The sequence below is a fragment of the Hyperolius riggenbachi genome, chromosome 12 (genome assembly GCF_040937935.1).
Source record: "Hyperolius riggenbachi isolate aHypRig1 chromosome 12, aHypRig1.pri, whole genome shotgun sequence".
In the NCBI taxonomy this organism is placed as follows: Eukaryota; Metazoa; Chordata; class Amphibia; order Anura; family Hyperoliidae; genus Hyperolius; species Hyperolius riggenbachi.
Genome location: NC_090657.1, coordinates 50,590,054 through 50,662,142, shown reverse-complemented (window position 1 = coordinate 50,662,142; position 72,089 = coordinate 50,590,054). Strand labels below are relative to the sequence as shown.

At 46.4% G+C, this 72,089-nt stretch overlaps 1 protein-coding gene across 2 annotated transcripts; it reads left to right on the top strand.

Moving 5' to 3' along the window:
* The first annotated feature begins 23,471 nt into the window (after positions 1-23,471).
* Positions 23,472-70,374, top strand: TLDC2 (TBC/LysM-associated domain containing 2). 2 transcript variants are annotated; one of them, XM_068264204.1, is made up of 6 exons: positions 23,472-23,552; positions 54,177-54,335; positions 65,918-66,070; positions 68,800-68,895; positions 69,473-69,549; positions 69,640-70,374. In XM_068264204.1, the coding sequence occupies exons 1-6, from the start codon at positions 23,520-23,522 to the stop codon at positions 69,773-69,775; spliced, it is 654 nt and encodes a 217-aa protein (XP_068120305.1). In that variant the 5' UTR covers positions 23,472-23,519; the 3' UTR covers positions 69,776-70,374. The 2 variants fall into 2 exon arrangements, with proteins under 2 accessions (XP_068120305.1, XP_068120304.1); XM_068264203.1 differs by lacking the exon at positions 23,472-23,552 and adding an exon at positions 28,218-28,389.
* Positions 70,375-72,089: the final 1,715 nt, after the last annotated feature.

The window sequence follows — 72,089 nt, the reverse complement described above, 5'->3', positions numbered from 1 at the left end:
GGTGTCCACTGGCTGCAGTACAATCTGATTCCCTGCTCCTCAGGGAATCCTCGGCTGCAGTTCAATCATAATCATTTATTCCATCTGTTACCTCATTTGCAGCCCAGTCAGTGGTCCACTGGCTGCAGTGCATTCTGATTCCCTGCTCCTTAGGGAATCCTTGGCTGCAGTAGTGTCTGTGTCTCTCGCTTCTCGGGAGATAACTTCTCTGATTATATACTGTTGCACCAAACACAATACCACATTGGGTGTCCTGTGTCTAGCTATACTAGTATTATTGGTGATCCTGCAGATCACCACATAATCAGGTATAGCATCTGTATTATTGGTGATATTGCAGATCACCAATAATCAGAAAAATCTGTGTTGCTGACACCAATCGTTACATAGCATCTGCTAGTATTAAAAGGTAACGGGCGGGGATCACTCACCTCTTCTGCGTTCCAGCGTGCGCTCCACTGACGTCACTTCCTGCAACGCCGTCCACTTACAATACAGTAGGCGGCGTTGCAGGAAGTGACGTCAGTGGAGCGCACACTGGAATGCGGAAGAGGTGAGTGAAACCCGCCCGTTACCTCTTAATACTAGCCGATGCTAGTTACCTTTTTAAAGCTGGAGGGGAGCAGAGGTCGGGGGACCCAGGTGAGGGAGGGGGGGATCCGACCCCGCTCCCCGCCGCTTTGCCCAATACCCCCGTCCTGCCCGCTACCCCTCCAGCTGGGTGCCCCCCCTCCCCCACCGCTGTTCAGCTGAGCACCATGAGGTGCACGGATGGGTTCGAGCAGAACCCGAACACCCCGATATTCGGGGAATAACGAACAGTGGCGAACACTGTTCGATTAACACTAGTTGTTAATAGTATTTTTTCTATTATACATGTGACGTGCCAAGTAGATCTGAGCATTTGTATCACAATGTCAAAAAGGTTGGGAACCACTGTCCTAGGAGATATCTCAGGAGAACAGGTGAATTGCATATGGGCCTGTGTGTGTGTGCGTGCGCACATGCGGAAGGAGGATGAAAGGGGGGGGGGGGCACAAAAATCAGTTTTCGCTCAGGGCGCTGTGAAACCTAAGGCCGGCCCTGCGTAGACCCTCCAGCTTGTCGGGGCCGCACTCCTCCTCTAGCACAAGCATGGTCACGCTTGTGCACAAGCGTCTCTGGCTTACAGCGCAGACTCGGCCATCGGAGCAGGTTATCCACCACCAGCAGGGGCAGACATAGGCCAGTGCAGCCGCACAGGGGCCCCATGCCCTCTAGGGCCCATGCAGCTGCAGCATGATTATATTGTAGGCTCTCCTCTATGTATTTCTCTCTGAAAGGAGGAACAGTGATATTTGCTTGTGGCCCAGTCATACACAAGTATGATGGGCTCTTTTACGCCATAAAACGTGATATGCAATCGCAAACCTCAAACACGTTTTGCATATCCCATTTTGCGATTGTCACTATGTTGGCCTCAGTCTATATGCAGGAAAAATGCAGCAGAGCTACGATTGCCTTTTCAGTAAATCGCAAATGCGAATTCCAATAGTAACTTTACTGTACTTGCATTTGGAAAATCGCAAGCAGGGGCGTAACTAAAAATCGCTGGGCCCCCCTGCAAAACTTTGGATGGGTCCCCTCTCCCTGCACACTGAATAGGGTCTGTCTACAAATCTATGTCTACAAAATTTTTTATGATTCATTATCAGTGGCTGAGCAGATGCAGTCAATTAGAACAATTATGCAGAGAGCAGAAAGCTTTTTCTCTATTTGCCCTTAGTTGTTAGTCTCTCAGGATGGGGCCTCCTGTGGCTTCAGGGCCCCCGCGGCTGCATCCCTTGCAGAGTCTATTGTTACGCCCCTGATCGCCTCTATGCGCTGTCTGATGTCGTGCGTGTCGGCCACCTGCACGCATTTCCAAAACGCGGCTGGAAATGCGTGCAGTGTGAACGGGGCCTGAAACAATACCAATTGCCTGGCAGTCCTGATGATCTCTTTGGCTGCAGTAGTGGCTGAATCACCCACCTGAAACAAGCATGCAGCTAATCCAGTCTGACTTCAGTCAGAGCACCTGATCTGCATGCTTGTTGAGGGGCTGTGGCTAAAAGTATTAGAGACACAGGATTAGCAGGAGAGTAAGGCAATTGGTATTGTTTTAAAAGGAAAAAGCCATATCCTTCTCAGTTTACATTCCCTTTAAAGAGAACCTGAACTGAAATAAAAAGTTACAATAACCATACACAGGTCATACTTACCTCCTGTGTAGTCTACTGTGATCAATGGAATTCTCCATCCTCCGTTTTAAAACTGGCCATAACCCCATAACAGCTTCCTGGCCTGGCCATAGGGAAACATGGACATTGCCTTGCACATTCAGCTTTAACGGACAGCTGCTAAAATATAACTGACAGCAACTGGTATATTTCAGTTCTGACAAAATATTGGCCTTAATTCACTAAGATCATGCTGGAGATAATAAGGCAAGAGAAACCTTACTTCCACGTAGTGAGAGAGTTATCTTATCTCTTCATTCCTTAAGTTACCTCCTCTGTAGTTAAGTTTCCTCCTGTAGTAATTTTCACACACAGTTAATTAACAGCCTGTCTTTAACTTTAGAATTCTGGAGTTATTTTAAGGATTGAAGAGTTAACTTAAAGACAAAAAAGAGTTAATTTTCGGTTTGCCTGAGGTAAAATGTTTCCTGAATACAACATGCCTTATCACCATGGTGATAACTCTAGAAACGTTATTAAAGACAGGAGATAAGCTTAGTGAATTGAGGCCATTGTCAGAACTGGAAGGGATCACGGTTATAAGAAATTGGTGAGCTTCTGAGAGGAACTGGCGGTGAGGTTAGTATGTAATTTGCAGCTACGTCATGTGTTTCTTTTATATAATTTTACTCGCTTCAGGTTCCCTTTAAGCCTGGTACATATTCTCAATTATGTAACAAGTCGATTTTGTAAGCCGCGCTTATAGATCTCAGTTAAATTAGACTAACAGAGTAAGTAGCAAGACAAAGTTAAAAATCAATTTACACCTGAGGTCTCAGTGACACTTTAGTAGGTGGTGCGTTCCAGTATTGTAACTTCCTCCAGTCACAGTTTACAAATATCCCATATACTGGCGCTCTTAGTCCAAACAGATCGCACCGTGTCCAGCAACACTATGTCAATCTTCTAGACGATTTTTACACCTTTAAATAGAAAACACACAAGCAGAGCATATCATAGTGCAGGGTTTTCTATAATTGCTTGACACCTCCGTGCTCCCATATACCACACACTTATTGCACCACCAGTGCCAGCAACCACTATCTTCCAGGGGTGGGGTCACGTCACACACACACCCCTTATGTCCCTGCTCACCAGATAAACTCTTTATATTTGCGTATCTCTCCACGACGTATCTTCTATCACATGGACCTCATAAAGATAAAAAACCTCATCATGTGTAAAAACGTTTAATAAGAAGCTTCTCGCTTAAAAACATTACATGCGTACATAAAAATCCTCTTGGTATTTAAGCCCATAACATAATCACCGTTGCCTCCGGGAACTTTTCCGGTCTCGGCTGCGTGTGTTCCTACTTCCTAGTCCAGCGCGTCTCTCTCTAGGCTCCGCCCTACCGGTTTCGTCATCCACAATGACTCATCAGGGGCTAGGGAGCATGCGCTGGATACGTGTGTTATATGGCTGAAATCCGTTCAGCTTACCCCACCCACCTCCCTCCTATTGGTTAAACCCGCTCTATGTTCTATAGCCCAATCCGGAACGTTTCCCGGAGTTCACATACATTCCAACATTTACATTTCCCTACCTCCCACCAAGTATGAGATTTATTCCTATACAGAATTGTGCCTATTTGCCCCTTTGTTATGCAAAAACATATTTCGTACTACGTGCGCGCATATGGACACTGCTGCGCGTGCGTTAAATCCGAGACTAGTACCGTACTATCTCTACCGTCCTCTTTGTATTAGCATCTCAGTTCGTATAAACACTCCTCTGTCCAGCGGTCCGCTACATTTAAGCGTCTATTTGACATTTTCTCCGCGTTTTTCTCCGTTGTCTCGTTAGTGTTGAATTTCAATATACCATTTAACCTAATAGCGTCTAACCGTCGTGGGTCCACCTTTTTTAGAACCCATACTTATATGTTTTTGCGTTATGATTTTCCTATTCCTGTTTTTACCTATGGACATAACTTTTATTTCCATTGTGCCTATACCATGATTACCATACTCCATATCCCACATACAATTTATAACTCCTTTAACTATTTCCGATAGTGCAAACATAAACAAAGAAAATAAAAATAATAATAAAAATTAATATTCAACCTTAGTGTATATTTATAACTGCTAACTCCTCCATAAGTGCTTAATAGGTACTAGTGCATCATCTCTACATCCTACATACAGTATCATATATTCTGTGCGCTATTGATCCCTTTAAGGTCATTTTTCCCATCAGTGCTAACCATATATTTATTAATATTCCAATATCTACATTCTACCCATCACACCATTATTGCCCATCAGTGTTAACCATATATGTATTATTAATCCGTATATCTACATACTGCATCAGTGTTCCCTATATGGTATTCCTCATTATTACTTACATTCTGTGCTCATATTTCCCACTACCCATTCAAAGTTCCATATGTACATTGGTATTCCGTGTATCTACTTCCTACATTAATATATTCCTCACTGTTGCTTACATTCTGTGCTCATATCTTCAATTACGTTGATATTCATCTACATTCTGTATTAATTTTCGTGTAATATGTCCCTCCCTGTTACTTACATTCTGTCCCCATATCTTCAATTACCCTTTCATAGTGCTCTTATCCCAGTGTTTTATCAATCGTTTAGTCAAAAAACAGTTTATATCTATGTCTATATTTAGCCCCTGTGGTTCCAAGGTTTTCAACATATATATCCATTTTGTTTCTTTTTTGCAGATCTCTCTTAATCTATGGCAGCCTCTCCAGTTTGGCTCCAGCTTTTCTATTCCATATATCTGCATATCTTTTGGATCACAGTTGTGTTTTTGTTTAAAGTGTCTAGGGACACTATGGTTATCATGTCCTTTACTTATTTTGTACACATGTTCCCCCATTCTTTCCTTTAGTGGGCGCGTTGTTCTGCCTATGTACTGATTTCCACATGTACACACTAGCAGATATACGACATGATTGCTGTTACATGTGATAAATTGATCGATTTTAAACTCCTTCTTCGTTATTTCAGATCTGAATTGTGTTGTTTTTCGGGTGAGGCCCATTTTGCAGGCCTTACAAGTCCTACATGGAAAGAAGCCTTTCTCTTGCCAGCCCTGCAGTTTAGCTTTTTTAGGTGGGTCCACACAGCTTGGCACCAATTTGTCTCTCAGATTAGGTGCCCTACGGTAAATAAACTTAGGTTTGGGAGGGAGACATCTTTTGAGACTAACGTCATTCACCAGAATAGGCCAGTGCTTTCTGAAGATTTTTTCCACCTCCTTGTACTGATTAGAATATTCAGTTATGAATGCCACCTGTGGGATTTCTTCCTGTTTATGGTTATTTCTCAGCAGAACTTCCCTATCCTTTCGTCCTATCTCCTTTATAGCTATATTTAGTTCCGTTTCCTTGTAACCTTTTTCCATAAATCTTTTTTTTATTATTTCTTTTTAATATTAATTTTTATTATTATTTTTATTTTCTTTGTTTATGTTTGCACTATCGGAAATAGTTAAAGGAGTTATAAATTGTATGTGGGATATGGAGTATGGTAATCATGGTATAGGCACAATGGAAATAAAAGTTATGTCCATAGGTAAAAACAGGAATAGGAAAATCATAACGCAAAAACATATAAGTATGGGTTCTAAAAAAGGTGGACCCACGACGGTTAGACGCTATTAGGTTAAATGGTATATTGAAATTCAACACTAACGAGACAACGGAGAAAAACGCGGAGAAAATGTCAAATAGACGCTTAAATGTAGCGGACCGCTGGACAGAGGAGTGTTTATACGAACAGAGATGCTAATACAAAGAGGACGGTAGAGATAGTACGGTACTAGTCTCGGATTTAACGCACGCGCAGCAGTGTCCATATGCGCGCACGTAGTACGAAATATGTTTTTGCATAACAAAGGGGCAAATAGGCACAATTCTGTATAGGAATAAATCTCATACTTGGTGGGAGGTAGGGAAATGTAAATGTTGGAATGTATGTGAACTCCGGGAAACGTTCCGGATTGGGCTATAGAACATAGAGCGGGTTTAACCAATAGGAGGGAGGTGGGTGGGGTAAGCTGAACGGATTTCAGCCATATAACACACGTATCCAGCGCATGCTCCCTAGCCCCTGATGAGTCATTGTGGATGACGAAACCGGTAGGGCGGAGCCTAGAGAGAGACGCGCTGGACTAGGAAGTAGGAACACACGCAGCCGAGACCGGAAAAGTTCCCAGAAGCAACGGTGATTATGTTATGGGCTTAAATACCAAGAGGATTTTTATGTACGCATGTAATGTTTTTAAGCGAGAAGCTTCTTATTAAACGTTTTTACCCATGATGAGGTTTTTATCTTTATGAGGTCCATGTGATAGAAGATACGTCGTGGAGAGATACGCAAATATAAAGAGTTTATCTGGTGAGCAGGGACATAAGGGGTGTGTGTGTGACGTGACCCCACCCCTGGAAGATAGTGGTTGCTGGCACTGGTGGTGCAATAAGTGTGTGGTATATGGGAGCACGGAGGTGTCAAGCAATTATAGAAAACCCTGCACTATGATATGCTCTGCTTGTGTGTTTTCTATTTAAAGGTGTAAAAATCGTCTAGAAGATTGACATAGTGTTGCTGGACACGGTGCGATCTGTTTGGACTAAGAGCGCCAGTATATGGGATATTTATATTCTCAATTATGATTGGCCACTATCACTGACCAATTTACCACCTTCATGCAGTATGAGGGTCAACAGATCTTGAATACTATGAGCAGGTAAACCCCCGTACTATTTCTATGTGGTAATGTGTGGTGTTTGCACTAACTTTAAATATCCTCTGGGGGATGGGGGGGAGGGGTGTCTATCAGTGATGCATTATAATGGTAATATTGATCTGGGAGCAATTTGTGATTTAAAGTCCACTTATTCACTTATGTAAATAAAAGAGCTTAGGAATGAGGTAGTCTGTATTACACATGTGATTTAGCGATGATTGTAGTCTCTTGTTAGTCTTTAGCGCCACCAAGTGGGCTTTAGAAGTAAAATACCCACACTAAGGGAACCACTGGTAAATAGCAATAGAAATATTAATATCTCTCTTAACAGGTTCACTTTAAAGGACCACTATCACAAAAAAAATTGTAAAATTGAAAATACCGGTTAACATATACAACTCAGTATATGTACAAAACCACAGCGCTAATTGGCACTTTCCTCAGTACTCTGCAGGTCACCACAGTGCTCAAGAAAAGTATATGTGGGTGACCATCACTAAAAAAGCACAGATATAGGTCACTTGTTGCGCAAATAAAACCACAATTTTATTCCAATCCACAAACAAATTGCCTATACATTCACTTACCTCAGGGGTCCTTTCAACCGGGACCCTTAGCTAGAGATGGCCCAAACTGTTCGCCGGTGAACGGTTCCTGGCTAACTTCCGTGGTTTGCGATCGCTGAAAACCGCAAACTTTTGCGGCAGTCCGGTTCGCCCCCATAGTGCATCATTAAGGTCAACTTTGACCCTCTACATCATAGTCAGCAGGCACATTGTAGCCAATTAGGCTACACTCCCTCCTGGACCCCCCCCCCCCTTATAAAAGGCAGGCAGCGTCAGGCATTGGACTCACTTGTGTGCCTGCAGTAATTAGAGAAGGGAGAGCTGCTGCAGACTCTCATAGGGAAAGCTTAGTTAGGCTCTTGTAGGCTTGTTAGCTTGCTCCTTGCTGATTCTTATTGCTAAAAAAGCACCCCTCAACAGCTCTTTTGAGAGCTTATGTTGTTCTTGTGATTTTTTTTTGTGTGTGGCCCACTTGCATTATATACAGCCCTGTCAGTCAGTTGCAGCTGGCCTTTGGCACCTTAATTCTCACTGTGCCACTGCCAGGCCCAGCACATTCAGTGACAACCTGTGTGTGTGACAGGCAGCTGCACATTTGTAATCCCATCCCAATCACTGCACCTGTTCACTGTTCAGTGCACCTACCTACCTATACCTACGTGAGGGCACGCATTGTTAATACCACCAGTCATTGCACCTGTTCATGGTACGTGTGTGTGTGTGTGTGTGTGTGTGTGTGTGTGTGTGTGTGTGTGTGTGTGTGTGTGTGTGTGTGTGTGTGTGTGTGTGTGTGTGTGTGTGTGTGTGTGTGTGTGTGTGTGTGTGTGTGTGTGTGTGTGTGTGTGTGTGTGTGTGTGTGTGTGCGACAGGCAGCTGCACATTTGTAATACCAATCACTGCAACCTGTTCACTGCACCTGTGTAACCGCACATTGTATTGGTCAAGTCAGTGCATACCTTTCACTTCATCCCCCCTAATATGGACAAAACAAAAGGCAGAGCCAGAGGCAGGCCACCTGGCAGGTCTGTTCGAGGTCGCACTGTCGTGATTTCGTGTGGCCCTCAACCAAAGTACAGTGTTCAGAAGAAGGAACGTGCCATCAACCCCCAATATTGTCAGGACGTAGTTGACTATTTAACACAGAACACCTCATCTTTCTCAGCTTCCGCACAGAAATGTGACATATCTTCCTCCTCCTGCTCTGATTCTGGCACCCCACTTAACACTCAGTTGGCTGCCGAATTAGCCATCACCCCAGGGCTCAGTGGTGTGGAAATTTTTTGTGTGTCTGCCTCAGATGAGAGCAATGCCATCTGTACTCTCTGCCACAGAAAATTGAGCCGTGGAAAGACCAAGACCTGCGTAGGGACAACTACCTTACGAAGGCACATGATGAAAAAGCACAAACTGCAATGGGATGACCACCTGAGGAAAAGCAGCACACAAAAGCAAAGCCACACACCGCAGTGGAAGATACCAGGCCGCAATTTTTTCTCAAAAAAGGTGATACCTAAACTGTACCGTGAAGTTGAAAGGCAAGTGGTGACATCTCTGGCACACAGCATTGGGTCCATCTGACCACGGATGCCTGGTCTGCAAAGCACGCTCAGGCCTACCTGAAGACTAAGTCAGTCCCCACACACAGCATCTCTGCCTGCACGCCGTGTGACTGCCTGCCCCAAGACTAAGTCGGTCCCCACACAGCATCTCTGCCTGCAGGCCTCTTGACTGCCTTCTCCGCCACCACCAACAGGGTCCACCAGGACTCTAGGCGGATTACTGAATTTTTAAGGCCGCTGCTAGCAGCGGCCACTGTAATAATTTTTCTGCTGCGTGTACATGCCTGCCTAATTTTTCTGGCTGCACTGCGGCTGCAACAACAAAACAAAAGGCATGTGCGTGTCAATTCCCCTTCGTGATCGTTACCTTGCCGTGGTAAAGGGGCTTGCGTATCACAATGAAGCAATGATTGTTGGCTATATGAGTGTCTCGGAGGTGGCACACCAAAGATAATAAGGTCGTTGCTTCATTGTGGACAGACCAAATTCGATCAGCTGGACAATCACTGTTGTTCTGTCATTGAGCTACCTCAGCCTGGCGACCATATGGGCTTGAAAACCGCTATCGCCTGCACTCTTGCCATGGTGCGCACCAGTCCAGCACGGCCGTCACAACACAAACAGCTGTTTGCGGTGCGTTACACAATGAGTTTGGTGTGTCAGTGTGAAGCAGTACTCTAATTACACTCCCTGATTGATGTATACACATGCAAGATGTTTTAAAGCACTTTAGGCCTCCAATTTAGCATGCAATGTGATTTCTGCCCTTAAAACGCTGCTTTGCGTCAAATCCAGATTTTTCCCCGGGACTTTTGGCGTCTATCCCACTCATCCATGCAAAAACTCAGATGTTAGACCCCTTGAAACATCTTTTCCATCACTTTTGTGGCCAGCATAAATGTTTCTAGTTTTCAAAGTTCGCCTCCCCATTGAAGTCTATTGCGGTTCGCGAAAGTTCGCCAACATTTGCGGAGGTTCGCGAACCCGGTTTACGGACCTAAAATCGGAGGTTCGGGTCATCTCTACCCTTAGCATACACAGCACATATAGCGTGACAGTGCGCACAGAAACATCCTGATGTTGTCAGCAATGCCCAGTCTCCAGTTCCTACCGGTTTCGGCCTTTCTCTGTCTTCAGAGAACACTGGAGACAGGGCTAAGTGAATGTATACACAAATTTCTTGTGGATTGAAATAAAATTGTGGTTTTATTTGAGCAACAAGTGACCTATATCTGTGCTTTTTTGGTGATGGTCACCCACATATACTTTTCTTGAGCACTGTGGTGACCTGCAGATAGTGTTGGGCGAACAGTGTTCGCCACTGTTCGGGTTCTGCAGAACATCACCCTGTTCGGGTGATGTTCGAGTTCGGCCGAACATCTGATGGTGTTCGGCCAAACTGTTCGGCCATATGGCCGAACTAAGAGCGCATGGCCGAACGTTCCCCGAACGTTCGGCTAGCGCTGTGATTGGCCGAACGGGTCACGTGTAGTGTTGGGCGAACATCTAGATGTTCGGGTTCGGGCCGAACATAGTCGCGATGTTCGGGTGTTCGAGCCGAACTCCGAACATAATGGAAGTCCATGGGGACCCGAACTTTCGTGCTTTGTAAAGCCTCCTTACATGCTACATACCCCAAATTTACAGGGTATGTGCACCTTGGGAGTGGGTACAAGAGGAAAAAAATTTAGCAAAGAGAGCTTATAGTTTTTGAGAAAATCGATTTTAAAGTTTCAAAGGGAAAACTGACTTTTAAATGCAGGAAATGGTTTTCTTTGCACAGGTAACATGCTTTTTGTCGGCATGCAGTCATAAATGTAATACAGATAAGAGGTTCCAGTAAAAGGGGCCGGTAACGCTAACCCAGCAGCAGCACACGTAATGGAACAGGAGGAGGGCGGCGCAGGAGGAGAAGGCCACGCTTTGAGACACAACAACCCAGGCCTTGCATGAGGACAAGAAGCGTGCGGATAGCAATTTGCATTTTGTCGCCATGCAGTCATAAATGTAATACAGATGAGAGGTTCAATAAACAATAAACAGTAATTGGTGTTGTCCAGAATGCGCACAATGCGTGGGTCGCGTTCAATGCAGTCCTAGGCCTAAGAGGTCATAGCCTAGGGTCACAAAAACCTGTTTATTTGGGCAATTTCAATGGTGGCGAGTCTGACGTACATAAATCGCAGCAATGGCCGTTAGCAACGTCTGAATCTCACGAAATGTCTCATGCAGGTAGAAGACATATTGTTAGACTTGGGCTCCAAAGATGGGTTCCCTACATCTCTGCAAACCAGAGTTACAGGGCTCCAAATTTGGTAAAATCCCCCATAGGCTTTCATTGGGCCTCCTATTTACAGTTTAAAAATCTCACATCTTTTCAAAGGGCAATTGCTCAGCAGTGGCAAATTTTCTAGCATTGTAGGGACCCTTAGGGGGAACATGACTGGTGAGTTTCGGACCCCTAGGCCAAAGAGGTCATAGCCTAGGGTCACAAAAACCTGTTTATTTGGGCAATTTCAATGGTAGTTATGCTGACGTACATAAATCTCAGCCATGGCCGTTAGCAACGTCTGAATTTCACGAAATGTCTCATGCAGGTAGAAGACATATTGTTAGACTTGGATTCCAAAGATGGGGTCTTTGAAATGGTGTGAGATTTTGGAACGGTAAATAGTAGGCCCAATGAAAGCCTATGGGGGATTTTACCAATTTTGGAGCCCTGTAACTCTGGTTTGCAGAGATGTAGAGACCCCATCTTTGGAATCCAAGTCTAACAATATGTCTTCTACCTGCATGAGACATTTCGTGAGATTCAGACGTTGCTAACGGCCATGGCTGAGATTTATGTACGTCAGCATCACTACCATTGAAATTGCCCAAATAAACAGGTTTTTGTGACCCTAGGCTATGACCCCTTTGGCCTAGGGGCCCGAAAACTCACCAGTCATGTTCCCCCTAAGGGTCCCTACAATGCTAGAAAATTTGCCACTGCTGAGCAATTGCCCTTTGAAAAGATGTGAGATTTTGGAAAGTGAAATAGGGAGGCAATGAAAGCCTATAGGGGATTTTACCAATATTGGACCCCTGTAACTCTGGTTTGCAGAGATGCAGGGACCCCATCTTTGGAATCCAAGTCTAACAATATGTCTTCTACCTGCATGAGACATTTCGTGAAATTCAGACGTTGCTAACGGCCATGGCTGAGATTTATGTACGTCAGCATAACTACCATTGAAATTGCCCAAATAAACAGGTTTTTGTGACCCTAGGCTATGACCTCTTTGGCCTAGGGGTCCGAAACTCACCAGTCATGTTCCCCCTAAGGGTCCCTACAATGCTAGAATATTTGCCACTGCTGAGCAATTGCCCTTTGAAAAGATGTGAGATTTTGGAACTGTAAATAGGAGGCCCAATGAAAGCCTATGGGGGATTTTACCAAATTTGGAGCCCTGTAACTCTGGTTTGCAGAGATGTAGGGAACCCATCTTTGGAGCCCAAGTCTAACAATATGTCTTCTACCTGCATGAGACATTTCGTGAGATTCAGACGTTGCTAACGGCCATTGCTGCGATTTATGTACGTCAGACTCGCCACCATTGAAATTGCCCAAATAAACAGGTTTTTGTGACCCTAGGCTATGACCTCTTCGGCCTAGGACTGCATTGAACGCGACCCACGCATTGTGCGCATTCTGGACAACACCAATTACTGTTTATTGAACCTCTCATCTGTATTACATTTATGACTGCATGGCGACAAAATGCAAATTGCTATCCGCACGCTTCTTGTCCTCATGCAAGGCCTGGGTTGTTGTGTCTCAAAGCGTGGCCTTCTCCTCCTGCGCCGCCCTCCTCCTGTTCCATCACGTGTGCTGCTGCTGGGTTAGCGTTACCGGTCCCTTTTCCTGGAACCTCTTATCCGTATTACATTTATGACTGCATGCCGACAAAAAGCATGTTACCTGTGCAAAGAAAACAGACATTTACCGCATTTAAAAGACAGTTTTCCCTTTGAAACTTTAAAATCGATTTTCTCAAAAACTATAAGCTCTTTTTGCTAAATTTTTTTTCCTCTTGTACCCACTCCCAAGGTGCACATACCCTGTAAATTTGGGGTATGTAGCATGTAAGGAGGCTTTACAAAGCACAAAAGTTCGGGTCCCCATTGACTTCCATTATGTTCGGAGTTCGGCTCGAACACCCGAACATCGCGGCCATGTTCGGCCTGTTCGGCCCGAACCCGAACATCTAGATGTTCGCCCAACACTACCTGCAGAGTACTGAGGAGAGTGCCAAAGCGCTGTGGTTTTGTACATAAGCCGATTGATACCATACTGGAAGTGGTTACCAGAAGTGGCTGGCAACAAGTTTAAATTTATTGGAAGGAGTGCCTATATTTCTTACTACTGTGAATACAAATAAGTATGTTTCCTTCAGAGTAAAATGCGCTATAAATTACTTTTCTCCTATGTAGCGGTCACTTACCGTAGGTAGTAGAAATCTGATGAAACTGACAGGTTTTTGACTAGTCCGTCTCTTCATGAGGGATTCTCGGTATATTATTTATTCATTACAAAAGCACTCCCTGGAATGGATCTATACAAAGATGCAGTTCGCCCCCCCCCCCCATTTGTTTGCACACTATTCTGGCAGTTGGACTGAGCAATTGCCGGTCACTACGTGCTTTTGAAAATATAGAAATCCCTGAGAATACCCCATGAGGAGATGGGTTAGTGCAAAACCTGTCACTTCTGCCAGATTTCTACTACCTACAGTAAATGACAGCAAAATAGGACAAAATTAAGGGTAGCCATACACTGGTCGATTTGCCATCAGATTCGTCCAACAGACAGATCCCTATCTGATCGAATCTGATCAGAGAGGGATCGTATGGCTACCTTTACTGCAAACAGATTGTGAACCGATTTCAGCCTGAAACCGTTCACAATCTGTGGCGGTGGTGGTGCTGCCGCCGCTCAACTCCCCCCCCCCCCCCCCCCCCCCCATACATTACCTGCTCCGCCGGCGCGACTCCAGTCCCCAGGTCTCCGCTGTCTTCTCCGCTCTGGTCTCCAGGTCCAGCATGCTTTACTTCTTCCTGCCCGGCAGGAAGTTTAAACAGTAGAGCGCCCTCTACTGTTTAAACTTCCTGCCTGGCAGGAGGAACTGAAGCATGCCGGAGACCAACACGGAGACGGAGCAGCGGTGACCGGGGGCAGTCGCGCCGACGGAGCAGGTAATGTATTGCCGCTCTATTGCGTCGGTCGTCGGGCACTTGAACGCCGCTAGCGACGCGCTCCCTACCCACGGGTGACCGACGGTAATTTTCCGCACGGAGCGATCGATGGGATCGGACGAAATGGATCGAAATTCGGCATGTAACGCGAACGATTGGCAGCAGATTCGATCCCAGTGATCGAATCTGCTGTCGAAACGGAGGCAAATCGGGCCAGTGTATGGCCAGCTTTATGCTTCATACACACTTGAGATAAAAGTCTTTGGAAAAGGCAAGATCACAGACCAATTTTACCCCCTTCCATGTAGTATGAGAGCCATACTCTACACAGTCTATTCTATGGAGCTGAACTCCCCATCAGATAAAATCTTTGCAAGATGCTGCACACAAAGATGCCCGTACACACTCAAGAGATCATTATCTGCAAAAGATCTGTTCCTGCAAGAAATCCATTCCTGCAAAATGCATTCATAGTCTATGAGATCTGCAGATCATCATACACACCTTGTTTAACAGACTTCATCTGCATATCTGGCAATCATCTGCAGATCTGAAAATCCATCCTGGTGGATCTGATCTGCAGATGATTGTCTGTTAAACAAGGTGTGTATGAGGATCTGCACATATAGACTATGAATGCATTTTGCAGGAACGGATCTTTTGCAGGAACAGATCTTATGCAGATAATGATCTTGAGAGTGTGCGGGCATCTTTGTGTGCAGCGTCCTGCAAAGATTTAATCTGATGGGGAGTTCAGCTCCATAGAATAGACTGTGTAGAGTATGGCTCTCATACTACATGGAAGGGGGTAAAATTGGTCTGTGATCTTTCCTTTTCCAAAGACTTTTATCTCAAGTGTGTATGAAGCATTACTTTTGTCCTATTTTGCTGTCATTTACTGTAGGTAGTAGAAATCTGGCAGAAGTGACAGGTTTTGCACTAACTCATCTCCTCATGAAGCATAAAGGTGGAGGCTGTGAGCTGGTGGTGGGTGCTGGGCACAGATGAGCCTGCCATTTTCCCTGTACATGCAAAATGCCCAGCACCCACCACCAGCTCACAGTCTCCACCTTTATGGTATGTGTACCTCTCCATTATTGCATGTGTCAATATGTAATACCACCCTTTGGAATAAAAGACAGTTCACAGTGGTGCCGACTTTTCCACCCTTTGTCCACTCCTTCCATTGATTGCATTCATTCAGTTTGAGCACACTGACTGTGCCAAAGGGCAGGAAGGCTGTATCCCTTGCCATTTTCCCTCCGTGTATGCAAAAAATGAGCTGTAGTGCCAACTCTCCCCCTCTTCCTTGTGTTTTCCCTATATAGTTATTTGTGTGCTAGGCACTGTACATACCCATGTCTATCTCATCATGTCACTTGTCACTTTGGGCATCCTTTAAAGTGTATCCGAGATAAACTTTTACTCATTGCATAATTGTGTTTCTTTTATATAGTTTATAGGGCATTAAGCCAAATACTTTTTTTTATTTTGCTTTAATACTCTAATTCCCTATAAACGAAAACAAGCCTCGCCCGCAGCTTCTCCAGAGTGCCTTGGCACTCTGAGCCTTAGTAGCAAGGGCTTATAGAAGTTCAGTCTGAGCACTAGGAGGAGGTTACTAGCCAGATATTTCAGAGGCAGAGGGGAGGAGGGGGGTGAAATTTTCACAGGCTGAGGGCTGGAGATGCTATCAGCTTGAGTGTATGTACTGTGACATACAGAACATGGCTGCCCTCATTGTATCACAGGAATAAATAATCATAAACTGTTGAAGCTGTTTGCAGCTAGATTTGCTGTGTAAACTACCTAACTTTAGATAAGATATATAGACAAGTTACTTGTTATGGTTAGTTTTTCATCTTGTGTCCACTTTAAAGTATGCTAGAGCTCAAATCTATAAATGATTGACCCTTTTTATCGCTTTCCTGCTCCAGGAAGCCATATACTGACAGGAAAGTATTTTATGGCTGTAATTACTTATAAACGAGGGTTATACTATAGTCTGACCCTGTCTCGACCCGGATAGAAATTGTCACTTGCATACCCGATGTTTAACTTTCAGGCAGAGAAAGAGAGAACATAGCCTAGTTATTTGTGTGCTAGGCACTATATACACACATGTCTATCTCATCATGTCACATGTCACCTCAGTTGTCCTTTAAAAGGAAGGTAACTATAAGTTTACCTTCAGTAATGACAACATTCAAAGTTTAGACAGTTTTATTAACCTCTTGAGGACCAGAGGTTTATACCCGCCTTGTGACCAGGCCATTTTTTACAATTCAACATCTCACAACTTTATCAGTTTATTGCTCGGTCATACAACTTGCCACCCAAATGAATTTTACCTCCTTTTCTTCTCACAAATAGAGCTTTCTTTTTGTGGTATTTGATTGCTGCTGCTATTTTTACTTTTTATTATTTTAATCAAAAAATTTGGTTAAAAAAAAACAAACAAAAAAAAACAACACACACAGATAAGTTTCCCACTTAATTGGCCCTAGACTATGTTACATACACTACTCAATACATAAATAGACATATGCCTATGGTAGGGATTATATTGTGAACCACTCCGAGGGACAGTTAAGTGACAAGACTATACTCTGTACATCGCGCAATAAGATGTCAGCGCTATATAAATATTTAAATAATTACCTAAAAAAAAAAAAACACAGCCTGCCAGTGCCGATCATTGGCTGGCAGGCTGATCGCTGGGGCCAACTGCGTAAACTGATAGGAGTTCGTGCTTGTGCGAGCGCAAGCTCACGTCAAATCTTGTTCCCTGTGAGATGATGAATATATGCGTCATGGAGAAACTAGAGAGACACTGACCCATCACTATTACGCGACAGGCGGTTGGCAACTGGTTAATAAAGTAAAAAACAACACAATTCCTCAGAGATAGATACAGCTTTAAACAAGACTTATTTACCTGAGGATGTGGCTTCAGGCCACGGTCTAAACCTTGAACGTTATCATTGAAGGTAAGCTTCTAGTTACGTTCCTTTTAAAGGAAACATCCAAGGACCTAAAAAAAAATAGGTTCTACTTACCGGGGGCTTCCTCCAGCCCCTGGCAGCTGCCATTTCCCTTGCTGCAGCTCCGGGGTTCTGGGATTCGCTTAATTTCAGAAGTCGCCCTCGCCATGCCGGCCTCTACTGCGCCTGCACAAGCGCTGCTGTCCATCACTCCTATGTGTACTGGAGTGTATTGCGCAGGCACAAAATTACCAGACTACGTGGGAGTGATTGACAGCGGCATTCACGCAGGCGCAGTAGAGGCTGACCTGGCGAGGTCACCTTCTGAAACGGAGCGGATTTTACTTGTTTTTTTTTTGTTTTTGTTTTTTACACGTGCAGCACTAGGGCTACAGGGCTATTGGGGGAACAAATAGGAAGGGGGACAGGAGCCCTGCCTAGGTGTATTTTATGCCTCATTACGATTGTTTTCTGGTAAAACATTGCCACATTACGATTATTTTCTGGTAAAACATTGCTGCATTACGATTATTTTCTAGTGAAACGCCGCCCACATTACGATTAATTTCTGGAGAAATGCTGCCCACATTCTGATTATTTTCTGGTGAAAAATTGCCGAATTACGATTATTTTCTTGTGAAACATTGCTGCATTTCGATTTTTTTCTGGTGAAACATTGCTGCATTACGATTATTTTCTGGTGAAACATTGCCAAATTACGATTATTTTCTGGTGAAACATTGCTGCATTACGGTTATTTTCTGGTGAAACATTGCCACATTACAATGATTTTCTGGTGAAACATTGCCACATTACAATGATTTTCTGGTGAAACATTGCTGCATTACAGTGATTTTCTGGTGAAACATTGCTGCATTACGATTATTTTCATGGGGGGTGGGGGGGGGGGGGGCAGCACGGGGCGGGGGGGGGGGGGGGGTTGGGGAGTCACAGGTTTTCTTCCCTGGAGGGACAAAATGGCTAGAGGCAAGTCTGTACACACGATACAATTTCCCGTCAGATTACGCGTCTATCGGACGGGAAATTGCATCGTGTGCTCCCAGCATCAAAGTGTTTACTGGCAAATCTGAGAGCACTTTGAGCTACTGCTAGATAAGATCATCACACATTGTGTTGTGCTGATAACACCAAATAGATACTAGTGTAGAATTGTCCAACAGGATTATCCAGTCTGTCTGGCAGGAGGCAATGTCTGAGGGAGGCGTGAGAACTCCAGAGGCCCACTTTCCAACCTCACTAGACATGCACAGCTATGATGAGAGCTTCAGAGGTCCACCTTCCACCCTCACTGGACATGCACAACTATGGTGAGAGCTTCAGAGGTCCACCTTCCACCCTCACTAGACATGCACAACTAAGGTGAGAGCTTCAGAGGTCCACCTTCCATCCTCATTAGACATGCACAGCTATGATAAGAGCTTCAGAGGTCCACCTTCCACCCTCACTGGACATGCACAGGTATGGTGAGAGCTCCAGAGGTCCACCTTCCACCCTCACTATACATACACAGCTATGGCGAGAGCTTCAGAGGTCCACCTTCCACCCTCACTGGACATGCACAGGTATGGTGAGAGCTCCAGAGGTCCACCTTCCACCCTCACTGGACATGCACAACTATGGTGAGAGCTTCAGAGGTCCACCTTCCTTCCTCACTAGACATGCACAACTATGGTGAGAGCTTCAGAGGTCCACCTTCCATCCTCACTGGACATGCACAGGTATGGTGAGAGCTCCAGAGGTCCACCTTCCACCCTCACTAGACATACACAGCTATGGTGAGAGCTTCAGAGGTCCACCTTCCACCCTCACTAGACATGCACAACTATGGTGAGAGCTTCAGAGGTCCACCTTCCACCCTCACTAGACATGCACAACTATGGTGAGCAGGGACAGATTTGTACTCTTTACCGCCCTAGGCCACTGTCACCAGCTGCCCTCCTTCAGTATAGGTAGCGAGATGACCCCCTCCCTCTTCCCTCTAGTATAGGTAGCCTGATGACCCCCCCCCCCCCAATATAGGTAGACAGATGACTCCTCCCCCTTTCCCTCCAGTATAGGTAGCCAGATGACCCCTCCCCCTTCCCTCTAGTATTTGTAGCCAGATGACTCCTCCCCCTTTCCCTCCAGTATAGGTAGCCAGATGACCCCTCCCCCTTCCCTCTAGTATTTGTAGCCAGATGACTCCTCCCCCTTTCCCTCCAGTATAGGCAGCCAAATGACTCCCTTAAACCCTTATTCCCCCCTTCTTTCAGTATAGGTAGCCAGCTTGCCTTCACACCACAGCAGTAGAGGCTGACCTGGCGAGGTCACCTTCTGAAACGGAGCGGATTTTACTTGTTTTTTTTTTTTTTTGTTTTTTACACGTGCAGCACTAGGGCTACAGGGCTATTGGGGGAACAAATAGGAAGGGGGACAGGAGCCCTGCCTAGGTGTATTTTATGCCTCATTACGATTGTTTTCTGGTAAAACATTGCCACATTACGATTATTTTCTGGTAAAACATTGCTGCATTACGATTATTTTCTAGTGAAACGCCGCCCACATTACGATTAATTTCTGGAGAAATGCTGCCCACATTCTGATTATTTTCTGGTGAAAAATTGCCGAATTACGATTATTTTCTTGTGAAACATTGCTGCATTTCGATTTTTTTCTGGTGAAACATTGCTGCATTACGATTATTTTCTGGTGAAACATTGCCAAATTACGATTATTTTCTGGTGAAACATTGCTGCATTACGGTTATTTTCTGGTGAAACATTGCCACATTACAATGATTTTCTGGTGAAACATTGCCACATTACAATGATTTTCTGGTGAAACATTGCTGCATTACAGTGATTTTCTGGTGAAACATTGCTGCATTACGATTATTTTCATGGGGGGTGGGGGGGGGGGGGGGCAGCACGGGGCGGGGGGGGGGGGGGGGTTGGGGAGTCACAGGTTTTCTTCCCTGGAGGGACAAAATGGCTAGAGGCAAGTCTGTACACACGATACAATTTCCCGTCAGATTACGCGTCTATCGGACGGGAAATTGCATCGTGTGCTCCCAGCATCAAAGTGTTTACTGGCAAATCTGAGAGCACTTTGAGCTACTGCTAGATAAGATCATCACACATTGTGTTGTGCTGATAACACCAAATAGATACTAGTGTAGAATTGTCCAACAGGATTATCCAGTCTGTCTGGCAGGAGGCAATGTCTGAGGGAGGCGTGAGAACTCCAGAGGCCCACTTTCCAACCTCACTAGACATGCACAGCTATGATGAGAGCTTCAGAGGTCCACCTTCCACCCTCACTGGACATGCACAACTATGGTGAGAGCTTCAGAGGTCCACCTTCCACCCTCACTAGACATGCACAACTAAGGTGAGAGCTTCAGAGGTCCACCTTCCATCCTCATTAGACATGCACAGCTATGATAAGAGCTTCAGAGGTCCACCTTCCACCCTCACTGGACATGCACAGGTATGGTGAGAGCTCCAGAGGTCCACCTTCCACCCTCACTATACATACACAGCTATGGCGAGAGCTTCAGAGGTCCACCTTCCACCCTCACTGGACATGCACAGGTATGGTGAGAGCTCCAGAGGTCCACCTTCCACCCTCACTGGACATGCACAACTATGGTGAGAGCTTCAGAGGTCCACCTTCCTTCCTCACTAGACATGCACAACTATGGTGAGAGCTTCAGAGGTCCACCTTCCATCCTCACTGGACATGCACAGGTATGGTGAGAGCTCCAGAGGTCCACCTTCCACCCTCACTAGACATACACAGCTATGGTGAGAGCTTCAGAGGTCCACCTTCCACCCTCACTAGACATGCACAACTATGGTGAGAGCTTCAGAGGTCCACCTTCCACCCTCACTAGACATGCACAACTATGGTGAGCAGGGACAGATTTGTACTCTTTACCGCCCTAGGCCACTGTCACCAGCTGCCCTCCTTCAGTATAGGTAGCGAGATGACCCCCTCCCTCTTCCCTCTAGTATAGGTAGCCTGATGACCCCCCCCCCCCCAATATAGGTAGACAGATGACTCCTCCCCCTTTCCCTCCAGTATAGGTAGCCAGATGACCCCTCCCCCTTCCCTCTAGTATTTGTAGCCAGATGACTCCTCCCCCTTTCCCTCCAGTATAGGTAGCCAGATGACCCCTCCCCCTTCCCTCTAGTATTTGTAGCCAGATGACTCCTCCCCCTTTCCCTCCAGTATAGGCAGCCAAATGACTCCCTTAAACCCTTATTCCCCCCTTCTTTCAGTATAGGTAGCCAGCTTGCCTTCACACCACAGCAGCCAACAATGTCACTCACTCGCTTGTCTCCAGTGCAGAAGCTTCCACAGCTGCACACTCTATGCTGCCATTCGCCGGCTACCGATCACGTGACTAACATCGTTCATGTGACCAGGATTCGTTGAATGGCAGCAGAGAGTGCAGCTGTGATATAAAGAAGAGACCTGCAGTGCTGAAACAGGTAAGTATTACCAGGGCCGGGCCGAGGCATAGGCTGGAGAGGCTCCAGCCTCAGGGCGCAGTGTAGGTGGGGGCACAGAATTCATTCAGCTGTCAATCCTAATTGTGTTTGAAGCAGAAAGAAATACGAAAAGGGGATAACAGTAAAAAAGGGCGCAGGAGGCTAGTGGACAAATCGGGCGCCGCCATTCACTCCCATAATAAATATCGTTTAATGGGCGCCCGATAGGAAAAAAGGGCGCCGGAGAAAAATAAGGTTTTAAAAGCGGCGCCCGGAGACTTAATGTTTTATTACTGCTTCTCATGATTACACATTATTTAATGATTTATACATTTTTTAATATTATTTTTAAACGAAAAACAGTACAATATTTTTTTTTAACATTATTTTTAAACGAAAAAACCGCACAATATGTTTTTGAAAAGTTATTAATGCTTATCACAGGGGGGTCTTAGGTTTAGGCACCAACAGGGGGGTCTTAGGTTTAGGCACCCACAGGGGGGTCTTAGGTTTAGGCACCCACAGGGGGGTCTAGGGGTTAGGGGTAGGTACAGGGAGGGTTTCTTAGGCACCAACAGGGGGGGTCTTAGGTTTAGGCATCAACAGGAGGGGTCTAGGGGTTAGGGGTAGGTACAGGGAGGGTTACTTAGTAATTTTTTTTTTTAAACGTTATTATACGTTTCACTATTTAAACGAAAGATTAACGTTTTTACAATTGCCGATTTAATGCACATTATTTAATGATTTATAACTTTATAAAACATTAATTTTAAACGAAATACAGTACAATACATTTTTAAACGTTATCCATGCTTATCGTTTAAAACCCCGCGCCCTTTTTTCCCAGCGCCCCTTTTTAACGTACGCATACATACCAGTGACTGCAAGCCAGATAACTAGAGATTAAGGTGTTGGGGAGGTTGGGGGTCCTGTGGTACCTCTTAGTCTAATTGCAATCAGTGTGTGACGGCTGGGGTGGGAGGGATGGAGGGGCGCACTTTGGTGTCTCAGCCTTGGGTGCTGGAGGACCTTGTCCCGGCTCTGAGTATTACTCTGCTCCCTGCACTACTCTGCATGCAGTAGGAATAAGGGTAGGGTTGTCACCTGGCCGGTATGTCCCCGGGACAGCCGTAAAATTAATTATAAAGCCGCTGCCGGAAAAATGTTTTTACCGGCAATGTATCTGGCCGGTAATTTGGACTGTTCCACAAGAGCAGAGGGGAGACGCCTGGTCTGTTACAATAATACTTTAAGGGAGATGTAGCAGGCCCCACAGCCTGCAGGACTCCTCTCAATCACGGGGGTCACCGAGGCTTTTGTTACACCCTTGATTTGCCAAGTCTTGCAACCTATAATACTGCTGAACCAAAGAGATTTTTTTTTGTCTCAACAAAAGTAAATTTGCACTTAAAATAAAATTCCTGAGATTTTTCTTTGTATTCTAATACTGTTTGTTGCAGGTATACAGACTGTGTGTGTATGCGCCTCCAGGAAACTACTGTATATAGTAAATCTTGTGTTGAGGTCAGCTGTATGTGATTACAATGCAGCAGATAGGAGCCAAGGTCTGGGTGTGAATTTATGGTAGGTAAAGGTGCAGACAGAGTACAGTGGGTGTGTCTGTGGAGTCACACAGTCCCTATAGAGGCGGCAGACTCGCCTGGCCAGACTGCAGCTGATCTCAGCCGGGACCATGAGGACAATACGCTGCTCCTACGCTCCACTGGTAAGAAGCTATTATTCTATGTATTGTGTCTATAGGAGAGGGTCTGCCTCTCTATACTGTGTGTGGGGGAAATGGGCTCAGGATAAATGTACTGAGCTTTGCTTTCTCAGAGCCGTGCTTTCTATACTGCCAGCAAGAAAGAGCACTGATGAATCACCGCCAAGCAGCAATATCTATTCACTCTACATTACTGTTGCATTTCCCATTTAAAGGGGCCCGTTAATGGTTCAATTTTAGCGAATGACCATATTTTCGTTAAGATCATTCAGAATGAAAGAAAAGATCATATTTAATCCGCACCACTTACAGTAAACCTGAGACGATAAGGAGTAATAGTGGCGTAGCAATTGTTATGTGTCTGCCTGCTGATTTGGAGTATGTCCAGTCCCCTCTGTTGCACCATCCATAAAGTCCACCATCCAGCTGGGTTGCAGGTGACTGCACATGCGCTGTTCCGGGCAGTGCCACTCACCCATCGCGCTCCTGTGACCGCGCATGCGCAGTAGCGTGCGACTCAGCTGAGTTGTGGACTTTATGCGGCTGAGAGCAGCGCAAACAAAGGGACCAGGAGGACAGCAAGGGAGCAGATGGACTACAGGGGGCAGTAAAGTTTCCCTTTATCTTTTCGTCTCAGATACACTGAGAATACACAATGAGATTTTCTGTCAGATCAGTTATTTCCAACAGGTCCAATCTGATTCCCAGAACCTGGAGAAGGTCCTCCAGCACCCAAGGCTGAGACACCAAAGTGCGCCCCTCCATCCCTCCCACCCCAGCCAACACACACTGATTGCTATTAGACTAGGAGGCGCCCCAAACAGCCCCCCCACACACACACACACACACACACACACACCTTAATCTCTAGTTATCTGGCTTGCAGTCACTGCCGTGTATCCCCTTTTTCTTATTTTCTCTCTGCTTCAAACACAATAGGGGAATGATAGCTGAGTGAGTTGTGCGCCCCTTCCTACACTGCGCCCTGAGGGCTGGAGCCTCTCTCGCCTCTGCCGAAGTCCGACCCTGACTGAATCCTGAATGGTTTTCTGATTGATTTCCTGTTCACTTCTATGAAAAATCAATTGGGAATCAGATCGGACATAATTGATCTGACAGTAAATTTGACAGAAAATCTCATTGTGTATTCCCAGCATATGGCTGGTACACACATGCAATTTTCTCTTCAGACCCTATTTTTGATCGAGATCAGACAAAAAAAAAAAATATACAGTCTACTGAGTGCTAGGATCAAAATCGATCTTTTTCTCGATTGGGAAACAGACATGCTGGAAAATATTGATCGAAATACTGGCTATCTTTCTGGGTGTATGTCCTTCTAAAGCATTTTCAGTCGCTATCCAGTAGTAAAAATGATCAGAAATATGATCAGAATTTGGGGGGAAAATTTGCATACGTGTGTAGGCTAGCTTTCTTCAATAGCCAATTGATGTCAGATATGAATATTAACTTGATCACTCGCTCGAATTTGATCTTAAAGGGAACCTAAACGGAGAAGGATATGAATTTTTCCTTTTAAAATAATACCAGTTGCCCGACTCTCCTGCTGATCCGGTGTCTCTAATACTTTCAGCCACAGGCCCTGAACAAGCATGCAGATCAGGTGCTCTGACTGAAGTCAGACTGTATTAGCTGCATGCTTGTTTCAGGGTGTGATTCAGCCACTACTGCATCCAAAGAGATCAGCAGGACTGCAGGCAACTGGTATTGTTTAGAAGGAAACATCCATATCCCTCTCTTAAAGGTTCCCTTTAAAGTGAACCTTAAGTGAGGAAAAAAAATTGAGTTTTACTCACCTGGGGCTTACCTCAGCCCCCTGCAGCTGATCGGTGCCCACGACGAGTCGCTCTGATGCTCCGGGTCCCGCCGGCGGCCACTTCCGGTTTCGCCGTCAGGACCCGTCAGGCTGGGGAACGCGGCTCATGCTACGCGTTCCCAGCCAAAATAGCACCCCTATGCGGCCATATGTCCGCATAGGCACCCGTATGCGGACATGTGGCCGCATAGGGGTGCTATTTTGGCTGGGAACGCGTAGCATGAGCCGCGTTCCCCAGCCTGACGGGTCCTGACGGCGAAACCGGAAGTGGCCGCCGGCGGGACCCTGAGCATCAGAGCGACTCGTCGTGGGCACCGATCAGCTGCAGGGGGCTGAGGTAAGCCCCAGGTGAGTAAAACTCAATTTTTTTTCCTCACTTAAGTGCCTCTTTAAGTAAAAGTTGCATGGTGTGTACCAACCTTTAAATCGGACCAGAGCTCAGAACTTCCTCTCTGTTCTAAAAGATAAGCAGCAGCAAAATAAACTTTGAGGCCTGGAACCCACTGAAAACCGCAAACGCAAAACTCAACCGCTAGCGCTTTGTCTGAGCGGTTTGCAAGCAGATTCATGCGCGTTTTTGGTCGTGTTTTGCAACATTGTATTTTTTTCCCCAGCGGGTGCCTAGCGTTTTGCGTTTTGATCCCGATTGGTTCCTGTGAATTATTTTTCATTTTGTTACAGTGTGCTGAACCGCAAAACGCTAGCAAAACCGCTCAGTTTAGGTTTTGCTGAGCATTTCTGCTAGCGTTTCAATACTTTACATTGAAGCGCTAACGCTCCCAAAATGCTGCAGGTCCTGCGTTTGCGTTTCTGGGAAACGCAAACGCTCCTGTGGAAGTTGCCCCATCCATTAACATTAGCCCAGCGTTTTGGCAAACTGCTAGCGTATCGCAGTGCTGCCAAAACGCTGCCAAAAGCGCTCCTGTGGGTTCCAGCCCTTAAAGAAAAACCAAGTCTTTGTTACAGCTGATACAAATCCTGCAATAATGGAAGCAGACATAGGGTTAACATCCTGTGTTCACAAATTAGCTGTTCTGTCAAGGCAGACAGCTGACACAGCTAAGAGATCAAATTACACTTTAAGGAGAACTGTAGTGAAACGTATATGGAGGCTGCCGTATTTATTTCCTTTTAAGAAATACCAGTTGCCTGGCAGCCCTGGTGAGCTATTTGCCTGCAGTAATGTGAATAAGACCAGAAGCAAGCATGCAGCTAATCTTGTCAGATCTGACAAAAATGTCAGAAACCCTGATCTGCTGCATGCTTGTTCAGGGTATGTGGCTGAAGGTATTAGAGGCAGAGGATCTACAGGTTAGTCAGGCAACTGGTAATCCTTAAAAGGAAATAAATATGGCAGCCTCCACATCCTCTCACTTAAAGTGAACCTTAAGTGACAAAAAGAAATTGAGTTTTACTCACCTGGGGCTTACCTCAGCCCCCTGCAGCTGATCGGTGCCCACGACGAGTCGCTCTGATGCTCCGGGTCCCGCCGGCGGCCACTTCCGGTTTCGCCATCAGGACCCGTCAGGCTGGGGAATGCGGCTGGCATGAAATTTGTCGGGAATCTGCCTGGTGACGCCACCTCCTTTTACATGGCATGGGCATCAGGGAAAGGGGAGGAGCATTTTTAATTTTAAAGAGACTCTGTAATAAAAAAAAAAAGTTCCCCTGTGGGGTATTGGGAGGGGGAAGCCTCAGGGTCCCAATGAGGCTTCCCCCTCCCTTGTAGCTGCAGGGAATCCAGGTGCCGGGTCCTCCGAAGCGCTCCGCAATCCTGGCTCGACAAGCCTGACAAGGCTTGATATATTTACCTTCCCTGGCTCCAGCGAGGGCGCTGTTGCGGCTCTCAGCATCAGGGCCGGGCAGAGGCAAGAGTGGCTCCAGTCTCTGGGCGCAGTGTACGAGGGGGCGCATAACTCACTCAGCTATCATTCCTCTATTGTGTTTGAAGCAGAGAGAAATAAGGAAAGGGGATACATGACAGTGACTGCAAGCCAGATAACTAGCGATTAAGGAGATTTGGGGGCCCTGTGGCCCTCTTAGTCTAATAGCAATCAGTGTGTGACGGCTGGGGTGGCAGGGATGGAGGGGCGCACTTTGGTGTCTCAGCCTTGGGTGCTGGAGGACCTTGTCCCGGCTCTGCTCAGCATGGAGACTTGCGCCTGCGCAGTAGAGAGGAACATCAGCGATCGGCTATTTCCCCTATCTGCAAGTGGAGAGCCAATACAACGCCTGCGTTGGAGCCAGGAAGGTAAATATTTACATCCCCGCTGTTCGGAGGGGCAATGCGAGACCGCCGTGTGACACAGGTGGATGGGGAAGTCTCTACAGGATCCGGAGGCTTCTCCCACCCGAGGTGAGTACCCCCCAGGGGAACTTTTTTTAGTTACAGGTTTTCTTTAAGGGACAGCAGCTGAGGCTTCGTCGCATTCATCGGTCGTCGTGCTATCGACCGCCATTACCACCGTGCACTTTTGAGATCTTTACATCATGTTCTGATTTTGGCACAAAATCGATGAAATCATCGATTGGGTGGACATACTTTAGATTGTCTGCAAATATCAGCACACCAGCAGTTTCAGCACACACAGTTTCAGCAGATCGTTCAGAAACAGCCTTATCAGTCTGCCGACAGACTGTACACACACTCTATTGTCGCTGGAACGCCCGCCCAGCGAGAGGGTCTGACGGACCCGACGTTCCTGAAAGTAGAGCGTGTACAAGCCTTTATTGTGCGAGTTTCCACAGTATGGCCCAACAATTGTTTCGGGGGCCTAGCAGGGTCCCCCTTTATCAAGGCATGCGCTTACTTTAGATTGTAAGCCTCTGGCAGGGGCCCTCCTCCCTAGTGTTTCCAGCTTGATTATGCAATATCACTGTCTGTCACCCCACTTGTGGTCTAGAACAGTTTCTATTTTGATTATTAACTATTTTGAGTCCTCTACCCGGGGCCTCCTTGCTGCATGCGGGACACCTCTCCAGCCTGACTGTCACCCGGGTCACGTAAGCCTCCTCCTCCTCTCCACATTACTATTAGCGGTACTTTGTAATATTCAGCATTCCTGGGCTGTCTGTGTTTTAGGTCATTATGCACTTTTTTCACAGGTTTTTTTCATATATATATATATATATATATATATATATATATATATATATATATATTTATTTATTGATTGTTACCTATGGTATTTATTTGATTGTCACTGATATGATGTATGTATACTAGGTCTATTTTCTGCACTATTTTTGGCACTTTGTGGATGAGACTATCTGAACCCGGGTTCAATCTCTGTGGCGGCTCTATTGTGAGCTACCCAGATGATTATTAATTATACTATGGTGATTTTTGATGATTATTGATTATATATTGATATAATTCTGATAATATATGAGGCGTCCTATTGGCTTTTAATTATGTTTTAATTAATCCCTTTCTGTGGTGCCTTATGAGGAATGAATACAATTGTTATTTACCTTTTCTATATATACATGTGGTGCTGTTTATGGGCGTATCCCCTTCTCTTACATATTGTAATTTGTGACTGAGCACACACTTGTTTCCACAGTGTTGCAGGAACTTTCTTTCTCTTGGGCAATTTCCAGTCTCTATTTTGACCTATGACACTGTACGGTTCTCAAATCATTTGCATAATCTTGTTTTGTTGTGAGTTTCCTGTATCTCCTACCTTGTATGTTAACCCATTTATCTATTGTGCAGCGCTGCGTAATATGTTGGCGCTTTATAAATACAATAAATCATAATAATACTGCGGCACTGACTATCAATCGATTTGATAAAATTATTGAATCGAATGGTCGATTGGGCCACAAAATCTGTAGATGTATGGCCACTTTAACTCTTTCGGGTTATAGCAGCGGAATCATGTACTTTGATCCACGACAGGGTCCCTTTAACTGTTAACCACTTGCCGACCGCACGCTTATACCGTGCGTCGGCAAAGTGGCAGCTGCAGGACCAGCGACGCAGTATTGCGTCGCCAGCTGCAGCCTAATTAATCAGGAAGCAGCCGCTCGTACGAGCGGCTGCTTCCTGTCAATTCACGGCGGGGGGCTCCGTGAATAGCCTGCGGGCCGCCGATGGCGGCTCGCAGGCTAAATGTAAACACAAGCGGAAATAATCCGCTTTGTTTACATTTGTACGGCGCTGCTGCGCAGCAGCGCCATAAGGCAGATCGGCGATCCCCGGCCAATCAGCGGCCGGGGATCGCCGCCATGTGACAGGGGACGTCCTGTCACTGGCTGCACAGGACGGATAGCGTCCTGTGCAGCCCAGATCTCCCGGGGGTGGCAGGTAGGAGAGGGAGGGGGAGGATTTCGCCGCGGAGGGGGGCTTTGAGGTGCCCCCCCCGCAAAATGCCAGCCAGGAGGAGCGATCAGACCCCCCCTGCACATCATCCCCCTAGTGGGGAAAAAAGGGGGGCGATCTGATCGCTCTGAGTGCCCTTTGATCTGTGCTGGGGGCTGCAGAGCCCACCCAGCACAGATCACCTAAAACAGCGCTGGTCCTTAAGGGGGGGTAAAGGGTGGGTCCTCAAGTGGTTAAAGGATACACGAGGTGACATGTGACATGATGAGATAGACATGGGTATGTACAGTGCCTAGCACATAAATAACTAGCCTGTGTTCCTTTTTTCTCTTTCCATGCCTGAAAGAGTTAAACAACAGCTATGCAAGTGACAGTCACCTTGTCTGGACCTGGTCAGACTATAGAGTAGCCCTCGCTAATAAGGAATTACAACCATAAAACACTTTCCTGGCAGAAAATTACTTCTGAGAGCAGGAAAGGAATAAAAGAGTCAATAAATTTTTAGCTCGGACATACTTTAATGCATGTGTCATTGAGCAGAGACAATAAAACAGTAAAGATATATAAAGTAGATTTAAATATTAAATTAAACTATGGGATGTCTAAAAAAGTAAATTTTTAGGAGGAGGACATATACAATTGTTTATCTTATGAGTTTATGTTGACTTCAGTTGTCCTTTAAGGAGAATCTGCAGTTGCTTTTACTGGTTCAAAGAGCTGTGTTTGAGAGCAGCAGCCACAGAGCACAGCAGAGATACAACCGTCAGACCTCTATACATATTAGAGACAAAGGGAGGCACACAGGCTGCCACCTGCCACAGCAAACTCCCACAGGGGCACTTTACTTGTTTTCTTCTGTCTAGGAGCTCCCTGATTAGCAAGTGTCAGGTAAACGGCTGTTAAAGCCCAGGGCTGAGGAAAAAGAAATATTTTGGTGATGGATAGATCGGTGAGGCGTTAAGATTCTCTGTAAGGTTCTATTGCTGTTCTTTTGTGAACATTTCCATCAATTCCTTTACAGACAAGGAATGGAAAAAGATAGTCAAAGTAAACACAAGGTGAAAATAAACTGATGAGATAAACAATTGTATCTATCCTCCTTTACCTAAAAAGGACTTTAATATAATGGTTTTATTTTAATTTTAAATCATTTTTTAAGAGTTTACTGTTTCATTGTGTCTGCTCAATGACACATGAAGCTAAAAAATGCCAGAGCTAAAATCTATGAACTATTGACCCTCAGAAGGAATTTTCTGCCAGGAAAGTGTTTTATGGCTGTAATTCCTGATCAGTGAGCATTATGCTATAGTCCAACCGGTTTCAACTTGGACAGAAACTGTCACTTGCATAATGGATTTTAACTCTTTCAAGCAGAGAACAAAAAAAGGAACAGCGCAAAGTTATTTGTGTACTTGGCACTGTACATACACATGTCTATCTCATCATGTTACCTTGATTATCAGACAGACAGCAAGGCGAGAGGAGGAAGATTTTAAAAAGACTATCCTTCGCTTGATCGATGTTGCCCGATATGGTTAGGGACCTGATCCCTTGGGCAACATTGCTGGGCCAAGGCTGTACAGACAGGAACAGGTACAGCTGACGATGTGTTCTGTTGCTACGCGGGGGAGGGCGAAGTGTCGACGGAGTGGCGCCGATATGTTACGCAGTGGACAGGGCAAAACGCCACTGACAAAGTTATCAGCCATTGCTTGAGCTAGTTGGTTCGCCTGGCCATCACTTGTTGGGCAACGGTTGGGGGCCACCCACTGTACACGCGCAGAATTATCAGCTGAAGCGGTCGTTATCGACCAGTATCTAGCGAGGGTACAGGCTTTAAGCTACATACACACAGGGGGGACAAATGTCCCCCGTTGCATGTTTACAAGCGACCAGGGAGCGACAGCTGTCCACATGTCTCGCCAGAAAGGCAGAGACGGGCCGGAAGCTGTCTGTGAATGGAGCATCCCCCGGCCGGATGCTCCATTCACTTGCATTGTGTTTCCTGTCGCTAGTCTGCATACACACGCGGACTAGCGACAGTTGCGGCGAAGTTGCGGCGACAGCTGTAGCCGGCGATTGAACATGTCAATCGCCTGGCGACAGCTCCGACAGGCGATAGTTCGGGGCTCGTGCGTCATACACACGGGCGACCCGTTGCCGCAACACGCGCGTGACACGTGGTTGCGGCGACAGCCGTACCCCGTGTGTATGAGCCATTAGATTCATCTGTGCATTCCAGCACCCCTGCAGCTTGGTCCTCTGTGGCAGTAGAATACTGACTGATAATACTGTTGACAGATCTTTTGGTTTCTGTCCATTTTCTATTCCTAACAAACATCACTTTGCTTGTCTCCTGGTAATTATCCGAAGTATCTTCTACAGCATTTTAAAGCTCTAACACGGTCAGGGGCGGACTGACCAATAGGGCACTGAGAGGCAGGGAGGGGGGGGGGGGCACAGAGAAGGGGGGAGCAGGCATAGTAGTTACAACTCACCTTCCACCGCCGATCCCCCGCACCCTCTATCACCTTCCTCTCTCCCAGGCATCGCGTTGGTAACGGCACCTTCCTGTGATGCCATGACCGCATATAATCACAGGGGGCACTGTTACCAATGCGACAGATGCCAGGAGAGGAAGGAGATAGAGGCTGCAGGGGATCGGCGGCAGAAGGTGAGTTGTAACTATTATGCCTGCTCCCCCGCTGCTGCGGGGCATCTACCTATCTAACCTATACTGCGGGTACCTACCTATCTAACCTATATTGGGAGCACCTACCTATCTAACCTATAGTGGAGGCACCTACCTATCTAACCTATAGTAGAGGAACCTACCTAACTGACCTATACTAGAGGAACCTACCTAACTGACCTATACTTGAGGCACCTACCTATCTAACCTATACTGGGGGCACCTACCTATCTAACCTATACAGGAGGAACCTACCTATCTGACCTATACTGGAGGCACCTACCTATCTAACCTATACAGGAGGAACCTACCTATCTGACCTATACTGGAGGCACCTACCTATCTAACCTATACAGGAGGAACCTACCTATCTGACCTCTAGTGGGGGCACCTACCTATCTAACCTATACTGGGGAACCTACCTATCTAACCTATACTGAGGGCACCTACCTATCTAACCTATACTGGGGGCATCTACCTATCTAACCTATACTGGAGGCACCTACCTATCTATTCTATATTGGAGGCACCTACCTATCTAACCTATACTGGGGGAACCTACCTATCTGACCTATACTGGGGGAACCTACCTATCTGACCTACACTGGGGGAACCTACCTATCTGACCTATACTGGAGGCACCTACCTATCTAACCTATACTGGAGGCACCTACCTATCTGACCTCTAGTGGGGGCATCTACCTATCTAACCTATACTGGGGGCACCTACCTATCTATCCTATACTGGGAGCACCTACCTAACATATAATGCAGGCACCTACCTATCTAACCTATACAGGAGGAACCTACCTATCTGACCCATACTGGAGGCACCTACCTATCTAACCTATACAGGAGGAACCTACCTATCTGACCTATACTGGAGGCACCTACCTATCTAACCTATACAGGAGGAACCTACCTATCTGACCTCTAGTGGGGGCACCTACCTATCTAACCTATACTGGGGAACCTACTTATCTAACCTATACTGAGGGCACCTACCTATCTAACCTATACTGGGGGCATCTACCTATCTAACCTATACTGGAGGCACCTACCTATCTATTCTATACTGGAGGCAACGACCTATCTAACCTATACTGGGGGAACCTACCTATCTGACCTATACTGGGGGCATCTACCTATCTGACCTATACTGGGGGCATCTACCTATCTAACCTATACTGGGGGGCATCTACCTATCTAACCTATACTGGGGGAACCTACTTATCTGACCTATACTGGGGGCATCTACCTATCTAACCTATACTGGGGGAACCTACCTATCTGACCTATACTGGGGGCATCTACCTATCTAACCTATACTGGGAGCACCTACCTATCTAACATATAATGCAGGCACCTACCTATCTAACCTATATGGGTTTTTGCCACTGCGGCGGGATGTGATGTGGCGTGTGTAGTCATCGCATCCCTTCTGATCCCATTCGCCACTAGAAATGGGCCCTTAGGATGCCCATACATTATCCAACATCAGGCTAAACTCTATATACATACAGGGTGCATTTCTCTTATTTTTCCTTCTGTCCTGTGCAAGAGATCAGGTCCACTTTAAAGTGAACCTGAGAGGAAGTTTTATATATACCTGGGGCTTCCTCCAGTTCCCTTCACACTGAATAGTCCCTTGCCGTTCTCCCTGCTGCCTGCAGCTTCCACAATCCAGCCTGGTAACTTAGGGCATTGGGGGCTTACTGCGCGTGTGCGGCCCAGCTGCACCTGTGCCCCATCGCGCTCTCGTCGTCGGGAGAGTTCTGTACCTGCGCAGTATGCGGCTGTGGGACCGCAATGGGGAAGTGTGTGTGGCCGGACTGCACCTGCGCCGACTGGCAAGATTGCAGAGGCTACAGGCAGGGCTGTTCATCAGGATTCCAGATATCCAAACTTTTTTACGCTATCTGATTCGGATTCCGGATTTCTTAAAAATCTGGCTAGCTATCTGCGGATATTTGACCGCATAACCCGGATATTGAGGATATCCGGATCCGAAATACTGTAACTAAGGAAATGACGTCCTGGAGCCAATCAGGTGGCTCCCAGCAGAAGCCCTAGCAACCAATCACAGAGGGGAACCCTGGCCAGCCCCACCTGACCTCATTAAGCCACTCAGAGGGCTCCCAGCCTAAACCCTGGCACCCAATCACAGAAAGGAACACTGGCCAGCCCCCCTGTATAATAAGGAGGGCTGCCATGATGAGACATATCGTCTTAGCTTGCTGAATGCTCACTGAGAGACATGCTCCAGTGCTGGTGGCCTAGCAAAGGCTGTAAACAGTTATAAACCTAAAGCTGTTCAGTGATTAACCCCTTCACCACTATCACTACACTATTGTTAAATAGTTAATTAGCTTGATTGATGTCATCGTGTGACAGTCAGAGTGTGTGCTCCAGTGCTGCTGGGCCTCCTAGCAAGGGCTGTACACAGTGATAAGCTGTTCAGTGATTAACCCCTTCACTATCACTACACTATTTTTAAATCATTAATTAGCTTGATGTAATTTGTGTGACAGTCAGAGTGTGTGCTGCAGGCAGCTGCTATGTGTCTGTGTGTGTCCTGTGCACAGACCAGGCCAGCTGCTGCCTGCTGGCCAGCTATTAGCCTTAGGTATAGGTTAGGTTAGGTATTAGGGGATAGGATTACTGTGTTGTTGTGTAGTTGGTACTGTAGTACTGCAGTCATTGCTAGTAGTTGTTAGAGTAGTAGTACTACTGTGTTAGCTTTCTACAGAACTGCTGTGCTGTGAGCAGTGGCAGTGTGATAGTTAACGTGCACTAGTTTCTCCTCTGCTGTCTGACTGTCACTCTGCACGTGGCACAAGTCACGTGGCACAAGTCACGTGGCACTTGGCACGAGTCACTTGGCACTTGGCACGAGTCACTTGGCACGTGTCACTTAACGAGTGCCACTTGACAAGTGCCCTTTGACAAGTGACAGGTGACAAGTGCCACGCGACAGGTGACAAGTGCCACGCGACCGGTGACAAGTGCCACGCGACAGGTGACAAGTGCCACGCGACAGGTGACAAGTGCCACGCGACAGGTGGCAAGTGCCACGCGACAGGTGACAAGTGCCACGCGACAGGTGACAAGTGCCACGCGACAGGTGGCAAGTGCCACGCGACAGGTGGCAAGTGCCACGCGACAGGTGGCAAGTGCCACGCGACAGGTGGCAAGTGCCACGCGACAGGTGGCAAGTGCCACGCGACAGGTGGCAAGTGCCACGCGACAGGTGGCAAGTGCCACACGACACTTGGCAAGTGCCACGCGACACATGCTAAGTGCCAATTGCAACGTGCCACGTATAGCATGCTCCTTGCACACATTACACCTGCTGCTGCTGCTGCATTGCCCTGCTCCTGCTGCATGTGCAGCTCCCACCGCCAGGCCAGGGTGCCACAGGCCACTGATACCACCTATATTTAACCCAAAACACAATTGCTGCGTAATTTTTTGGAGGTGTCTTGGCTGAAAACTGCCATGTCCCAGTTGTGCGGTTGGACTTTGAACACAATGTGGGCTGCACGACTGCTGACTGATCCCCTTTACAAAATAATGATGCTACATGCCTCATATACCAAAAAAAGCATTTTTAAAGCAATTTAAAGGCCACTTCTTTTCCACAATTAAGTTTATTCAAAAAAAAAACTCAACAGTACAAATAACATACGATGTGTAACATGTATCTTCAGTAAAACAGGATACATACATAGCATAGAACAACATCCAATATTGTAGTATCATCCTTATAGTCTCACTGTTATTGTGTTTCTGCTGCTGACTGTGCCTATGGTAGATAGAGCCTGACAGAGTAGCACATTTGAGCTTTGTTTACGTATACCTATTTATATAGTAAGCTCTGGACATCGCTCTGTGTTGTATATTCATAGTAGTGTGTCCTATGGGGGGTCCCTCTTCTATCCGGATATCCCGGATACTAGGGTCTGATATCCGATTCGGATTGGAAAATTTTGAAATCAGATATCCGACCCGGATCGGATATCTGGGTATCCAGATCAGATTCGGATCCAGATTTTGAAAAAGGGGTATCCGAGCAGCACTGGTTACAGGTGGTGGAGAAGGAAGGTGAGGGACTAGAGGAAGTCCCAAGTTAGTATAAAAGTATTTTTTCTTTGTCTCAGGTACACTTTAACCTCTTGCCGACCGCGTCACGCCGATGGGTGTGACCGCGGCTGTAGCCCCAGGACCGCCTAACTCTGATTGGCATAAAGTCCTGGGGCTCTGTTTTGCAGGAGATCGCGCGCAGGCATCACCTGCTTGGTGGGCGGAGCTGAGCTCCGCCTTCAGTCTCCGAGCAGCCATCGCTGCTCGGAAGACTGTTACACGGCGAAACCGACGTGTATTTACATGGTCAGCGATGCGATCAGCAGCAGCGCTGTACTGGGGACAGCCGTGTGACACGGGGGACAAGAGAGCGTTCGGCTCTCATAGGCAGAAGCCTATGACAGCCGATCGCCGTGATTGGCCGGCTGGGGGGAGGGAGGGGATTTGTTAAAAAAAAAAAAAAAATAGTAATAAATATTTAAAAAAAACAAATAAATATTTATTTAAAAAAAAATAAACACGGGGGGTTGCGATCAGACCCCACCAGAGGGCTCTGTTGGTGGGGAGAAAAAGGGGGGGGGGGATCACTTGTGTGCAGAGTTGTACAGCCCTGCGGCTTGGCCTTAAAGCTGCAGTGGCCAATTAAACAGAAAACAGCCTGGTCACTAGGGGGGTTTAACACCATGGTCTTCAAGAAGTTAAAGAAAACCTGTATCAAGAAAAACATTCCCTGGGAGGTAGGTACTTCCCTTGGGAGGGGGAAGCCTCTGGATCCTAACGAGGGTTCCCCCATCCTCCGGTGTCCCGACAATCTCTTTCTGCAGCCCACTGATGTAAATGCGGCAATGTAAATATTTACCTTCCGGGATCCTGCGCAGGCGCACCAGCCGCTCTTCCTTCGGGTTAAAGGAATACTTAAGTCTAGAAAAAAAAATGACATTTACTCACCTGGGGCATCCCTCAGCCCCCCGAAGCTGGATGGTGCCCTCGCAGCCCCGCTCCGATCGTCCTGACCCCGCCGGCGGCTACTTCCGGTTCGGCGACAGCCGCCGACAGGCTGGGAACGCGGCTGATTTTCCGCGTTCCCAGCCGCTTGCCATAGCGTATATATATATATATATATATATACACGCTATAGCAGCATAGAGAGTGATAGCAGCGGCTGGGAACGCGGAAAATCAGCCGCGTTCCCAGCCTGTCGGCGGCTGTCGCCGAACCGGAAGTAGCCGCCGGCGGGGACAGGACAATCGGAGCGGGGATGCAAGGGCACCATCCAGCTTCGGGGGGCTGAGGGATGCCCCAGGTGAGTAAATGTCATTTTTTTTTCTAGACTTAAAGAGAATCTGTACTCTGAAATTCTTACAATAAAAAGCATACCATTCTATTCATTATGTGCTCCTGGTCCCCTCTGTGCTGTTTCTGCCATTCTCTGCTGCAAACCTGGCTTGTAATTGCCAGTTTTAGGCAGTGTTTACAAACAAACTAACCAGCTTCTAATAGGCTCAGCTAAGCAGAGTGTGTTAGTCACACAGAGCCTGCAGGGGGTGTGTACAGCTTCTAGCTAATCACAAGCAGCCCTGCACATTCCAGTCTGACTGCCTCAGCCTGACTGTGCCGACTATAGAGAGAAGATTAGATCATATAACAGAGATAACACAGCTACTGTGCAATTAGGAAAAGCTGCAGTAAGCCAGACCACATTAGAAAAGGCATAGGAACTTATAGCATAGAAGAAATAAAGATAAACAATTTGTTACAGAGTCTCTTTAAGTATTCCTTTAAGGTGGAAATAGCCGAACCTGATCGATCCGATCTACTGCGCAGGTGCGAGTCCTTTGTGCCTGTGCAGTAGAGCGGATACAATCGGGCTCAGCTATTTCCGCCTAACCCAAATGAAGAACCACTACTGCGCCTGCGCTGGATACCAGAGGGGTAAATATATCAAGCCTTGTCAGGCTTGTCGGGGGAGGATTGCGGGAGGATTCGGGGGAGCCAGTGTTGAATTGCCTGCAGCTACAGGGATGGGGAAGCCATATTGGGACCCTGAGACTTCCCCCTCACAGGGTAAGTACGGTGCTCTACAGTGGACTTTTTTTTTATTACAGAGTCTCTTTAAGTGAAGTGAAGTTTTATTTCAGGTTTGCTTTAAACTTTCCAGCCTCTTCTTAAGATTCCATTTTTTTTCCTTCATGCGTCACCCAAACAGGAAATTATGGATTTACTGCCTTGTAACTTCCTTATTGCATGCTCACTTTAAGTTCTACAATAGCTGGTAATTTTCCTATTCAGCAGCACTAATGACCCTCTTGTCATTGATGTGACTCTTGTGTCCTGTAAACCAATGTAATTGGAAGCCAGTTTAATGTCGTTTGTATCTATTCCATGCCAGGTGAAGGAGGTGCAGTGTTTATAGTACATGATCGTACGTGTTTAGCCAACAGGACTCCATTTCCAGCTGTGTTTACGCCAACACATAAGGGTCAGGGTGCCTGGCTATGGCGATATGTGGACTGTTGCCTGCAGGTGGAGGGAGTGACACAGGCCCGGTATAGGTAATTGGCATTCCACAGGCTCACAGGAAAGTTATAGAAAATAGATCAGAAAGCAACATGAACTGTCTAGTGAAAGTTAATCAGTTACTCAGAGCAAAGTTTCTCAGCTACCCGAGCTGCTGGGAGATCAGAAAATGGACAGATCATGGTCTGGAACCTGCTTCTTTGCTCACTCCATTGGCTCCCAATAAAGCGTAGACTGAAAAAAAGGCATATGGAAATTTGGGCGCCAAAAATCCTGATAGTAAAATATCAGTATGTAACCAATATTTTACCATTAAAATATCAGCATTAAATACTACTGATATTTACTATGGCTAAACCTGACCCTACTCTCACACAGAACCCCCCCCCCCCCCCCCTCCGAACACTGTTAATCCAGTCCAGGAGACTTGCAGGAGACTTCGGCTATAGCAGCGCACAGGGAGTAACTTTGGCACTGTCAGAAGACTGAGCTGAAGTTACTTTTAGAACACAATTCGGCTTCCAGTAATTGCTGGAAGCTGAATTATTTCATTCACCACCATCCATGGCGGCCTGGAGGGGGAATAGTATTTAACACGGCCGGGACTTGTGCAGCAGCAGGATCAGCCATATACCAGCTGTATCCTGCGCCCAAGTCTCCAGCACCGATTCCTCTCGTACCTCCCCCTCACAAACTTTTTATTGTTATGCTATTGAGGCAGACTTTATGTTAATCAGTAGTGCGCATTAGAGGTTATAATTACCATTCACCCCGTCTTAATGAAACCAGCAGTTGTGAATAAGAATTGCATAAAGCACACTCTGCTAAGAATAGTTTTATCGAAACAGAGGTGCCAGTATAGGATAAAATATATTAAAAACAGACAGTTTAAAAGGGGAGACTCAATATAACAAAAGCAGATAGAACAGAAGAACGAATATCTATTGAGCGCCTGGCCTTGGCTGAATAGATCAGTTTTCTTTTAATTGTCTGATGAAGCAAGCTATACACCCTTGAAACGCATTGCAGCCTTGTTAGAGTGATCAATAAATATTCATTCTTATCTGATATTGTTATATACAGCCAGCTTAAGGGGCCCATACACTCAGCCGATTTTCTGGCCGACCGATCGATCAAAGTCGATCGATCGATTGCAAATCGGTTGGCCAATTGACCGATCGACGGCCGATTTCAATCGATTTCGATGGATTTCCATAGAACTGGCAGGGTGGAAAATCTAGGTCGATCTGATGAGATTGCTTATCATTTTGCATTGGCCCTAATGGAAATCTGATGGAAAAAAAATGCCATCAGATCGAATTTCAATAGATTTCAAACTGAAATCTATTGGAATTCTATCCTGGTAAAAAATGTTCTAAAAACACATCAGATAGATCATAAGATGCATTTCTTATCTATCTGCTGCTAATCTGACGAGTGTATGGGCACCTTTACTCTACTCAGACTAGCCCAATACATACCTCCCAAATGTGGGACACTTGAAGACAAGCCCCTGCCTCATGTCTAACCACGCCCACACCACACCCCTAGGCATGCAAACCCCAAAGAATTCAGAAGCAAAAGTAGTTTTATTATTCAAGCCACTCTGGCCCTTTCTGTAATCACAAGTCCATAATTTTCATATTTGAAAGTAAGAAATATATCCGTTTCATTGACGGGAGTAAAGTTTAAAGAGAAACCGTGACCAAGAATTGAACTTCATCCCAATCAGTAGCTGATACCCACTTTTACATGAGAAATCTATTCCTTTTCACAAACAGATCTTCGGGGGCTCTGTATGGCTGATATTGTAGTGAAAACCCTCCCACAGTGTGATGTCAGGACCATGGTCCTGACAGTTTCCTGTCTGTGAACATTGCATTGTGGAGTAGGTAGAGAGATGAAGCCGGCACCATCAATAGTATTAATGCTCTTTTAATGGATGAAAAACATGCTGACAGTCAATATGCGACGTTTCAAGGCCCGCAGCCTCTTTCTCAAGCTAGACTGTGCATGACAAAATGTACAATGTATAATCAGCTTTATATACTCACAACATGTATTCAAGGCAGCCAATCTGGTTTGCGCACACAAACAACAACCAATAGGAACAGGTCCTACCTAGTGGACCTGATAGAGAACTCTGTTGCTGCCTACCTGATAGGGACGTTTGAAGTGGTGTCCCTCCCCTCCAACATAACGCCTATCTCCGCAAGAGCAGGATCGCTTCGCAATGCCGGGCTGTTGAGCGGAAGTCCGTTCCCATAGGCCACGCCCCCGGCGGACCACATGGGGAACCTGCCGCACTACGTAGAGGAGAAGGCGGCGGCATGCCGCCCACTCCCCTTCTGCCCGGCAACATGTGACGCGAGTGTGAAAACCCGCTCATTCGTCACAGGAATGTAAATAAGGAAGCGCGCTGTCTGCTCCTGACAGAGAGCATAGCGTGGGTCCGTGACCTAGCAACGGACCTCTTGCGTGCTGTATCATATATTACAATACATATAAATGGTGCTATCTATCCATCGAGGCAAACAACAGACCCATTGGTATATATAGTGACCCACATTAAGGGCAACTTCCTACTTATAGATTATGGTGTCAGTAATTGAATGTCAGGACTATAGAAAGGGGATACGGTAAACGCAGGAGACCAGGAGGAAAAAAGGGAGGAAAAAAACGGGAGGAAAAAGGAAGACAAACAGACACTAAAAGTCATCATGAGGAGGAAAGAGAGAGAGAGGAGGACATACGCCGGGCAGGATACCCACCGCTTCTATACAACTAAAAATAGATACAATAATAATAATGATAATAATAATTAATAGAGGAGGCTGGACAGCATGGAACGGGGGAACCCACTGAGGTTTTACAAACAGCACATGACAGACTATATCAAGGTTTGGAGGGGAGACGTAGACGAAACAGAAATACAGGGGACCGCGTCCCCTTTGTCACGAGATACAGTACACAGAGTGAGGATATCTCCAAAATCATTAGGAGACATTGGTATCTTTTGACCGATAGTTTCCCAGAAATACCCTTTTTTCAGCGTCCTCCATTGGTGTCTTACAAAAGAGCACCAAATTTAAGAGACCGTTTGGTCCATGCAGACATGGGACACGCTGAAGGGGGCAGATCTGATTCAACTAGAAAGGGAACTTTCCCATGCCTCAACTGTGTGCACTGTAGCTCGGTGACTAGGGGAGAATTTATTAGCCACCCACACACGGGAAGACAATTTAGGATCAATGGCTACTTTACTTGTGATACCGCATATGTGGTCTATATTCTGAAGTGTCCTTGTGGACTATTATACGTTGGTCAGACCACGCAAAAATTGAAGAAAAGGTTATCTTCACATAAGTATGCTATAAGAGAAAAACTGGTTGATCAGGCTGTCCCCTACCACTTTGTGGCAGCAAATCATCACGTTAGCCAACTTAAATTCCAAATTATAGAGCAGGTTCTGCCGTTGAGGAGGGGGGGAGATAGGGAGAGGAGGCTGCTATGGAGGGAGGCCCATTGGATCAAGAGACTGGACACCATGGAACCGAGGGGTTTAAATAGAGAATTAGATCTTGTACCCTTTATTTGATGGTTCCCCCGTTCCATGCTGTCCAGCCTCCTCTATTAATTATTATTATCATTATTATTATTGTATCTATTTTTAGTTGTATAGAAGCGGTGGGTATCCTGCCCGGCGTATGTCCTCCTCTCTCTCTCTTTCCTCCTCATGATGACTTTTAGTGTCTGTTTGTCTTCCTTTTTCCTCCCGTTTTTTTCCTCCCTTTTTTCCTCCTGGTCTCCTGCGTTTACCGTATCCCCTTTCTATAGTCCTGACATTCAATTACTGACACCATAATCTATAAGTAGGAAGTTGCCCTTAATGTGGGTCACTATATATACCAATGGGTCTGTTGTTTGCCTCGATGGATAGATAGCACCATTTATATGTATTGTAATATATGATACAGCACGCAAGAGGTCCGTTGCTAGGTCACGGACCCACGCTATGCTCTCTGTCAGGAGCAGACAGCGCGCTTCCTTATTTACATTCCTGTGACGAATGAGCGGGTTTTCCCGCTCGCGTCACATGTTGCCGGGCAGAAGGGGAGTGGGCGGCATGCCGCCGCCTTCTCCTCTACGTAGTGCGGCAGGTTCCCCATGTGGTCCGCCGGGGGCGTGGCCTATGGGAACGGACTTCCGCTCAACAGCCCGGCATTGCGAAGCGATCCTGCTCTTGCGGAGATAGGCGTTATGTTGGAGGGGAGGGACACCACTTCAAACGTCCCTATCAGGTAGGCAGCAACAGAGTTCTCTATCAGGTCCACTAGGTAGGACCTGTTCCTATTGGTTGTTGTTTGTGTGCGCAAACCAGATTGGCTGCCTTGAATACATGTTGTGAGTATATAAAGCTGATTATACATTGTACATTTTGTCATGCACAGTCTAGCTTGAGAAAGAGGCTGCGGGCCTTGAAACGTCGCATATTGACTGTCAGCATGTTTTTCATCCATTAAAAGAGCATTAATACTATTGATGGTGCCGGCTTCATCTCTCTACCTACTGCTCAAGATTCTGGAGTGTTGCCAGAAACGCCGTGGCACATCAAGCTTGATCTTCTAGAGGAGTGCTCCACCACCCACAAATACAACATTGCATTGTGGGAAATAACAGCTGTTTACAGCTGGGTCCAACTGCCAAAAAAGCAAACAACATCTCCTTCCACTGACATCACTTGCCAGCAGTAAAAATGTCACCATGTGGAAAATGTCAGAATGTAAATCAGGGACAGGAAAGATTTTACAGTGGGAAAACACGGACAATCATTTATACAGAATTGTAAAAATGAAGCACTTTTTTATTACATTATTTTCGCTGGAATTCCTCTTTAAAGGGGAACTGAAGAGTGAGGTATATGGAGGCTGTCATGTTTATTTCCTTTTAAGCAATACCAGTTGCCTGGCAGCCCTGCTGATCCTCTGCCTCTAATACTATTAACCATAGCCCCTGAACAAGCATGCAGCAGATCAGGTGTTTCAGTGGTTCAGACTTTAAAGTCAGATCTGACAAGACTAGCTGCATGCTTGTTTCTGGTTTTTATTCAGATACTGCTGCAGAGATATAGACCAGCAGGGCTGCCAGGCAACTGGTATTGATTAAAAGGAAATAAACAGGACAGCCTCCATGTAGCTCTCTCTTCAGTTCCCCTTTAAAGTCGATTAAACACATTTTTTCAGTAGAAAAATACATATATTTACATAGCTCAGTCGTGAAAGAGAGGCAAATGAAGAAGAAAGATGGACAGAGGGATTTGGTTTCCAAAGAAGTCCCTCTGAGAAAGGGACAGTTGGGAGCTTTGCCCATAGATGCAGAAAAGCGTATGCTGATACAGTAGCTACTGACCCAGTTTCAGCTCCAGGCCTTTGGCTACCGTGTGCTGGATTAACGTGAATGGAGTTTTGTTACTCACTATCAGGCACGTTGCCATGGTTACACCACACTTCCGATACCCCCAAGCAAACAAAAGGTGTGGTCATCCCTGCACAGACCCTCAATAGACAAAGGCAGGTGCTGGGTGGGAGAGTGAGGACTGGCCAAATCAAGTACATGTATTAACCCCTTGCATAGACTCCTTTTACTGGATTTTCCAGTTAGGCACACATACCCGAGGACTTGATTTGAATAGCAAGTACATAGTTACATAGTTATTTTGGTTGAAAAAAGACATACGTCCATCGAGATCAACCAGTATAAAGTACAACACCAGCCTGCTCCCTCACATATCCCTGTTGATCCAGAGGTAGGATTTAAAGCGGAACTGTAGTGAAAATTACAATGAATAGAATTGCTTTTTTCCTTTTTTTACAGTATTCGTTATTTAGCCAGTGTTTTCCCAATGTAAAATCTTTCCTCTCCCTGATTTACACATTCTTATCACCGGTGGTGACATCTTTAGTTCTGCCAGGTTATCTGTGCGGAATGTTTGTTACTGAGAGTTCTATGCATGGAGACAGATACTGCTTGGCAGTTGGAAAAGGCTGTTTCTTATAATGCAATGAGGTTTACAGACAGCAAACTGTCAGGACCGTGGTCATGACATCACACTGTGGGAGGGGTTTCACCACCATATCAGCCATACAGACTCCCCTGATGATCTATTTAAGAAAAAGTAAAGACTTCCTGTGGGAAAGGGGGTATCGGCTACTGATTGGAATGAAGTTCAATCCTTTGCTAAAGTCCCTCCTTAAATAGATTTTTTTTCTTTTTTACAATATTAATTTATAGATTATTTAGTCAGTGTTTGCCCACTGTAAAATCTGTCTTCACCCTGATTTACATTCTGAAATGTATCACAGGTGGCCACATCTCTAATCCTGTCAGGTGCAGCTCTGCGGAATGCTTGTTTCTGAGAATACCAAAGTCAGTGAAAATAATAACTGGTCTCCCAGAATGTTCTGGAAGGAGAATTCCACATAGATTAGCAGCCTAGGCTAAGCATCAGTGGGAGGGCGGGTCTTCATACCAATATAAAGCACTATGTAGATATAGGAAGTGTTTTTCCGATGCTGAAACCAAGGTATTTAATGTAAGTGGAACAGAGTAACCAAGCAGCTCGGGGTGACCCAAACCACTAGGAATGTATAGGGAGATAAAAGAGACCGAAAAGCCCTCCTACTAAAAAGCAATGCTTGGAGTGATTTGCCTTCTTAAAACAGAAGGAAACTTGCAATAATTCAGCTTTAAGTGAACATTTGTGGTTACCCACAATGCACCACTACTGGATATGCAAACTATCTCTTTATGTCCCTGAAGCCAGGCTAGCATCCAGAACCATTGGTGTATAGCAAGCCTATAACTTTACCTTCTACTCAGCCACATCAACCCCACATGCAGACAGCCTGTTTCAGATTTTTGGTCCTCATCAGTACATGCCAGGGATTGATATGGCTGTATGTTAAACTCCGAAACAGGCTGTCTACATGTGCGGTTGATGTGGCTGTGAAAAATGTAAATCTATAGGCTTGCTATACACCAGCGGTTCTGGATGCTAGCCTGGCTTACAGGGGCATAAAGCGATCATTTGCATGTTCAGTAGTGGTGCATTGTGGGTAACATAAGTGGGTATCCTGAATGATTGTAATGCTTTCTATCGTATGTTACTACAGTGCCTCTTTGCTGGATTTCAATAAACATACAGGTCTTAAGCAGGGGTGTAGCTAGACTTAATAGGGCTCCTCTGCAAAAATGATAGCATGGGCCCCCCTCAGTCCCCGAACCCCATGACGGTATGTGATCAGGAGCTGGGGAATGGCAGCAGAGTGTTCTTCTGTGAAGCAGCGTCTGGAAGCAGAAGGAAATGACACACGCTCCAGCACCTGGTTTTTGTGAGTAAATGGGGAGGTTTATTTGCTAACTGGCTGCACTTGTGTTGGGAAGAGAGAGGTGGGGGCCCCTAATGCCTCTAGGCCCCCTGCGATGGCAGGGACTGCAGAAGTGATTGCTAAGCCCATGGTTTTAAGCATCTGTAGATGGAATGGGACTGTTATAGATGTTTGCCCTCACCTGAATCCTGCACCATCGGTGCTCCTATTGGGCTGACTGGTGATTGTCTTTCTTGACTCCATATCCTAAAAAAACAGGACGGAAATCAGTAATAGTAAGTATATTGCATAAATGATCAAAGACACATCTGAAGACATTTTAACTACCATTAGGTATAAGTTCACAAAACAATCATAAAGTGTGAGTCAATAATAAAGTGTGGCTAGTAAGAAGAAGAATGTAACTTGATAATTGAAATGGTTCATATTTCACAATATTCATTTATAAATGATTTAGTCAGAGTTTGCCATTGCAAAATCTTTCCTCTCCTTGATTCACATGCTTACATTTATCACAGATTGTGTCATCTATACTGTTGGTAAGGTGCATCACTGCAGAACAGGGGCGGCTCCAGGAAATTTTTTAGGGGTTGCTGTGCAGGTGCTGGATCTTTTCTAGGGGTAGCTGCGAACGCACCACTGCAAAAAAAGGGGCATGGCCAAAACCGGTAGGCGTGGTCAAAAGGGGGCAGGTCTATGCACTGTAAAGTGGGCGTGTATAGGTAATATAGTTGCCCCAGTAAGGTAGTATAGTTCCCCAGTATAAGTAGTATAGCTGTCCCAGTATATGTAATATAGTTGCCCCAATATGGGTGGTATAGATGCCCCAGTATAGGTAGTATAGTTGCCCCAGTATGGGTGGTATAGGTAGTATACAGTGGCTTGCAAAAGTATTCGGCCCCCTTGAAGTTTTCCACATTTTGTCACATTACTGCCACAAACATGAATCAATTGTATTGGAATTCCACGTGAAAGACCAATACAAAGTGGTGTACACGTGAGAAGTGGAACGAAAATCATAACATTTGTTATGCAAAGTGGGATGTGCGTAATTATTCAGCCCCCCTGAGTCAATACTTTGTAGAACCACCTTTTGCTGCAATTACAGCTGCCAGTCTTTTAGGGTATGTCTCTACCAGCTTTGCGCATCTAGAGACTGAAATCCTTGCCCATTCTTCTTTGCAAAACAGCTCCAGCTCAGTCAGATTAGATAGACAGCGTTTGCGAACAGCAGTTTTCAGATCTTGCCGCAGATTCTCGATTGGATTTAGATCTGGACTTTGACTGGGCCATTCTAACACATGGATATGTTTTGTTTTAAACCATTCCATTGTTGTTCTGGCTTTATGTTTAGGGTCGTTGTCCTGCTGGAAGGTGAACCTCCGCCCCAGTCTCAAGTCTTTTGCAGACTCCAAGAGGTTTTCTTCCAAGATTGCCCTGTATTTGGCTCCATCCATCTTCCCATCAACTCTGACCAGCTTCCCTGCCCCTGCTGAAGAGAAGCATGATGCTGCCACCACCATATTTGACAGTGGGGATGGTGTGTTCAGAGTGATGTGCAGTGTTAGTTTTCCACAACACATAGCATTTTAGCCAAAAAGTTTCATTTTGGTCTCATCTGACCAGAGCACCTTCTTCCACGTTTGCTGTGTTCCCCACATGGATTGTGGCAAACTGCAAACAGGACTTCTTATGCTTTTCTGTTAACAATGGCTTTCTTCTTGCCACTGTTCCATAAAGGCCAATTTTGTGCAGTGCACGACTAATAGTTGTCCTATGGACAGAGTCTCCCACCTGAGCTGTAGATCTCTGCAGCTTGTCCAGAGTCACCAGGGGCCTCCTGACTGCATTTCTGATCAGCGCTCTCCTTGTTCGGCCTGTGAGTTTAGGTGGACGGCCTTGTCTTGGTAGGTTTACAGTTGTGCCATACTCCTTCCATTTCTGAATTATCGCTGGAACAGTGCTCTGTGGGATGTTCAAGGCTTTGGAAATCTTTTTGTAGCCTAAGCCTGCTTTAAATTTCTCAATAACTGTATCCCTGACCTGTCTGGTGTGTTCTTTGGACTTCATGGTGTTGTTGCTCCCAATATTCTCTTAGACAACCTCTGAGGTCGTCACAGAGCAGCTGTATTTGTACTGACATTAGATTACACACAGGTGCACTCTTTTTAGTCATTAGCACTCATCAGGCAATGTCTATGTGCAACTAACTGCACTCAGACCAAAGGGGGCTGAATAATTACGCACACCCCACTTTGCAGTTATTAATTTGTAAAAAAATGTTTGGAATCATGAAAGATTCTCATTCCACTTCTCACATATACACCACTTTGTATTGGTCTTTCACGTGCAATTCCAATAAAATTGATTCATGTTTGTGGCAGTAATGTGACAAAATGCAGAAAACTTCAAGGGGGCCAAATACTTTTGCAAGCCACTGTAGTTCCCCAGTATAGGTAGTATAGCTGTCCCAGGTGACTTGTAACATGTAGTGCGTCTTGCTCAATAAACTACAAACGCAAGTTTGAAGCTTGTGGAGTGCCTTTTTCTACATTGTTGGAGTTCAAGGCAGGAGTGGTGTACCTGCAGGAAAAGAGCACTGGCATACGCTACCTATTTCAAGGTATAGCAACCTTCTAAGTACCAAGGTGACTACTGACGTATAGCTGCCCCAGTATAGGTAGTGTAGCTGCCCCAGTATAGGTAATGTAGCTACCCCAGAATAGGTAATGTAGCTGCCCCAGTATAGGTAGTGTAGCTGCCCCAGTATAGGTAATGTAGCTACCCCAGTATAACAACAACAAATAACATTTGTAGAGCGCTTTTCTCCCATAGGACTCAAAGCGCATAAGCATGGCTCAGACCATCGTGGTACAGAGGAAGAATTTTATAAGTCCGGAAATGCCAGGCTAAACAGGTGGCTTTTTAGTCTAGATTTGAATAGCTCCAGGGATGGTGCTGTCTTTACTGGGTGTGGCAGGGAGTTCCAAAGAGTAGGGGCTGCATGACAGAAGGCTCTATCTCCAGATTTTTTGAGGTGCACTCTGGGAGTGACCAAGTTTATAGAACTTGCTGATCTGAGGTTGTGAGAGGTGTGGTGCAGCTTCAGCAAGTCCTTCATGTATCCAGGGCCCAGATTGTGCAGGGATTTGAATGTCAGCAGTAGAATCTTGAAGAGTATTCTCCATTCTACTGGTAGCCAGTGCAGTGAGAGAAGGATCGGTGTAATGTGACAGTGGCGAGGCTGGTTTGTTAGCAATCTGGCAGCAGCATTCTGCACTAATTGCAGGCGACGCAGGTCCTTTTTGGGGAGGCCAGCATAAAGGGCATTGCAGTAGTCCAGCCGTGATGTGATGAAGGCGTGAACTAGGGTTGGAAGATCCTCTGGAGGAATCAAATGTTTAATCTTTGCAATGTTCTTCAGATGAAAGTAGGAAGATTTAACTACAGATGAAATTTGGTTTCTGAAACTCAAATCCCCATCGATTAGTACACCAAGGCTGTGCACAAGGTTGGAGCTGTTTATGTCTGAATTCCCAATGTAGTTGCCCCAGTATAGGTAGTGTAGCTGCCCCAGTATAGGTAGTGTAGCTGCCCCAGTATAGGTAGTGAAGCTGCCCCAGTATAGGTAGTGTAGCTGCCCCAGTATAGGTAGTGTAGCTGCCTCAGTATAGGTAATGTAGCTGCCTCAGTATAGGTAGTGTAGCTGCCCCAGTATAGGTCATGTAGCTGCCCCAGTATGGGTAGTATAGCTGCCCCAGTATGGGTAGTATAGCTGCCCCAGTGTAGGTAGTATAGGTGCCCCAGTATCGGTAGTATAGGTGCCCCAGTATCGGTAGTATAGGTGCCCCAGTGTAGGTAGTGTAGCTGCCCGAGTATGGGTCATATAGCTGCCCCAGTGTAGGTAGTATAGCTGCCCCAGTGTAGGTAGTATAGCTGCCCCAGTATGGGTAGTATCGCTGCCCCAGTGTAAGTAGTATAGCTGCCCCAGTGTAAGTAGTATAGCTGCCCCAGTGTAAGTAGTGTAGCTGCCCCAGTGTAAGTAGTGTAGCTGCCCCAGTGTAAGTAGTGTAGCTGCCCCAGTGTAAGTAGTGTAGCTGCCCCAGTGTAAGTAGTGTAGCTGCCCCAGAGTAAGTAGTGTAGCTGTCACAGTATAGGTAGTGTAGCTGCCCCAGTGTAAGTAGTGTAGCTGCCCCAGTATAGGTAGTGTAGCTGCCCCAGTATAGGTAGTGTAGCTGCCCCAGTATAGGTAGTATAGCTGCCCCAGTATAGGTAGTATAGCTGCCCCAGTATAGGTAGTATAGCTGCCCCAGTATAGGTAGTATAGCTGCCCCAGTATAGGTAGTATAGCTGCCCCAGTATAGGTAGTATAGCTGCCCCAGTATAGGTAGTATAGCTGCCCCAGTATAGGTAGTATAGCTGCCCCAGTATAGGTAGTATAGCTGCCCCAGTATAGGTAGTATAGCTGCCCCAGTATAGGTAGTATAGCTGCCCCAGTATAGGTAGTATAGCTGCCCCAGTATGGGTAGTATAGCTGACCCAGTATAGGTAATATAGCTGACCCAGTATAGGTAATATAGCTGACCCAGTATAGGTAATATAGCTGACCCAGTGTAGGTAGTATTACTGCCCCAGTGTAGGTAGTGTAGCTGCCCCAGTGTAGGGAGTATATCTGGCCCAGCCTGCTCCCCCCTCCGTTCCTGCGGCTGCCTCTCGTGTATCCCTTCTGAGCTGGTGGCCGCTTCCTCTATGCCCGACCGTTCCTGCCGCCGCCTCCTCCTTCTCTCCTGCGTCAGGCTGCTTCTCCCCGCCTCCTCTCCCTCTGTAGTTAGATTATGTAGCTTAGCTACAAGCATTTTCTTGTAGTACTGCTCTATTTACAGACGGAGCAGGGAGAGAGAGCGGTGCGGCAGGTGCTCAGGGGGTGCTTTAACTATTTTTGGGGGTCACCCCAAAGCACCCCCCTGGCACTGCCCATGCTGCAGAATGTTTGTTTGTTGTGTGATCCTAAGTGACACGTGGTCCAAAGCCAGGACAAGGTCCTCCAGCACCCAAGGCTGAGACACCAAAGTGTGCCCTCCCACCCCAGCTGTCACACACTGATTGCTATTGGACTAAGAGGCACCCCAGGGTCCCCAATACCTTAGTCTCTAGTTATCTGGCTTGCAGTCACTGCCATGTATCCCCTTTCCTTATTTCTCTCTGCTTCAAACACAATAGGGGAATGATAGCTGAGTGAGGTGTGCGCCCCTTCTACACTGCGCCCTGAGGCTGGAGCCTCTCTCGCCTCTGCCTCAGCCCGGCCCTTGTCTCCCAGAGTGCACTGGGAGGAGAAGGCTAAGTAACGTCATAGCCTTGGCCAAACATCACTGGGAGGGTGGGGCTGCACACCAATCTACTGTAATATATAGCTATAGGAGGTGTTTGTGATGCTGAAACCAGGATAATTCATACGGTATCCTAAATAGTATACTACATTCCACTATATGTTGTTGTGGTGCCTCTTTAAGGTACACACACTTATTATCGGACTCAATCCCCCCAGGCAACAGTTCTGGGCAGAGTTCTGTACTGACACATTGCAGGTTCTTTGGCTATGGAGGAGGAAGGAGGGCCTACAGAGTACCCAGTTAAGTGGCATGGAACAGGAACAGAGCAGGGCCATCCACCAGCCAGAGGCCTAGCGGGTGTCAAGTGGCCCACCTGCCACCTTCTCTGACCTCTCTCCAATTCAGCTTACCAAAAGGACAACAAGGGGGGGTCCAAATCTACTACCTTGCCTAGGGCCCCATTATATCTTAATCCATCTGTAAACAGGAAGGGTGAGGGGTAGTTCAATGGCTCCCACCCTTGCTCTGATGAGACGATCCACGACCGCCAGTCCGGATCTCCTGCCGACTATTTAGGGAGGAATGGGGGGCCTCGTACACATGCTAGATTCTCGGCATAGGCAGCCCAAACCGTCCACCTTGGCTGATAACCATCCAGGTTGTATACAAGGTTTTAGATTATTACACTGTTTTCCACTATGAAGCCAAACATGCCAGTGTACTGTATGTCCCGTCCCTGGCTCTGCTTGCCTATCATATTATTGTCCATTAAGACGTTTATTTGAGGCTGTTATTTTCTGGCATGGGTACAGTCACCGGACCGGATACGTCTCCTGCCAGCACCTGCTTCCATTGTCTGCCGATCTCCGCATATGTCCCGCTCCTCTCTTGGCACACTTGTCACCTTTGTTTCCCATGACTGAGACTTTATCCCTCAGTAAATACACTGATCTGTTGTGTTCCACAGATGATATCATATGCTTGCTCTATATTTGCGTATTGTCAATGAGCTAACTTCATTGCAGGTTGTTTACTGCCTTTATAAACATAAAAGCTATAGCAGTGCTCAAACCAGTTAAGAAAATATGTCTATCTTTATTGAACCACATACAGAAAAAATTCCTACCCATTTCCCAAACACAACCACACAAAAACAAGGAAGCCCTAACCCCTAAAAACACAATCCACCTTCCTATATGGGGCACACGGTGTGCCGAGCTTATGTAAGGGCTGCATGTATATTGTGAGGAGTGAGTGGTGCTAAGCAGTGATCGGGACTTGATCCCTCAAGGCCAAGGCTGTACTGACAAGTCGTTAGCCTGCAGGCTAGGATTGGATTCTGTTGCCATGCAGGAAGGGGGGGGGGGTGGCAGCAGACGAGTGACGTCATGTGAGGGGTGGGATGAGTGAGGGGAACAGTGCTCTCAGCCAGCACCTGGCCGTAGGTGGGGGCCTCGAGGGCAGCTGTTAACATGCTAGTTTCATCTAACATGTATGTGTACACAACAGCCTTCCTCCATCCTGCTAGAGACTGACAGGTGTGGTAGGCTATAAATTCAGCAGAGGGGCGTCTCTTCAACTGACAGAGCAATCACTGCCTTGCATGGCCATGTGACTTAGGGAGGAGTGGTTCAGACTGACTGGCAATGGACCAGTAATGGTTGGTCACTGAGGGAGACATGAGGATCTATAAATTGCGGCGGCAGCTACTATGTTTTTATATAGAACTTTTTAACACCCATAACCGATTTAAAATCATGTTCTATTAAGTCCAAGCTAAAAATACTTTCCCATATTGGTGCTGAATGTACATAGCCACAAAATAAAATTCCATGTACCCACCGCACTGTGTTCATTATGCAGCCTGGAACCTCACCCTGCATTGCAAGCACTCCAATCTAATCAGAAATGTTTCTGCTGTAATAAATCCTATCTCAGTCAGCCTGGATCTATTTGGTACATTGCCGACAAGAAGGAAGCTTGTCATAACCCCTCCCACAATCCTGCTCCTCACTGATTGGCTGAGGGCACGGAGGAGCCGGCTGAGGGCAGTTCAGTGTGACACAAAGCTGAAATCTGATCTATGCTGTGCTTACATGTTTACAAAGCAGGCTAGCTATGACAGTGCAGATTCTAGGAGAAAAAAAGTAAGGGAAGAAATGACATCCGTATTGGCTTCAGTCAGAGGGGATCAAGATAGCAAATGCCAGGAAAACAATTCTCTTTTTATTTACTATATAAAATTCACTGAAGTCAAAACGTGGACAGTACAGTACATCGGTTATATAAGTAGAACAAGTAGTTATCTACTTATATATCTGTGGGTTTTTTTTTCCTGGCATAGTATGGCTGTCGCTGCTGCTTTAAAAGTGACGTTGAAGTATCTTCCTGTATATCGTATCTCTAAGTAACGTCTATGAACCAGGAAAAATACTTTTCCTTTTGTGCAACAGAAAAACGGCCTCCAAGACGCACTTTCCAGCGATGACTCGGATTATGAAGTTATAGAAGAGCCTGGTGGGAAACCAGCGAGCGTGAGGAAGAAGGAGGAGGCAGATGAACCGGTTCTGATTGGCTGCAGCCAGATCCTGAGGATGGAGGATGTCAGGCAGGCAAGTGACACTATCTCTAATGACAACCTGCATACTGATTATTATTCCCCATTATAAACCATCTTACATACACGTTACATGCCTGTACTTGTGATACACATACAAAACCATTTATGTAACACAATCACACAGCAAGTTTCCCATGCACCACCTGCCTCGCCCTGACAGGACTCTCTACTCTTATTACAACAAGCACAATGCTGTACAACTTAGAGGCTAGGTGCACACATAGCAGAAACGCTAACGTTGCGGAAAACGCTGCGTTTTTGCCGCTAATGGAAGTCTATGGGCCGCAGGTGAAACCGCAAATAAAGAACGCATATGCGTTTTATATGCGTGCGTTTTCAAAAACGCTGGTTTTGTTGCATAGTGTGCAAAAACGCACATAATTAAATCAATGGGAACGCAATGGTATGCGTTTTTCATGTGTTTTTTTTCCCCAAAAAAATTGTTTTGTGATGTATTTCCGCTTCCTGTTGTCTTTCTTGTGATTTGCATAAATGGAAATATAAAAATGCATGAAAAAGCATACAAAACGCATATGCGAACCGCAAATGCATTAAAGCGCATGCAAAACGCTTGAAAAATGCATCTGTGGTAAAAAAACCGCAAGTGCACCAAAAACAAAGTAAAAACGCGCAAAAAACACATACAACATGAAATGAAAACATAACATAAAACGCAGCCTTTCATGTTAGGTTATGTGTGTGTCCTAACATGAAAAGGGCGTATGCAGCAGTGGACTAATTGGACGCTGCCATAGGCACCAATATAAAATATCTGTATTTTGGGGCGCCAGAGCGGACATTTTGGGCCTCCACTATATATTGGGGCGCCTCAGGCGCCCAAATGCCAAGATTTTAAGGCGCCTATAGTGACGCCCGAGAATTTGGGGTTTTTTTTCCAGACAGGAGTGTGGGGGATGAGGTTAGGTTAACCACTTGCCGACCGCCCCCAGCCGATGGGCGGCGGCAAAGACTGGGCCCAAACGACCGCAATACGCCCATCGGCGGGGGCGGCTGCGGGAGTGGCTATGCGGCGATCGCGTCATTCGTGACGCGATCAGCCGCCGGGGACTGGCTCCGCCCACCGCTCGTAGTAACCCGCCGGCTGTTCGGAAGCGCCGGCGGGTTACTAGCACCCGGATCGCCGCATTTACATTGTATAATAGGCTTTGTAATGTATACAAAGCCTATTATACTGGCTGCCTCCTGCCCTGGTGGTCCCAGTGTCCGAGGGACCACCAGGGCAGGCTGCAGCCACCCTAGTCTGCACCCAAAGCACACTGATTTCCCCCCCCCCTGCCCCCTGATCGCCCACAGCACCCCTCAGACCCCCCCCCCCCCCTGCCCACCCCCCAGACCACTGTTTGCACCCAGTCACCCCCCTAATCACCCATCAATCACTCCCTGTCACTATCTGTCAACGCTATTTTTTTTTTATCCCCCCCCCCTGTCCACTGCCCCCTCCTGATCACCCCCCACCCCTCAGATTCTCCCCAGACCCCCCCCCCCCCCGTGTACTGTATGCATCTATCCCCCCTGATCACCTGTCAATCACCCGTCAATCACCCGTCAATCACCAGTCAATCACCAGTCAATCACCAGTCAATCACCAGTCAATCACCAGTCAATCACCCCCTGTCACTGCTACCCATCAATCAGCCCCTAACCTGCCTCTTGCGGGCAATCTGATCACCCACCCACACCAATAGATCGCCCGCAGATCCGACATCAGATCACCTCCCAAATCCATTGTTTACATCTATTCTCTCCTCTAAACACCCACTAATTACCCATCAATCACCTATCAATCACCCCCTATCACCACCTGTCACTGTTACCCATCAGATTAGACCCTAATCTACCCCTTGCGGGCACCCAATCACCCGCCCACACGCTCAGATTGCCCTCAGACCCCTCCTTTATCAATTCGCCAGTGCAATATTTACATCTGTTATTCCCTGTAATAAAGGTGCCCATACACTCGTCAGATTGGCAGCAGACAGATAAGAAATGCATCTGATGATCTATCTGATGCGTTTTTAGAACATTTTTTACCAGGATAGAATTCCAATAGATTTCAGTTTGAAATCTGTTGAAATTCGATCTGATGGCATTTTTTTGCCATCAGATTTCCATTAAGGCCAATGCAAACTGATAAGCAATCACATCAGATCGACCTAAATTTTCCACCCTGCTAGTTCGATGGAAATCCATCGAAATCGATCGAAATCGGCCGTCGATCGGTCGATTGGCCAACCGATTTGCGATCGATCGATCGATCGATCGATCGCGATCGATCGGTCGGCCAGAAAATCGGCTGAGTGTATGGGCTGCTTAACCCACTGATCACCTGTCAATCACCTATCAATCACCCCCTGTCACTGCCACCCATCAATCACCCCCTGTCACTGCCACCCATCAATCAGCCCCTAACCTGCCCCTTGCGGGCAATCTGATCACCAACCCACACCAATAGATCGCCCGCAGATCCGACATTAGATCACCTCCCAAGTGCAGTGTTTACATCTCTTCTCTCCTCTAAACACCCACTAATTACCCATCAATCACCCCCTATCACCACCTGTCACTGTTACCCATCAGATTAGACCCTAATCTGCCCCTTGCGGGCACCCAATCACCCGCCCACACACTCAGATTGCCCTCAGACCCCCCCTTATCAATTCGCCAGTGCAATATTTACATCTGTTATTCCCTGTAATAACCCACTGATCACCGGTCAATCACCTATCAATCACCCCCTGTCACTGCCACCCATCAATCACCCCGTCACTACCCCCCATCAATCAGCCCCTAACTTGCCCCTTGCGGGCAATCTGATCACCCACCCACACCAATAGATCACCCGCAGATCCGACATCAGATCACCTCCCAAGTGCAGTGTTTACATCTCTTCTCTCCTCTAAACACCCACTAATTACCCATCAATCACCCCCTATCACCACCTGTCACGGTTACCCATCAGATTAGACCCTAATCTGCCCCTTGCGGGCACCCAATCACCCGCCCACACCTCAGAACGTCCTCAGACCCCAGCCCTGATCACCTCGCTAGTGCATTGCTTGCATCTATTTCCCCCCTCTAATCACACCTTGAGACACCCATCAATCACCTCCTGTCACCCCCTAGCACACCTACCCATCAGATCAGGCCCTAATTTGCCCCGTGTGGGCTCCTGATCACTCGGCCAAACCCTCAGGTCCCCCTCAGACCCCCTTCCGATCACCTCCCCAGTGCATTGATTGCATCTATTTTCCCCTCTAACCGCCCCCTGAGACACCCATCAATCACCTCCTGTCACCCCCCTAGCACTCCTATCCATCAGATCAGGCCCAAAACATCCTGTCATCTAAGAGGCCACCCTGCTTATGACCGGTTCCACAAAATTTGCCCCCTCATAGACCACCTGTCATCAAAATTTGCAGATGCTTATACCCCTGATCAGTCATTTTGAGAAATTTGGTTTCCAGACTACTCACAGTTTTGGGCCCGTAAAATGCCAGGGCAGTATAGGAACCCCACAAGTGACCCCATTTTAGAAAGAAGACACCCCAAGGTATTCTGTTAGGTGTATGATGAGTTCATAGAAGATTTTATTTTTGTCAAAAGTTAGCGGAAATTAGATTTTTATTGTTTTTTTCACAAAGTGTCATTTTTCACTAACTTGTGACAAAAAATAAAATCTTCTATGAACTCACCATACCCCTAACGGAATACCTTGGGGTGTCTTCTTTCTAAAATGGGGTCACTTGTGGGGTTCCTATACTGCCCTGGCATTTTAGGGGCCCTAAACCGTGAGGAGTAGTTTAGAAAACAAATGCCTCAAAATGACCTGTGAATAGGACGTTGGGCCCCTTAGCGCACCTAGGCTGCAAAAAAGTGTCACACATGTGGTATCGCCATACTCAGGAGAAGTAGTATAATGTGTTTTGTGGTGTATTTTTACACATACCCATGCTGGGTGGGAGAAATCTCTCTGTAAATAGACAATTGTGTGTAAAAAAATCAAAAATGTGTCATTTACAGAGATATTTCTCCCACCCTGCATGGTTATATGTAAAAATACACCACAAAACACATTATACTACTTCTTCTAAGTACGGCGATACCACATGTGTGACACTTTTTTGCAGCCTAACTGTACTAAGGGGCCCAAAGTCCAATGAGTACCTTTAGGATTTCACAGGTCATTTTGAGACATTTGGGTTCAAGACTACTCCTCACGGTTTAGGGCCCCTAAAATGCCAGGGCAGTATAGGAACCCCACAAGTGACCCCATTTTAGAAAGAAGACACCCCAAGGTATTCTGTTAGGTGTATGATGAGTTCATAGAAGATTTTATTTTTTGTCACAAGTTAGCGGAAATTGATATGTATTGTTGTTTTTTTTTCACAAAGTGTCATTTTCCGCTAACTTGTGACAAAAAAAAAATCTTCTATGAACTCACCATACTCCTAACAGAATACCTTGGGGTGTCTTCTTTCTAAAATGGGGTCACTTGTGGGGTTCCTATACTGCCCTGGCATTTTAGGGGCCCTAAACCGTGAGCAGTAGTCTAGAATCCAAATGCCTCAAAATGACCTGTGAATAGGACGTTAGGCCCCTTAGCGCACCTAGGTTGCAAAAAAGTGCCACGCACGTACTCAGAAGTAGTATATTGTGTTTTGGGGTGTATTTTTACACATACCCATGCTGGGTGGGAGAAATATCTCTGTAAAAGGACAATTGTGTGTAAAAAAAAATCAAACAATTGTCATTTACAGAGATATTTCTCCCACCCAGCATGGGTATGTGTAAAAATACACCCCAAAACACATTATACTACTTCCCCTGAGTACGGCGGTACCACATGTGTGGCACTTTTTTGCACCCTAAGTGCGCTAAGAGGCCCAAAGTCCAATGAGTACCTTTAGGATTTCACAGGTCATTTTGCGACATTTGGTTTCAAGACTACTCCTCACGGTTTAGGGCCCCTAAAATGCCAGGGCAGTATAGGAACCCCACAAATGACCCCATTTTAGAAAGAAGACACCCCAAGGTATTCCGTTAGGAGTATGGTGAGTTCATAGAAGATTTTATTTTTTGTCACAAGTTAGCGGAAAATGACACTTTGTGAAAAAAAACAATTAAAATCAATTTCCGCTAACTTGTGACAAAAAAAAAAAAATCTTCTATGAACTCACCATCCTCCTAACGGAATACCTTGGGGTTCAAAGGGACCCTGAGCAGTGCAGAAAGAAGGAAATCAGGACTTACCTGGGGCTTCTTTCAGCCCCCCGTAGCCCACGAGGTCCCCCAGCATCCACCTTGTCCCTTTCCTGGTCCCGCTGTCGGTTGCGGTAGTCCAGCGACTTCGGCTGAAGCCGTGCACCCCTCGCATTATCACGCTGTAAGCGTTCTGTGCGGTTCAGTCTTTAGAGAACCACGAGTGAACGCAGGATTCTTATGGCCACCTTTGTGATGACGCGATGGGTGCGCCGGGGGCGTGCACGACTTCAGCCAAAGTTGCTGGATTACCGGAGCCACCAGCAGGACCAGGAAAGGGACAAGGATACCGGGGGACTTTGCGGGCTACGGGGGACTTCGTATCATGACGCGATGGCAGGGCCACCTTCAGAAATTTTTGGGCCCCATACTGGACATACAAACTTTGCCCCCCTCCCCCTGAACCTCCCCCACCCCATGCCAAAAACAATCTGCAAAAAAAACTCTTTGAAGACCTAGATACACAAATGCCCATGTTTCTACTTTTCAGCATCTGTTACATTATTGTGTTGCTGAAATGCGGACAGAATAGTGCTCTTGTGTTCAGGCCCTGACCAAAAGATTTGTAAGCCTGCCACCAGGTCAAGGTAAGCTCATCCGGAAGGTCCCTACTCTAAGATATTCTAACCCAACTTGATATAGACTAATGTTTCCCAACATAACATAATGAACTCTGAATATAGACTAGTCTATGTTAATTATAGTGTATATTAATCTTTAAAAACGGAATTGATGCAAACCTGATACATAACCTGATGACCTTTTTGACCGCAAACGGAACTGATCCTGAAGGGACTCGGACCTCCCGGATCCGTGTCCAACTGAGAGATTTGGCTGCAAACGTAAGTGTGAACCAGGCCTTATGCTGAATGTGGACTGCATCCTCCGTTCCCCTACCCTCGGCTCCATTCAGCTACAATTTGGACGGAATAGGCCCTGACCCAAGGAAGAAGTCTTTGCCCAGCATGCACAGTTCAGTTTTCATGTACTGCTAGCAGCTGCTATGAGTGCAGCATACCGCTCAAGAAGCCACCGGGAGCGCAGACACATCATTCTGAATAAATTGCTCATATGCTTTATGCAAACGGCCTGAACTGCGCATGCGGGCAGACTTTTACTAGTTCAAACACCCCGACCCCCTAGTCTGGACCAGGTTGTAGCTGAACGGATTTGTGAGGGGCAGAGAATGGAGGACACAGTCTGTGTCCATAGATTGCATTTTGGACAATATGGACACTGATTCATTACAATTACCCAGGATTTCATTAAACTGCTTTTTTTTTTTTTTACTTTATACTTCCTTTTAACTTACCCGGGGCTTCTTGCAGCCCCCTGCAGTCACCCTGTGCCCGCACTGTCCTTTCGGGGCGACCCCCATCAAAGCTTCCATCCACGCACCTCATCGCACCATCATACACCACAGCAGTCTGTGCATGCGCAGTATGGGAAAATCGTATCATAAGTAGAATGTTCCTGTGATGACCAGCCAGCTTTGAGAGGGTTACCACTGCTGACTGGAGGGTGTGCACAGGATGACTATAGGGGGCTGCAAGAAGCCCCAGATAAATTAAACTGCATTTTTTTTACTTTAATAACCCTTGAAAGGATACCAGAGCCAAAAGGAATTGTAAAAACAGGGGGAGCAGGCATGTATTGTTCTTATGTCCGTTCTATTCCAGCCCCTTCCTTTGTGTTACCTAATTGCCCCCTTGCACCCCCTTCCAGGTAGGCAAGTTGCCCATGTGCGTGTCACGGGTACGTTGAGCATTGCTCCTGGCCATGGTTGCGCGATATAGGACTTGCACAGCCGGGCCAGTGCCTGCGCATTACTGCAACTTACTCACTGACCCAGTTACACAGAAGAGGCTGCAGGGGGGCATTTAGGTGACAAAGGAGGGAGATGCTTATGGCTCTGGTATCTTTTAAAGTGTACCTGAGATGGTACACTGGGCCTCATTTATACTGACCTGGCGATTCCTCCAGCCCCATGAGGAATGTGGCCTCCCTTACCATCCTCTTCACCCCCTTTGTTCTAACGCTTTGACTCCTGGTAATCCATTCAGTCGCCACGCCAGTCGTAGGCTTCTGCGTATGCTTGTGGTACTACTGCGCAGACACAGAATGCTCCCGTCTTTGGGAGCGCAACAAGGGGTGCACGCGCGGTCAACTCACGTATGTGCAGAGGAGTGCGGCTGGACGGAATACTGGGATGCATAGTGCAAGAAGGACAAGGAGTGAGGCCACAGTGCTCATGGGGATGGAGGAAGATCCAGGTAACTATAAACAATCTAAGATTCACTTTAAAATAAGCCCTATTAAGATGTATCTAAAACAAAATAATAAGCCTTCAAAAAAAATCCCACCCACCCATCAATACATACTTTTTTTTAGAGCCTGACTGTGCAGTGCTCTGTGCTGTCTGGGTCCTGCTGTCTGTGTTGAGACCTGAGAGTCAGTCACAGTCACACATGCTTCTCCTGGCTGATAGCTGATCTCTCTCCATTTCTCCACCTCCCATCAGCCCCTGCGCAGTGTGAGGAAGTGAGGAGGAGACATGGGGGGAGGGGGCGGAGCTGAGCTGCCTGTTGGTGGACAGCAAGGAAGCAGGAACTAGAAACCATCAGCTCAGGGAGGCGGGACAAGGAGGAGAGAATCTGGAGAGGGCAGTGTTATAAAAACCAGCCCACCCCAGCCCAGGCTGATGAGATTAGAGATGCGAAGTTCGGATCTTTTCAATGATCCGGATGATTCGAATCGGATCATTGAAAAGATCTGGATCTTTGATCCGAATCTCGGATCATTTTACTAGGAAGCATTCGGGGTGAAATGACTAGGAGAAGGGGAGGGGGGTGGACACTCAGAGAAGGGGAGAAGATGGACAGAGGGCAGGGAGTGGACAGAGAAGGGAGGAGGGACGAGCAGAGAGCAGAAATGTTTGTTTGCACACAATACCCACATGCTGCAATCATATGCTTTACATATATTTCACCTATATGTTCATCTGTATTCTTTGAATGCAAACGTTGCACAGTGAAAGAAAGCATTCCCAGAAGTGAAGTGCAGCTGTTTAGAGTGAGTGCAGGAGGATCATATTGCACTGCAATTACAGTGCCTGCAAAGTTACTGAGCTGTGCCAAACGTTTCCAATGTGTTCACTGTGCACAACTACGGAACAGACAGCCTATAATGAGCAGCACGTTATAGCCAGTATGTGTGCTCTACACATATCTGGCAGTGGCACCCATGTCCCCTCTCTCTCATCTACCTGTCCCTGCAAGGCTGGCTCCCCTCCAACTGAGCGATCCATCTCTGCTCTGCTTCCAGGACCCCGCTGCCCGCTGAGAGGGGGGGTGTGTCGCTCCTGGCCCCGCCCCTTTTGCGATCCGAATCACTCATTTTGATGATTCGGATGATTCGACTCACAAAAGAGATTTGGCGAATCGTTCATGATCCGGACAACACTAGATGAGATTACACAGCACAATAGCACACACAGTCAAAGCATCCCCCCTCCCCCCCAGCAAACAGCGTGAGTAGGGAGAGATTAACCACCCTGGCGTTCTGATTAAATCGCCAGGGTGGCTGCGGGAGGGTTTTTTTTAAATAAAAAAAAAACTATTTCATGCAGCCAACTGAAAGTTGGCTGCATGAAAGCCCACTAGAGGGCGCTCCGGAGGCGATCTTCTGATCGCCTCCGGCGGCAAGAAATAACACGGAAGGCCGCAATGAGTGGCCCTCCGTGTTTCGCTTCCCTCGTCGCCATGGCGACGAGCGGAGTGACGTTATGGACGTCAGCCGACGTCCTGACGTCAGCCGCCTCCGATCTGTTTGTTCCGGCTACGCTGGGCTCGGGCGGCTGGGGGGACCCTCTTTCGCCGCTGCACGCGGCGGATCGCCGCGCTGCAGCGGCGATCAGGCAGCACACGTGGCTGGCAAAGTGCCGGCTGCGTGTGCTGCACTTTATTTGGTGAAAATCGGCCCAGCAGGGCCTGAGCGGCAGCCTCTGGCGGTGTTGGACGAGCTGAGCTCGTCCAGACCGCTCAGCAGGTTAAAGAGAATCCGAGGTGGGATTTACTTATGCTAGTGGGGCACAGAGGCTGGTTGTGCACACTAACACCAGCCTCTGTTGCCCCATGGTGTGCCTCCAGGACCCCCCTGCGCCGCTATACCCCCCGCAGTGCTGGCGACACGCAGCGTGTCGCCTGCACAATGTTTACCTCTCGCCTGTCTGTTAGCGCCGCTCCCCCGCCTCCTCTGTATCGGCGCTACCCGCCCGCATCAATTCCCTCCAATCAGCGGGAGGGAAGGAACGCGGGCGGGTAGCGCCGATACGGAGGAGGCGGGGGAGTGGCGCTGACAGACAGGCGAGAGGTAAACATTGTGCTGGCGACACGCTGCGTGTTGCCAGCCCTGCGGGGGGTATAGCAGCGCGCAGGGGGGTCCTGGAGGCACACCATGGTGCCCCACTAGCATAAGTAAATCCCACCTCGGGTTCTCTTTAAAAGCAATGCAGCAGCAGCAGCAGCAGGGATGGATGAGGGAAACGTACAGTGCATTACTGCAGCAGCTGGGGCCCAGTTTGTGTGATTCTGTGTCCACAGGGCCCTAGAATTAACAAGGCCCCTCCCTGCTCTCATGAGCGATGGGTGCGCCGGGGGCATGCATGACTTCAGCCAAAGTCATTGGATTTCCGGAGCCACCAGGGGGACCAGGAAAGGGACCTCGTGGGCTACAGGGGACTGGAGGAAGGCCCAGGTAAGTACCGATTTCCTATTTTCTGCACCGCTCAGGGTCCCTTTAAGGGTTAAGCGTTAGGGGGGAGGGTTCTGTGTGGGAGTAGGGTTAGGTTTGGCCAAAGTAAAATATCAGTATTTAATACCAATATTTGACCATTTAGATGGTGAAACCGCAGTCTAAACACATAGTACAGCACTGCGCTCAGCAGCAGCGCTGTCCCCTGGGGGACAAGAGTGCGATCGGTTCTCATAGGCAGAAGCCTATGACAGCCGATCGCATGACTGGCTGGATGCAAGGAGGGAGGGGAATAGCAAAAAATTCATATTTTGTGTAAAAAACATACAAATAAATATTTATAAAAACAAACAAACACCTGGGGGGCGATCAGACCCCACCAACAGAGAGCTCTGTTGGTGGGGGGAAAGGGGGGGTAGGAATCACTCGTGTGCTGTGTTGTGCAGCCCTGCAGCTTGGCCTTAAGCTGCAGTGGCCATTTTAGTTAAAATGTGCCTGGTCTTTAGGGGGGTTTACCACTGTGGTCCTCAAGTGGTTAATATCTCGAGATGTTTGTTTGCATCACATGATTTTCAGTAGCCAATGAGAGTGTGGGAGCCAGGGCTAGCAGTAGGATTTATGGTGCACTGTCTAGTCTTAACCACTTCCAGACCAGGCTAATTGAAATCTACACCCTGTTTGGGACCAGTTATCTCTGCCAGGGTGTAGATTTCAATTAGCCTGCTGCACGCTCACGCCGATAACGCTGCTCTCCCGTCACTGCAGCTCACTGTTGGTATGACACATTGGCTCCTGACCAGGGATGGATTAAAGGATACCCGAAGTGACGTGTGACATGAGGAGATAGACACATGTATGTACAGTGCCTAGCACACAAATAACTATGCTGTGTTCCTTTTTTTTATTTCTCTGTCTGAAAGTTAAATATCAGGTATGTAAGTGGCTGACTCCGTTCTGGCTCAGACAGACAGGAAGGGACTACAGTGTGACCCTCACTGATAAGAAATTCCCCTTTTTACCGCTTTCCTGCTCTCAAAAGCCATTTTCTGCAAGAAAGTGTTATGTAGTTGCAATTTCTTATCAGTGAGGGTCACACTGTAGTCACTTCCTGTGTAAGTCAGGACTGTGTCAGCCACTTACATACCTGATATTTAACTCTTTCAGGCAGAGAAAGAAATAAAAGGAACACAGCATATTTATTTGTGTGCTAGGCACTGTACATACACGTGTCTATCTCATCATGTCACATGTCACTTCAGGTATCCTTTAAGATGTAATGGGGCCCTAGGCAAGATAGTAGATTTGAGGCCTCCTTATGGACCTTTTGATAGATGAAGTAAAGAGAGGACAGAGAAGGTGGCTGGTGGGCCCCTTGACACAGACTAGGCCTGAGGCACCTGCCTAGGTTGCCTGGTGGATAATGAACACAGAGACATGGGCAAATGACAAGGGCAAATTAATAAAAAAAAACACTGAACTGCCACTGGGCTGTATTCAATAAAACTGATTGTAGTTACATTTCTCTGCTGTTCATTGTTTCAGATTGCACAACATCTACCTCCGAGAGTCATAGGACACAGCTGGAGACTGGTGTACAGTACAGAGAAGCATGGCTTCAGCCTGAGGACTATGTACAGGACTATGAATGGCAGCAGCTCTCCAACACTGCTGATCATCAGAGATGCTGAAGGAAAGGTAATGCCAACAATCCTATCTGAAACATGACCAAATCGTCCAGAAAAGTGCAGTACGGTGTGGGGGCTGCAAATATCCGTGATGGGCCTTTAAAGTGGACCTGAACTCAGGACTTCCTCTGTGCCCTAAAAGATAAGCAACAGGGTAATGACCTTTACAGACAAAACATATCTTTGTTACAGCTGATAGAAATCCTGCAGTAAATCTGCAGTGTGTCTACTTCCTGCTTTCATGACATAGGGTTAACATGCTGTGTTTACAAATTAGCTGCTCTGCAAGGCAGCCAGATGACACAGCTGAGAGATCAAATGACACTGGTGATTAGTAACAGATGAGGGGGAATTAGACAGGCTAAACTCTCTAAATACACACAAGGCGCATTTCTCTTCGTTTTCCTTCTGTCCTGTGCAAGAGTTCAGGTCCACTTTAATAGACTGTCCTCCTCCTCATCCTAAAATTTCTGACACTGCAGCCAGGGCCAGGTTTACCATAAGGCACTGTAGGCACGTGCCTACAGGCGCCTGCTGATGGAAAGGCGGCTCACTCCCCTCCCAGAGTGTCTCCTCCTTCCTTATGCAGAGTCTAGAGTTGCTTGTAAATTAAGTTACTCACCCAGCCCTTGGCATTCCACTGATGAGATCTCCCTTCAGTAGGGGGCACCTCTAGCTACTTAATACTGAGGGTACCTCTGGCTACCTAATGCTAAGGGACCCTGGCTGCTGCTAACTATGATGGGTAAGGGAGAAGGGCCAGCCAGCATACTTGTGGTGTGCTTCAGCGGGCTTTTTACAGATTCCTGGAGGGCGAAGCCTAGGGTGCCAGCACATCTGTGCCTATAGGCTCCTATGATGTAAATACGGGCCTGACTGCAGCTGTCCTTGGCAGGTTTTGGTTCTCTTTATCGATTGTTATGTACAGAGCACTTGAGGGGGCTCTATGTAAAGCTCGCACTGGTGCCTAGAGCTCCTAAGCTACGCCACTGCACATTACTACATGCATTTCTGTGTGCAACAAAGAGCTGTATCATTCTGAAAAGTTGAAAGGGGCAGAGCTGCAACACAGAGCAATGCAGAGGCGTTTCTGTATAACGCACATCCACCTGCACTGCTGAAGGAAGTGCAGTGGGCTGAGGCCCTTAGGCCTTCTGGGAAATGACCATGCAAAACTGACGTCAGAGTAAAATAGGCAGTAATGTTGCTGCTCAGAGGAGATATAAAGAAAACACAGAAATGCCCAGAGCCCGATATAGTGTAGTGCCACTTGTATGCAACACACAGCAATTGAATACTCGCACTTTCAAGTTGCTTAACCACCCTGGCGTTACAATTATTGCGGCTATGCGGCCGCGGGTGGCTTTTTTTTTTTTTTTTTTTTAAAGGTTATTTTTTAGTGTAGCTAGCACTAGGCTAGCTACACTCTCCACCCAAATCCCCCGGCACTGTGTGGCTCGCTGCCGGCGATATTTACCTGGCCGAGATCCCGGGATTCCACTATAGCTTTAGGCGTTGCTATGGCGACGATCAGACATGACATCATCGATGTCATGAGCAGTTCCGATTGCTGCCATAGCGACCCCTGGAGGCTATGGAGAGGCTGCACCGGCGCAGGCTCCAGGGGGGGGGGAGCAAACGCAGCGGCGATTGGGGGGATCAGAGCGGGCCGACGGCGATCGGAGGGGTGATGTAGGTAGCTACACCCCCTCCGAAAATTTGGTGCTGAAAGCCCCTCCAGGGGCTGAGCAATCCACCGCGGCGGTAATGGACGAGCCGGGCTCGTCATTACTGCCAAGGTGGTTAAAGTGGACCTGAACTCTTGCACAGGACACAAGGAAAACATAACAGAAATACACCCTGTATGTATTTAAAGAGACTCTGAAGCCTCCAGAAAACGCAGTTTTTATGCTACAATGTTGTTAGGCATGAATGCCCCTTCTGGAACGCCGCATCCCACCAAATTATTCCCACCAAAACCACAGGGCAATAATCCACAACTTTTCTGGTAGTGGATTTTGCTGCCCGGGAAGGCAGAGCTTTGGACTGTAGCTCTGCCTCCATGTGCGTCAATCAGCACAATGGACAATGCGTTTCACGGTGTAACACACCACTTCTTGAGGTCATGAATGTGCCTGTGACTCTGAAGAAAACTCGGGAGCGCCTCTGAGGTTTTTGTAGCTGAATCACAGACTCATTCACTGACCTGAAGAAGCAGTGTGTACACCACAAAACGCGTTTTCCATTGTGCTGTCTAGTAACATTGCTACTAAGTTTTCTTTTCTTTAAAACTTTTTTGCGTTTTTGTGACTTTCCTCAGGGACACTCAAGGGTCTTTAATATAACGAATCCTCCGTATAACTGGGCAGCACGGTGGCGTAGTGGTTAGCTCTCTCGCCTTGCAGCGCTGGGTCCCTGGTTCGAATCCCAGCCAGGGCACTATCTGCAAAGAGTTTGTATGTTCTCTCCATGTCTGCGTGCATTTCCTCCGGGCAGTCCGGTTTCCTCCCACATTCCAAAAAACATAAGGATAAGTTAATTGGCTCCCCCTAAAATTGGCCCTAGACTATAGTACTTACACTACATAATATAGACATATGGCAATGGTAGGGATTATATTGTGAGCTCCTTTGAGGGACAGTTAGTGACAAGATATATATATACATTGTACAGCACTGCGTAATATGTAGGCGCAATATAAATACTAAATAATAATAACTGTCGGTGTTTGTCTTACAGGTGTTTGGAGCCTTCTCAACCAGTGAGTTGAAGGTTAGCCCTAATTTCTATGGAACTGGAGAAACCTTTCTGTTCAGCTTTATACCACAGCTAAGGGTAATTATATTCCTCTGTTTACAAGGACATACATGCTTATTACGGGGCTATTTTTATCATTTAACTACCACTGTACATATTACTCTCTTTCTTTCATGTGTAAAGAACAGTTTGTTTTCCTTGTAAATTTTTAAAATAACTTGTTGGTGAAATACAAAATCAAAATACTTGGTGCAGCCAGGGCCGGTCCTAGACTTTCTGCTGCCTGAAAAATGCTGAGCTATATATATGCACACCTAGATAACACCCTTAATATATAACCCATATCATATACACCTCCCATATAAACCCCATCACCAGCGAGAGATCACCATGGCCAGTCAGAGGGGAAGCTTTTGCATGCGGCCAATAAGGCAGGGGAACTGGCCAATCACAGCCACCTGCTGCTCCTTTTGCCAACTCAGATGTCACTGCTACTAATAGAGTTCAGTGATTGACCCAATCACGGTGCTGTGGTCGAGCACGCGAGACCATCGGCTAAAGAAGCTAAATGATGAAGCTAAAGATTGTGTGATTGTGTTTTTCAATACCGGGTTCTACATATATCATTAATCAATAAATTGCTGTTCCTTTGTAGGTCTATCCGTGGACAGGAGACAATACCTTCTTCGTCAGAGGCGACACCCAGTCCTTGACGTTTGGAGGTGGGAAATGGTTGGTATTTTTTAACTGTCTATCGGAAAACTGATGTTATTGTCAAAAATAGCCTTTGGCCTAACATTAAATTGGCTTTTTATATTTCAGCGGTAGTGTTGGTCTCTGGTTGGATGAAGCTCTATATAATGGAAGAAGTCAGAGGTGTGATACATTCAATAACCTTATACTGTCCAGCACAGAGAGTTTCCGAATCAACAACCTCGAAGTCTGGTCCTTCACCTGAGCATCTTCTGTGACGCCTCATCTCTATCGTAGAGAAAGACTGTTAAGACTTTTTGTCCTGTTTTAAAGGAAGTTCCACAGCTGATCCAGCAGAAGATGGCCAACGATCTCGGTCACTATTTCACTGGACAACAAAATAGCTGGAGTTGTATATTTGGTCTGTAGGTAGAGCTGTTGGCCAACAGATGAGACATCTGACTTCTTTTGCAACATTAAGCCTGATAAGTTGCCGAAAGCTGAAGACCATACATAATCCTTCAGACCTAACCGGGATTTCCTACAAATTGTCTGTTATTGGCTGACCATAGGGAGAAAGGCAATGGGAATTGTCAGTGGAGGGATTGCAATTGGCACAGCTCAAATCTATTGAAATATTGTTGTAGGTGACTTTCTGGCTGCAGTCTTTCAACTGACAGGTCTCCAACTATTGTCTGATATGATCCAGGTAAGGGTTGTAAACCTGTTTCAACATGCTCTGGGAAGTTTGCTGGGTCACTTATGTTTCCTAGTACCTAAGTAAATATGACCCAGTGGGTGTATGGTTCAAGAACACAAGCAATCCAACACACCTGGACTGGATTTTTTTGGGTGTATATATATATATATGTATATATATATATATATATATATATATATATATATATATATATATATATATATATATATATATATATATATATATATATATATATATAGGGCTGTGGAGTCGGAGTCGTGGAGTCGGGCAATTTTGGGTGCCTGGAGTCGGAGTCGGGAAAAAATGCACCGACTCCGACTCCTAATGAATTTGTAACTGTAATTAAAATAGAAAATATGATAAAATGTTCTATTACTCAGATAATAGTCATTAAAAATAATGTATATATACAGGTTATATACAGTAATTGCTGTGCTTAGTCCACAAAAATGAAATAAACCAATCAAAATGAGTTACTTGTGCTGCTTCAATAAAGTAGTCCCCGTATTTTTAAAGTCAGATATACATATCTGATTGTGACTGTATATATGATGTGTACACAGGAATCTCTTATATATACTAAATAACATCTATGCTGTAAGAATAAAGCCTGATGTGTAGCTGTGTCACTAATAGAGATGGTCAACGAGATGGAAATAATTCTGCATTGATGCTGATTTATGCAAATGTATGCACTCCCTTTGCTGATGAAATCAAATAATTTGATATGTTATTAAAATTTGGTTTGGTGACTACAAATTAAAGGGTAACTGAGACGGATGAAAAGTAAAGTTTTATACATACCTGGGGCTTCCTCCAGCCCCCTTCAGGCTAATCAGTCCCTCACTGTCCTCCACCACCCGGATCTTCTGCTATGAGTCCTGGTAATTCAGCCAGTCAGCGCTGTCCGGCCGCATGCCGCTCCCACAGCCAGGAATATTCTGCACCTGCGCAATAGTGCTGCACAGGTGTAGTATGCTCCTGGCGGCGGAGTGTGTGCATGCGCACTACGCCTGACTGGCTCAAGTACCTGGACTTATAGCAGAAGATCCAGGTGGTGGAGGAGGACAACGAGGGACTGATTATTCTGAAGGCGGCTGGAGGAAGCCCCAGGTATGTATAAAACTTTAATTTCATCTGTCTCAGGTTTACTTTGTTACAGTAGTACTATACTCTACATATGCACTCCCCACAGAGCTGCAGGGAATCCACTGAGAATGCTGTGCACATTGAACACAGAGGTGTTGTCTGTTTACAATCTCCTCATTCCCCTGCAGAGTACCTGCACATCATTCTTACATGTACCCACACTTACATTGCCTAGGGCCTGATAGATGTGCTTTGTTCCGGTTTGTACCTTTTACAAGTACTCTTACCAAGGACTAGTTTTAGTCTAAAGGGAATAAATATAGTAGTCTACATATCCTTCTCACTTCAGTTGTCTTGTAAAATTCCTAAGCGTTGGCAGTTAAGAGACGAATTTCATGTTACATACTTTTAATCAACAAAATTGTAATATGCAAATTAGAGGAGTCGGAGTCGTGGAGTCGGAGTCGGTGGAATCCTAAACTGAGGAGTCGGAGTCGGTGGATTTTTGGACCGACTCCACAGCCCTGTATATATATATATATATATATATATATATATATATATATATATATATATATATATATATATATATATATATTACTGGTAAGTGGCAAAGGCTTGCAGCTCTCATCTGAGTCATAACAGAACACAGTACAAGTGGCCATACACCTTTCTAGCTGCCGGCAGATCGACCATCAGCTCAAATCCGAAGAGAGATCTATTGCCTGCCTGCACACTGCAGACAGAAAGCATGAAATCTATTGGAAAT

Coding starts and splice junctions, on each gene's coding strand:
- TLDC2 (XM_068264203.1), top strand. CDS start 28,252: ATGCAATATCACTGTCTGTCACCCCACTTGTGGTCTAGAACAGTTTCT. Junction 28,390..54,176: donor CTGACTGTCACCCGGGTCAC/GTAAGCCTCCTC, acceptor TTTGTGCAACAG/AAAAACGGCCTCCAAGACGC. Junction 66,071..68,799: donor TCAGAGATGCTGAAGGAAAG/GTAATGCCAACA, acceptor TTTGTCTTACAG/GTGTTTGGAGCCTTCTCAAC.